This window comes from Coptis chinensis, chromosome 2 (assembly GCF_015680905.1).
Source record: "Coptis chinensis isolate HL-2020 chromosome 2, ASM1568090v1, whole genome shotgun sequence".
Taxonomy (NCBI): domain Eukaryota; kingdom Viridiplantae; phylum Streptophyta; class Magnoliopsida; order Ranunculales; family Ranunculaceae; genus Coptis; species Coptis chinensis.
This window is the reverse complement of record NC_141457.1, coordinates 104,745,438-104,817,526: the sequence shown is the minus strand read 5'-3', so window position 1 is coordinate 104,817,526 and position 72,089 is coordinate 104,745,438. Positions and strand designations below refer to the sequence as shown.

Sequence of the window (72,089 nt, the reverse complement as noted above, 5' to 3'; positions counted from 1 at the left end):
ATGTTAAAGTTGCATTCAAATGCAAATATTTATACGGAGTGTATCCAGAAGACTTGGAGGTTGCCGGAGGATAGGGTAGTTGATTCGGATGATGAGGAGGAGGATACGACATGTTTTGATGCCAATGCCTTATAGAGGTGTATTTCTGATGTAGAACGCATGTCAATGCTGCATCGTGGCTTGCGTTCCCTTAATAATATTTGTGAAGACCTTCGGACTAGGCAAGTTAGAATCCAACGAAACCAAAAGAACCTTCAGACGAATTTTGAATTGCTCAACGATGGTCAAAAGGATCTCCATGCTAACATGGAGACTATCGTCCAGCGTGAGGATGAGCGTTGGGTAGAGATGAAGGCATTTATGGAGGCACAGCACCGGTTCCAAGTGGAAATTTTAGAACGTATGCCCCCCATGGGGGGTTCTTCCTTATAAGAGTCTGTGAGGCATGATCGTCGTCGCCGAAGGACGGATGGCTCGGGTCCATCTTCATTCCAGGGCCCATCTTCATCTCGTGGCTAGTAGTTTAGGAAATTTGTTGTTTTGACGTTGTTTTTATTGTTTTTAGTAGTTTGGATATTAAGTTGTTAAATTCAGTAATTAAATTTGAATTATGTAGTTAATTGTTATTTGAATTTCTATTTTAATTTAAATTGGGTTTTGTCTAAGCATGCAATGATTTTTGCGTAAATCCCACCTTCCCGAATTGTTTGGGGGTGGTATTATTATTTTTAGCATTGCTTTTATCTGATCCACCATTTTAGAAGTAATTTTGCAATGAGTTGGTTGAGAATGTTGCCAATATTGGTGTGGCTAGGATTAGATATTGTGGTAGGATGAAATTTCAATCAGTTAGGAAGTTGTTATTCTAAATTCAATCTAAAATATATTAGGTTTGTTTTGGAATAATGAATCTGGGTTGTTTCCATTTTAGGTTTTGGAAATATTTTGTTTCCGGCAATTGCCTTCAAAAATTTTGGCAACTTGTTGATTCGTTTTAGAAACTAAAACCCTATATATACTTGATTCATTCTACACTCACAATCCACACATCTCACTTGCATCTCTCACCTTAAACCTCTAAATTTTTTCCTTCTGTTTTTCACTTCATCCTGCTATTCACACAAGGAGCACGCCCCGCGCCCTACCTAGGCTATATTTGAGCGCACCCTACGCTGAAACACCTGGAGCTCGAGTTACATAGGAGCGCGACTCGCGCCCTACCTAGGCTATTTTTGAGCGCACCCTGCGTTGAAACGCCTGGAGCTCGAGTTACACAGCGCGACCTAGGCTATTTCTGAGCGCACCCCGCGCCCTGACCTTTGTAGCCCCGAATTTTTTTTGATTTTTTGTGAGTTTTCCAGGGTCATTTGCAGCTCTTCTAGAGAGTAGTTATTGTGATGACATCTCCTACAGTCATACCTGAGCAGTCTTTCGAAGACTTGTTGGGAAGCGAGACCTATGGAGATTGGTTCCGCGATAGGATCTTGCAGTTAGGATGGCGGCATCTACTGGTAAGTGATGACGACTTGTATTCACCTCAGCTTACTGCATATTTCTACAATAATGTTAATTTATTTTGTCAACCTGATGGAGAACAAAAATTCTCCATTGTAATTAATGACACGACAATGAAATTCAATAAGTCTTTGGTAGCGTTGGTTTCGGGATTGCCTTTGCTTGATCCTACAAACACGTGGGGATATATGACTGATAATGCATACCTCTATGACTATGCGTGTTTCCACGAGTATTATGGGGGAGGCTTGTTTCGTGTAATGGACCAAGGGCGATATAACATAGCTCTTGGTAGCCTATCCCAGAATGTAGGCACCACCATGTTATTCATCCTGATGAATATTTTAGGGAGTGGCGGTTTTTACGCAAATACTACGGCCGGGTGACATTTTCCTTGCTTTAGTTGAGGGACGTCGCCTATATGACATTCCCAGAGTTTTAGTGGCTAGTCTCAAGAGAGCTCATAGCATGAGGCATAAGTATCTTTTTATGCCTGTCTTGGTTTGCCGCATCATGTGCAGTTGTTTACCTGAATTTTGTACCCAGTTCACGGATTGGGTTAGGGTTGAAATCATGAGACCCACCAATTCGTGTGGTTCGTTCTGTTTTTCGAAGTTATAACTTAAAATATTTGAAGGGATGGCAGGTGCAACATCATTTGATTGCTCCTTACACCCCATCAGACCGAGTAACACTTGACAGGTTAGCACGGGTTGATGATACATGGCGAAAGGCTTGGCAAGTTATCATAGCGTGGCAGGACGCAAAAGAACCTTGGTCCTATGAAGAGGAGAGTGATGACGCTTAAACGCTGGAGATAAGGTAAGTTTTTTTTATTTGTTTCAGTTAGTGTCTGCTTATGTCCCAAGCAATTTACTTTTGTTAACCCCATAACGGGTGGAACTCATATAGAGTTGCGTCTGTTTTTATTTTTCTATATTAGTATGTTTTAACCTTGTTTTGCAGATGTTCTAAAATTGCATGCGTTTCCATAGTATTTTTCTACCCTTTTTATTTCAATACTTTGAGGACAAGACATGCTTCTTGTTTGGGTGTGGCATTGAAACACACATAATTTAAAGCATCTGTTAGGATATAGATATGTACAATATGCACTTGTTTTCTAGTAAAAATTTCAAAATTAAAAAAATATATATATAAATAAATAATAAAAAAAATTATGTTATACACTTAGGAATATTGGTATTGCTTTCTTTCTCTATGCTTTTAATAATCTAGAAGTCTCATGTTAGCTTTTGCATTAGAATAGTTTTTAGAAACTTAGGTTAATATGTAGGTAATAATCTTTGTATCTTTCTATAAATATATTACATGAGTATCTATGATTGTTTGGCAGTAAGTTTTTGAAATCTAGGCTAGAGCACTTATTCTACAAATCCTGTGAGAATATAGCCTAAAACCTTATATGAGTGAAATATTTGAGAAATGACACAAGGGAGAAGTAAATTCCGGATAGATAAATCACACGTCCACTTGCTTGATCACTATACCATATCCTAAACGAGAATTTAGGCCCTCTTTGGATCGATATAGCCAAAAATTCAAACCTATGAATTATTTTCCGCTAGTCGCCCCTCTGATCATTTCTTTAGCCTTTCATAAACCACAATTCCTTTGCCCTTTTACAAAAACAAAACAAAATAAAAAATCAACCTACCCATTCTTTGAATGAGTCTGAGAATATAGATGAAGAATAGAAAAGAGAAAGACCTTTGAAATCAAGAATTTGTTAGTTGCTTCAAATAAGAAAAGAAAGTTTCATCCAAAAAAAAAAAAAAAAAAAAAAAATAAAATAAAGAGTTAGAACTCCAAAAAAAAAACATAAATCAAAGGAGTCAAAAGCCAAAGAAAAATAAAAAATGGCTAAGGATGGAAACAAAGTGTAGAAGCAAAATAACAAGGTTTTCTCTAGTTACATAATATAAAGACTCTATTATCTCAAATTTGTCCTTTTTGAATATCCATTTCCTTCATTCTTAAACCATCACCTAATCCCCGCAACACCTAATAAAGACCACTAGCTCAATTAGGAATATATTAGTGTGATAGTAAGTGGCAGATGTGTTTGATCGACTTCGGCTTCCTTATGTGTCATTGAGTTTGTAAAGTAAAGTGTGCCCACTGCACACTGGAGTAGCGAAACTTGAGCGGAAAAATCAGAGTATTTTTGTCTTGACTTTTATGTGAGGACCTACTTAAGGACGCTATTCTAAGGTTTCAGAAACGGATCTATTAGTGCATTTCATAGTATTACTCATTGTATATATGTTTATTCGTAGATGATTGATTATTATGCATATATTAGCTTAGGTTTCGACTTGATTATTCTGTATTCATTGCTAGTTTTAGTGGGATGTATAGATAATTGAGACATAAATAAAGAAACAATAGTTTTATTTCTTAGTCGTTGTAGTATAAATGAAGTTTGTGAGTATCTTCACTGGAAAACTCTCACGAGACTATAACTCGTTCACTAGAGAATTCCTAGTGGTTTAAGGCCTTGTTGCATATGGTCAATGCAATCGCACTCGGCGAAACGAGATTAGTTAGAACTCCATTTTTGGTCACTTATTCTAATTTCTCATATTTGCTTGAGAACAAGCAAAATGCTGTTTGGGGGTGGTTTGATAAGAGCCCAAAATTGTAGTTTTAACCCCTTTAACTATCGCTATGAACCAATTATGTGATTAATAAGTAAAAGTTAGTACTGTTATCGTGTTCTTATGTATTTCAGGCATTGGAGTCAAATATGTGCAGAAATGCGCCCTTTTTGCGAGATAAAGGAGCAAAAGTTGGTTGCTAAGAAGTTCTATGATAAAAGGCCAAGATTCAAGGAAAAAAAGCCTTTTTAAAGCCCGGTCAAAGCTGAAAAGTCAAAGTCAACGCGGGCAGAAACAGCGCACAAAAGTCAGCAGAACTTCCGAAGGTCGTATCTTTGTACTCAGAGCTCGGAATTGGGCCTATCTTATGTCAAAACGACCGGCTCGGAAAGAGCTTTCTAATGGTACAAGACTTGATCCAATAAAAAGAACAAAAGTAGACAAAAAGGCTGTTGAAGTCAAATATGGCTGAAAATCCCTTTGTGGACTGAAGTAATAAGGTTTTGGGCTTGATTTTCGGCCCAAAACATGGCTCCTCAGCCCATGCACGAATTTGTGGATCTTGTATCCTCCATATGAGAGACTTAGCTCTTAAGATATCTTGTGTTTTTTACTTAGGAAGAATCCAATAACTTAGTTTTTAGATCTAGTTTTTTACATTCAGTTAATTAGTTTTAGAACAAAGAAATGAATGTTATTTAGAATCAGATTTAGTTTATAATAAAGAATTAGTTTTATCATTTCAACTTAGTTTTATGATTCAATTCTTATTTAGCTTTAGTTGTCTTAAATTCATAATTAGTTTGTCTTAATTTGATAATTAGTTATTCTTAATCATAGTTTTAAATTCAGTTTTAATTCATTTTGAATCTTAGACTATTATTAAATTAGATTTATAAAGTTTAATCATTTATTCAATAATGAGTTGTTCTATTTGTTCTTGTGTTAGAAATAATAGTATAATGATTCAAGATTAATTGATGAAACTTGATTGTTATTAGCGTAGAATTGTTGGTAATAATCTATTCCATTCTAGAAAGTAGTTAGTTCACCATGAGAATGTGTTTGATTGCTTTACATGCTAGTTGTTAGTTGGTAGAGATTACTATGAACAATTAAGGATTAGAATGACCTAATTGTTATGCGAAAGCATTGCAATTCGGATTACAACAATTCTTGCTAGTTTATTAAGTCGAATTAAGGTGGAATCAAATCCCCCTAACTCTTTATCTAGATTCGAACCTTAGTATTTTAATTGTCGTCTTATTATTAAGAACATTTCGATTACGTTATTTCCCTTGTTGATAGCATAATTACATTAATCCGTACTCTCATTGACTTTGATAGAACTGATAATTGTCGTTAACATTAATTCTAAAGAACTAGGAATGGAACGAATTCTCTACTCCACTTATTGCAATAGCATCGAGAGTGTAGAATTTTGATATATAAGCACGAAAATAGCTTTAGTTTTACTTACATTTGAGTTTTATCGCTTATTCATAGGTAAAACTGTCATTTTTATCTTTTATCAATTCCCCACTGAGAGAATTGGTTTATGCAACATATCAACCAATTTCGAGGCAATTTATTGTAGAACGTGAAAAAAACTTTCCTCAATATATATGGGAATCAAATTCCATCTAAATGGTCAATTAGAACTCTCAAGTAAATAATAGTCTTATTGTAAGTTAGATGTTAGAGTTTAGTCCTACTTGTAAGCACGTGTGACGCACGCTCAAAAGAGCAAACGACATGACCACATTCAACTAAGTTGACTGATGCTCAAGTAACAGAAGTAAGACTAAAACCTAATATTTCAACATTTCTGGACCAAAGTCTAATTCCGTAATAATAGTAGGACTAATGTCTAAAAAACCCATAAAACAATTAACCATAAACTAACCAACTCCCACTCATCCTCATGCAAGTAAGGTGTGTTATGACCAATATAGGTAGCTTTGTAAACTTTGGCAGTTAGTTAAGTAAGGGCTACAGTGCCTTCAAAACCCAACAACAAATAAAACAATATGCATGTAAATTGTATTAATGAGTAAAACACATTTAGTTAATTTTAAAAACAAAACATAACTACTTACTCAACATATTGAAACCTCCTTGGTTTTAGCACTGTCACAACATGAATGCAAGGGATCTCTGTAACTTGCCATTCATTGCAGTCACATGTCATGTTCACCAAACTAATAACCCACCACTTTCCATAAGTCTTTCTCACAAAAAACTTGTTGTCATTTGATGGAGCAACAATGAATTCCCTAATTTCATCTTCCCTTTTGCGGATTATCTTCTTAACCCTAGGCACCAACTTATCATCACTCCAATATTTACTTTTCTCATTCCAATCATACAACAACTTTAAAATCATGATACATGACACCATCTTCAAATATAAGTGAGTGTATCATTTGTTATCATTCACAGCATCAGACCACATATACAACAAGTCTGCATCTGAAGTAATAACTCTAACACCATGACCTTCAATCCAACTGACTTCAATCACAGGAATAGGAGGACGGAATTCTCTTTGTCACCCAAGAAACCAATCCCAACAAGGTTGTTTCTTCATCCTCCAAACATTCAGTATCCACAATATCCCCTCCCTTGTAATGTAACACTTTAACATTGTTCCTCTTAGTTACTTTAAAACCCCCACCATAATTAAATCTAAAAGTTCTATCATCGTACACAACCATTTTTGTCTTGCAAACAAATAATAGTACAACATCAACAACACTATTAACCAAATTTACAATAAAATTTTGGCAGAAGCGTTCTATGGTAAGATTGTTGCTGGTCTTGAGAGGGAGTTTGTGTTATCTGCTCATCAGAAAGCAGTCACTGGATGCTTGTATTCAGAACACGCAAAGGATTTTCTCCTTAATATTCCAATGGAGGGACTTGGACAGCGTATGTCGCCGGTGGAGTATCGTTTTATTCTCCGGTACCGTCTCATGATTCTTTTGTACTCTGATGGTGGTCTATGCCCTGTTTTCAAAAAGAGTAAACTAGATGCTTTCGGGGACCATGCACCACATTGTAAACATTTTTTAGGTTTCAAATACCAACATGATCATGTCAGAGATATTTTATGTGATGCATTTTGGAGGGCTAGGGTACAAGTGAAGAAAGAGGCTCCCGTGAATTTTCTTACTGATCCGAATGAGGGAAGATCTACACTTCGACCTGCAGATGTATTGATATACAGTTGGTTTGAGGGGAGACATGCATGTGTTGATGTAACTAGCGACTCTCCCTTGGTAGGGCTTGGGAATGGAGTCTTTGAGGTGGGAGAAGCAGCTAAGAGAGCAGCGACAGGGAAGATGGAGAAGCATGAGGAAGTTTGCACGGTTAACTAGCATTGTTTCATTCCGTTTAGTTTCGACACTTTCGGTTTCTTAGAACAACAGTCTGTTGAGCTTCTCAAGAGACTTCAGAAAGTTATGGATAATAATATTATGACAGTTGGTTCTAACGAGTTTGTTTTTAGAAGAATAGGATTTGCTATTCATAATGGACTTGCGGCGCAGCTTGTTGCACGCTTATCCTAATTATTTGTAAAATTCCTCATCAGTATCAATAAAATTTCCAATTAAAGCTCCCACAAGGAGTATTTTTCGAGCTCTATTAAAATTCCACGTCATCTCCTATTAAAACGGAAATTTCTCTCTTATTTGAAAAACGAGAATCTTTTTTTTATTATTATAATTCTAACACTTCTAATTAAAGCGGGAATCATTCTCCTATTAAAATGGGAATTCCTCTCTTATTGAAAAGAGAAAATCTAGCATATCTAATTAAAACGGGAATTATTCTCCTATTAAAACAAGATCTCTCTCTCAATTGAAAAAACGGGTTTTTAAAATTTAATTAAAACTTCATTTAAAACAATTTGTTAGAAAATTAAAATGGGTTAGCGACTAAAACGATAGTCCCAATTTTTTAAAAAAAATCTAAATGTTTTCAAAAGAGTCGGTATGCATGCCTAAAACTAATAATATATATATATATATATATATATATATATATATATATATATATATATATTCTCTAATAAGTACGTACGTAAAACTTCACATACAAAATGAATTCAAACCTAATTCTTTGTGGTTATGAAGCACTCACCATAATGGTTATTTTCCCAAAATTTCATCTCATGTGGAAACCTCTAACATATAGAAAAATTGTTGTCATCTTTAAAAAGAAATCTAACAGTCCATAAATGTTTTGTAATCGTTTTTTGCCATTGTTAGAAATTTCCAAATGAGCTGAAATTTTGTAGAGATGATCTTAATATTGAGTATATCATATCCACAAAAATATAGATTTAAATTCATTTTGTAGGTGAAGTTTTACTTACGTACTTATTTCAAAGCTAACTTAAGTAGCTACTTTTTAGAGAAGGACTGTATATATATAGCAAACAAATAAGGAAACAATATGAACAAAAAAGTAACATTTTTTAGTGGAATGAAGTACAAATGGTGAGATCGAGGTGATAGTACAAACATTATTAACAAATACAACAAGGTCAAGAACTAGCTAGGTTATACACAAAACTTCAAATGCTTAAGTAAAAGTTCAACAACATACCTCAGGTGTTGCACAAACAGCTAGATAGGCCTTCTAACACAAAGAAATCATCCTTGTACAGTAGCAGTTATGAGAACTAGGGTTTCTTACCATTTGTACGGTTGGAGAGCCATCAACGACAGTAGCAGTTATGAGAACTAGGGTTTCTTAATTAAGGTTACAATATTATTTTTTTGGGGGAGGGGAGGGGGGGGATACTGCAGAGATGCCAAGGGCTCTTTTTTAGGGGTATTTTAGGTAATAGAGAAAATATGGATGATTTATGAACTGGGCTGGGATAGAATGGGGGCTTTTTTGTCACTACACAAAATTGGCCAAAAAGCGACACCAACAAAGGGCGATAAACGACAGTTAATAGCTGTAGTAATTGAACAAAGGCCAATGGCCATCATAGTGTAACTCAAAGTCTGTCGTAGCGTGTCTCTGAAAAATTGGGCTCTTTCCCGCTGTAGACTTTAGTGAAATATTGAGTTGTCCCGCTCGATTTTTCGAGGCCAACTGAAAATTTTAGAGAAAACTACTCAAAATTTCAGTTCTCGATCTCTCTTCACCTCACTTCGAAAGCTAGGGTTTAAGTTCTTTCTCTCTTCTCCTTCACATCAAGAACTAGGGTTTCAGGTAAATTATCCTTCCCTTCGTATCAAGAACTCGGGTTTCAGGTGATTTCTCATTCTTTTCTCTTTTTTGCTTTCAGTTCTTCATTTGGATCTTGTCTCTGGTGGAGAGCTCTTGATAAGGTGTCGAATTAACAGGTAATTTAAACCCATTTTCTTCTTATTTATTTGAGTAATGGCTAGTATTAATCAACAAAATAATTTTTTGTTGCTGTTATGGTGCACCCGATTGCAGTGACGAAATCTCTTGTTCTTCTGGTAACCTCTCTTTTATTTGTTAAGAAATTCATAAAATTTTCATAAGGATTTCTTTTCTTCTTCAATTGTGGGCTGATTCTTTGATTTAGGATTGTAGCTGAGCTCAAAGGTATGTTTTCGAATTTGAGTGCTTTCAAAGGTATGTTTAATTTCTATCTGTGTTGTTCTCTCATACTGAAAATCTACACCAAATGGTTCACTTTTATCTAAATCAAGTTTCTCACAATTAAAAATTGGTTATTTCATTGGTGGAGAAAAAAAAATAGTTAAAAATACTACCTTTACTCATAAAAATTCACCAGAATCATTTGTTTTCCGTACACAAAATGTTTATAAAACTGACTTAGATGGTGTTTTATATGTTGAAGCGTCTTTGGTGTTTAGAGTTGGTAGTATGTTTCCTATGGGAAGTAAAGTTTCATTTGAAGGAACAAAGTCGAGTCGATTTAAGACTAGAAGACCTAGATTTACTGTTAGGAGGAATAAAGTGAGCATTAACTTGAATGGCTTTTGGTCTGATGATTCTAGAAAGCTTTGTATGGTTGGAACTGGTGTAGGCTATTCAAAAGAAGGTAATTTATTTGATATTTCTACTGTTTTTAAGCTTAATTATCCAAATAATGGTTGGAACTGGTGTAGGCTATTCAAAAGAAGGTAATTTACTTGATCTTTCTGCCATTTTTAAGCTTAATTATCTGAATAATAGTTGGAACTGGCGTAGGCTATTCAAAAGAATGTAATTTACTTAATCTTTCTGCCGTTTTTAAGCTTAATTATCCGAATAATGGTTGGAACTGGTGCAGGCTATTCAAAAGAAGGTAATTTACTTGATCTTTCTGCCATTTTTAAGCTTAATTATTTGAATAATGGTTGGAACTGGTGTAGGCTATTCAAAAGAAGGTAATTTACTTGATCTTTCTATCGTTTGTAAGCTTAATTATCTGAATAACTCGACTGTTTTTACTAGTTTGGTTTGTGGGAGTTTAGATAGTGTGGTTAGTGGTGATAGTGTCAATTATTTTGAACCGATATCCGTGTTGACATTTTTTCCTAGAAATTATGATATGTGTATTCACTTGTTGTTAATGATATTGAGAGTGGGTTTTCTGGAGGGAGTGGTGTTGCAAAAGATTCGATGCTTGGTTTAAGGTCTCAGATAAGTATATGTTCGGAACTGTGTAAGTGGTCTCGTGTGTTTGAATTGGAGATATTGCAAGTTGAGGATTCAAACATGTTGTTTGAGTTGAATATCCCCATTCTTCTTCAAGGTTTGATTTTTTTGAAAATTTCCCTATAAATTTATCTCTCGACGGTCCAGCCAAGAAAGCAACATCAACAACACTTCCATCATTCGGTTTCACTTATCAGGTATTGGGAATTGAATTGAATTTCGAAGTTAGATATATTGTTTAGACTTGAATTTTTGTTGTTGTTCTATGAATGGCATTATTGTTTTCTTGTAATTCTAACCGTTGCTTGTATAAGTATACACTTTCAATTTGAATTATTAACTATGTTAGTTTTCTTTTTCTAATATTCGTCGTTCAAGCTTGATAGTTCGAATCAATATGCTTTGCTTGTTGTTTCCTACTAATGTGATTGAACTTATTAATGTATGTGATTGAATACTATGGTGGACTGATTTGTGAAATGTAGCTCTTCTAGCTAAGCTTAATTTTCTTGTGTTCTATTTGTTAAGATGCTTAAGAGTATCTGGAAGCATCCATGAATTTCTTTGTATACAATATAGTATCTATTTTCACATTGGATCTTAGTGGGGTTATGTTGCTTTCTTGTCTGAAAGTGCTTTTTGTCCAAGGTTAAGTGTGTTATATCACTTTGTTGCTTATGAATTTTGAAGCCTTCATCAAGTTGGTAAAAGTAGGTTTGAGTGTATTTTTGTTTGTGTAGTTAACTATTTAAGTGGTTATGGCTATATGTAGTGAATGTTTGGGCAATATGGAAATAATGTGTTTAATATATTGTATCGTATACGTGATGAAAATAATTTGTTTGAGGTTTAGTTTAGTGTGTCGTTTGGATTTTGGCAACGACGTGGACTGTTCGTATAACTTAATTAACACCAGAAGAATTTTGGCAATTCCCTCTTGCTTATATATAAGTTGCCAAGTTTACGTGTTCCTTATTGAGTCTATAAGAAGTTATCAACTATAAATATGTAATATTGCTATATATTTGTTATACAACTCTTGATTTTACATTTGAATCTGCTAGTTGGCATGTTTGCCGTATTGAGATTTTCTTATTACTTCATATCTTGTTCGTCGCAGACAACAGGTCATTCATTGTCTAAGTGACCAATGATATCACATTCTGTACAAACATGCGAGCTGCAAACCATAGGGGTAAAGTGGTTGCCATTGGAAGAATGTTTGGTGATCGAAATAATGTATATGCGAATGCATATCGGTTCATAGTGGACGAGATTTTGGAATTTAACGCTTAGTTGTTTGGTGCTAAAGGACAGACTTTTGGTGACATTGATGTAGGATCTACTATTACATGGCCTAAAGCTTTTACTAATGTAATCTAAATTACTTTTTTAAGTTATCGTCAAGACTTGGTTGTGTACAAAGTTGTTGGATGGGATTTGTTTTGTTAAAGTTCCAAGTATTCAATGGAAATATTTTGATTTGATTCAAGTTCTTGTCTTATATTTTGTTAATGTTCTTTAGTTACAGCCTTATAGTAATATGAATACATGCTTTTCTATCAGTGCAATGAGGAAAAAAAAAATAAATGATACTAAATAAATAAATGACAATGAGAACTACTGAAAAATTTCTCCCATAAACGACGGCTAAAGTCTGTGGTTCTATTCTAAATATACATGGGACCAATTTTAAAAGAAACATGAGCTGATGGCCGTCATTAATTTACAAGTGTTAAAAGCTGTCGTATTTATTTAAACATTACAAGTGCCCCGGGCCGTCGTTTTGCAAAAACTACAACAGTTTTTATTACGACCCTAACGACAAAATATAGCACATGTTTTTCTTGTAAACGACAACTATGGGCCGTTATTTTTTGACTGTTTTTTTGTAGTGTGTGATGATTCCAAATTTGGGAGTAAACACAAATGCATATCTAAAAATGGGGGGTTTTAACAAATTAACCCAAATATGATAATGGTAAGGAGTTAAGAAATGAATTGGCATTTCTGCGCAAAGTATAGAGCCATTGTGAGAAGCCACTGGGCAAAAATAAATGTTGAAGAAAGCTTTAACTAGTATCTACCACTTGTGTATGGTATAGGTCTCATGGAATTTTACCTCTTTTCTTGACCAATAGAAGTAACCAGTGATTAGAGGAGGGAGAGATAGTGATTTCAACCTTCTTACGAAGCTGTTCATAAAAATTTGATCAGAAATAAAATCTCTCCAGCTTTTGCACATGCACTTTGATCTCATTAAAGTTTTTGTAGGAACTTGGATGAGAATTTCTGCTATCAAATCATAACATATAATAAATAACTCACATGATTTACTACTCTTACTGTCATCTCTTTTTGCCCCAATTCTTGTTCTCTTCATTTTCGCCATTTCAAGTTCTTTTTTTCTTCTTTTTTGATAACTGCCTAATTGTATTCATTCAAAGATAAAAACATTACATTCATAACAACAAGCTGCAAGCAAGAAAAATAAGAATGTAATCAGTACAACTGGAACAAACAAGAGCACTAAAAATCATGTCATCTCAACAAAACTCCACCAAATCCAAGCACCCAACAGCAGCATAAAAACCACATTGGAAACCCCATCTTCTTCCCCGGACCAGCTTCAAACTTGCTCGTACATCCACCGTGTTGGATCTCCCAAAGTAAAGACTCGAAAGTCTTCAAATCACATAGTATAAAACTCCACAACAAAGGTAGTAGATTGGCAATTCTAAAAAAGAACGCCCCACCATAAGCCCAATAAATGAGCGGTGGCCTAACCAAGGTACCCAAACCAGCAATCCGGAGAAGGGGTAGATTTAGGGAGAGAGCCATGGCTTTGGACAAACAAAATTTAAAGCCAAACCAGAATTTCAGACTCAAGGGGCTGAACCCATGACATTGACGCCGATTGAGAGATGCTAGACCTAGAAGAGCTAGCTTGAACCAAACACCACCAACAAAGGCCTAGATCTGACTTATTCATGGTCTTCATACAAGAAAGGATATGCAAAATTCGGAAAAGGGGCATCAAAGCCAATCCTATAACCCACACCCAGATCTCATGAAACTGAAGAGCAGGACCAGTGCCAATCTTCCAAAGGGTTAGAGAAACACCTACATACAAACAAAGAAGAAGAAAAAAAAGATAGCTTTTTTTTTCTTTTTCTTCTTCTTCATCACTTCCAGTTGAGAGATCTAAAATAATCTATGAGGTTTAGGTTGTGGAGGAGGTGAGATTTGAATGTGAGAGGCTAGGGTTTGAGAAGAGATATGGGTTGGTACGCTTTATTTCTTCTCGCGTGGAACAAGGAGGAGAACCACAGCTATCTCCCGCCAGGAGAGGCACAATAAAATTAAAATTTAGAAACGCACACACCCATTTCAAGTTCTTCAATCCTTAGCTTCTTTTTTTTTCACTTGGCGTACAACACCCCTTCTTTATATATAAACGCCGACCAAAAGTCCAAAACTCACCAGCGTTTTTCTTTCTGGTTTTGCCCTTTATAATCAACAATCTTTTAGAAACAATATTTATCACTAGCTTGTAGGCTCATACGCTCTTTTGAAAATATTTATATTTTTTTTAGAAAATTGGGACTACCATTTTAGTCGCTAACCCATTTTAATTTTCTAACAAATTGTTTTAATTAAGTTTTAAAAACCCATTTTTTTCAATTGGGAGAGAGATCATGTTTTAATAGGAGAATAATTCTCGTTTTAATTAGATATGCTAGATTTTCCCTTTTCAATATGGGAGGAATTCCCATTTTAATAAGAGAATGATCCCAGCTTTAATTAGTAGTGCTAGAATTTGTTTTAATAGGAGAGGAATTCCCGTTGTAAAAAAAAATTCTTATTTTTCAAATAGGAGAGAAATTCCCGTTTTAATAATTCCATTTTCAATAGGGGAGGAATTCCCATTTTAATAGGAGAATGATCCTGCTTTAATTAGTAGTGCTAGAATTTGTTTTAATAGGAGAGGAATTCCCGTTATAATAGGAGATGAATTCCCGTTGTAAAAAAAAATTTCTCATTTTTCAAATAGGAGAGAAATTCCCGTTTTAATAAGAGATGACGTGGAATTTTAATAGAGCTCGAAAAATACCAATTGTGAGAGCTTTAATATTAAGACTAGCTTGTAGGCCCGTGCATACGCACCGGCTCTTTTGAAAACATTTAGATTTTTTTAGAAAATTGGGACTACCGTTTTAGTCCCTAACCCATTTTAATTTTCTAATAAATTGTTTTAAATGAAGTTTTAATTAAATTTAAAAAATTGGTTTTTTCAATTGGGAGAGAGGTCCTGTTTTAATAGGAGACTAATTCCTATTTTAATTAAATATGCTAGATTTTCTCTTTTTAATAAGGGAGGAATTCCCATTTTAATAGGAGAATGATTCCCGCTTTAATTAGAAGTGTTATAATTTGTTTTAATTTTAGAGAAATTCCCGTTGTAAAAAAAAAAAAAAAAAAAGATTCTTATTTTTTAAATAGGAGAGAAATTCCCGTTTTAATAGGAGATGATATAGAGCTCAAAAAATACCCCTTGTGGGAGCTTTAATATTAAGACAAGGATTTAGACCTGGCCATATGGCCAGAATCATTTTTAAAATTCACATCCCTTAAATTTTTGTGAGGAATTCAATGATTGATAATTATTAGCATAAGTTTTTGGAGTTGATTTAGCAATGTTTTCTTATTGGAGTTGTATAAAATTTCCTTGTGAGATGTTGATTGACTTATTAGAGTTAGGGGTGCCAATGGGTCGGTTTTGGGTTAGATTTTAACGGTTTCGGTTTGGGTTTTACTATTTGCAGTTCTATCGGTTTTGGTTCTCAACGGTTTTAGTATGAGAATTATAGAACCCAACCCAAAACCATCAAAACCCATGGTTTTTTTTATCGGTTTCGGTTCTAATTCGGGTCTTTATTATTTATTATGATTTTTAAACAATTTCAATCATTTAAACACTAAAACTTGTTTTTATTTTTTTTTTTCTTTTTCTACATGATAATATTTTATGTATAATTAGTGATGTATCAATAATCATATTTACATCAATCTATGAACATATATCAATCATACACGTTAAAATATTTACCATTCAAACATATGTAATTTCAAGCTTTGATATAGAAATTAAAATAATCAAATATCTAACCCCAAAATTTTGATTTTTTTTTTTTACGTACATACACATATATTTGTTTCCTTGTATTAACTCGATCGTGTACATGTGCAATCACATATATTTGTTACCTTGATATATTTTACGTGTATACACATATATTTGTACACGCGTATTAACTAGCATTATATTTTAAATCGAACATGTGAGTACATGCGTCTTACAATTACATCTCATCACTAATTTTTAACATGAACACTACATATTGGTTTATAATATATGTGTGTACCACAATATATCAAGCATGTGTATCCTATTTAAATATACATGTGCATAACTTAATAAATATAAAATGTGGTTCTATCGGTTTCGGTTCTCAACGGTTTTAGTATGAGAATTATAGAAACCAACCCAAAACCATCAAAACCCACAGTTTTTTATCGGTTTCGGTTCTTATTCGGGTCTTTATTATTTATTATGATTATTAAACAATTTCAATCATTTAAACACTAAAACTTGTTTTTTTTTTCCTACATGATAATATTTTATGTATAATTAGTGATGTATCAACAATCATATTTACATCAATATATGAACATATATCAATCATACACGTTAAAACATTTACCACTCTGCATGTGATAATTTAAAGTTTTGATATAGAAATTAAAATAATCAAATATCTAACCCCAAAATTTTGATTTTTTTTTACGTGCATACACATATATTTGTTTCCTTGTATTAACTCGATCGTGTACACGTGCAATCACATATATTTGTTACCTTGATATATTTTACGTGCATACACATATATTTGTACACGTGTATTAACTCGCATTATATTTTAAATCGAACGTGCGAGTACATACGTCTTACAATTACATCTCATCACTAATTTTTAACATAAACACTACATATTAGTTTATAATAAGTGCGTGTACCACAATATATCAAGCATGTGTACTGTATCATATTTAAATATATACATGCATAAGTTAATAAATATAAAATATATTAGTTAGTTCAGAATATACACGTTGACATTATTATTAACATCTATGATACACTTGTTTAACGTATTGTTATAAAATATACATTTAACAACACACATTCACTATTATGTTATATATATTTAATAAACTTTTATACGTAAGAAACATATTTTATATTATAATGTATTAGTTTGATTATCTTAAATGTAATATAATACTAAATTTTATATATTGAAATCATACTAATCGGTTTCGATTTCGGTTCGGGTACCCATGTGTCACACCCCAAATTTCCAGACAATATTTAAAACAATTATATTTAATTATCTGGAAACCCGGGGTGAAACAAAACCCAAAACCCTATTATCAAACACAATATATACAAAACTGAAATCAAAAGAAAACTAAAATGAACAATCCTTAAATCACATTATTAAACTACAAAGAAACTCACCAACTCTATTACATTTGCCTCAAAACAAAACCGTACCCTTCATAAAATCTTAAACCAGAAGACTCCAAGAGCAACTCCAAATCACGTGTCCTTATCCACTGCACTCCACCATCTATGTTCCCAAGAACACACCTACGTTGCAAAACAAAGCAAACATGGGTCAGCAAATTGAATTTGCTAGTATGAGTAGACTAACAACAAAATATATATAATAATCTTTCAAATAAATAAATATAGCATTACCAACCATTTCAACTTGGAAGACAATATAGTTATGTTTTCCAAAACGGAACTATATTGTCTTCCAAGTTGAAATGGTCAAAACGGCGTGTAGTTTCTTCCCAAGTAAGATTTTACCCCCAATATACAAATTCCAAGAATATCATATAACAGTACTCATCATTCCCACTTTCCAAAATAACTCACAACATAAATACCACTTACTTCCATTTATTAAATGCACATATGATAACATAATTAAATATGAGTTTGGTATACCTTACATTTAAGCCAACACGTCGTCTTAGGGTAGGATATTTACGTCTCTGCAGAAAAGATTAATAGATCATACCCTCCTGCAAAACAAAGTTAGACATCACAATAAAATGATTTATCTCAGTCAGACATATTTCCATTCATAACCAAATCTCATTTAAGACATTTAAGTCTAATTGATATAACCTATTTCGTCCCACATATGGGGAATACTACTTATCATAATACCTATATCAAGGGTAGTCATTCATATGACATCATTACGTCATAAAGTTTCCAAGTGCATAACTATATATCTCAGACTATTACAAGTCATTAATGCTTTCATAATAACATATCATTTTACCGTCATTCCACAATCACAGAAAAGATCACAAGCATTCAATAATATTATTCCCAGTCACATTTTACATCCATAACCTCACACAAACCACCTCTATATTTCTTTGTAAGAAAGCATATACATCATAATACATAAATATTCATAGGCAATAACTCACTCATACGTAAAATCAATATTTCACTTTACTTATTAATTATCTTGTTGACTCATTTATAAACAGGCTCAACCCAACCTTTAGTTCCTACTCCACGATTTGCATTTCACACATTTGTCAAATCACACATACACGTGTGCCTCTCTCCCACCGAGTATCACTATATCACAGCCATCTCTGGGCTTTCCATACACATAATCACAGCCTCTTTGGCCATAAAATCTCAGGGCATTCATGGCACATTCAATGAATACCTTGGGTCATTCCCGCCACATTCAAGGAATACCCAAACCTACATTCCCGTACATTCAAGGAATACAACTAACCCGCAAGGCGAATATTTTAGTTCCTCTCTAGGGCAGTCCAAACTATTGGGTCATTCATGGCACATTCAATAAATACTCATCTATCACATGACATCACAAGTCATAATATCTCATTACCAAATCCTGAGGCGTGGAGAGTTCTAAAGATGTGGGCGACACATTAAAATATTATTATCACTTATAATTATACTAGCATTACTCATGTCAAAACAGACCACACATGCAGAGAGTCATTTTTTGCGCGTCAAGGCAAATCAAACACTTAAATATCATTGAATGTAAATAGACTTATAATCAAACAAATACAATTTACATAACCACACTCATGTACACAATATCGTAAACAAATAGTTCATTAGCCCAAATTCAAGTCCACACACACTAATGTCCAAAACAGATCCACATATACTAAAGTATATATTCATATATAACTTCTATCTCACACATATATATTTATGTAGTCTCAAAACAACAGTAATTTCTAACACAATCACATAGTTATCGCACAAACTAATATATATATTATAGATATAGTGGCTGCACTTTTGTTCAAAGCTGTCTATGTATCCAAATCTTTTAGGATTGGAATCAAGCCTTCGTAGTTCTTAACCAATTCTCCAAATATTTTAATAATCACGATAAAAGAAAATATATAGATATCTTTTCATTCCACACAAATATTTCCACAATAGTAAGAATATATCGAAAGTATAATAATCACTGACCATCTAATGCCATCATGTAACCACCCAACTATATCCATTTTAAACTTTAGCTAATTCTAACAACCTTGTTAATCCATGCCTTGATCAGACAATCCACCCTTGGATCTGCCTAAAATTTGTATATGTCATTTAACTGGATATCAAGAATCTATGTATTTAAATTTGAGGTCAATCCGATAATAGGTTGACCTCCATCTAAGCGAGAACAAAAGATTTGCGCCCATCAGTTTTCTGGTGTAGTTTCTACTACGACTAGTCCCACTAATGGAAGCCTCGACAGATATCAAGCCGTTAAGCCGTTGGATAAATCTAAAAATCTAATATGGAAGACTACAATGTGTCAGGAAACTATGGATTAAATTTCATACAAATCCGAGTACGAAAAGTTCACCATCTAAGCAGAAAAAAAAAATTGTGCCATTTCGCAGTTTTTCTGGTGTAGAAACACTACGACCTATCACGCTTATGCACGCCTCGACAGAAATCTAACCGTTGGATCTGTCTAAAGTTTTAATATGTCAGACTACAATGTCTTATAAAACTACAGATTAAATATGAAGTCAATCCAATAATAATTTGACCTCCATCTAGTGAGACACTTCTGACTTCACAGTGTAGTTTTTCAGGTCACCCTTTTTCAGTTCATCTTCTTCTCAAATATTCCTAGTTAATATAAGTAACCAAACCTTAACAAAATTTAAGAGGAGAAATCTATGTCTCAAGAATGCACCATCTAGGAAAGAGATTGTGATGTACTCTGCTTTAATATAGAGAGAGGTGATATAGATAGTTATAGAATTGTGGCTGGAAGGTCATTTCGTGTTGCACTAAGTTTTCTTTCTCGATTGAAAACGCGTATCATACGGATTACAGGCAATAGACGAAGGATTTTGAGGGTATCTTCTGCTCACTTCTCTTGCCTCCTCCCTCTGAAGATAATGAAACAAGGGTTATGCCTCTCTTCCTTTGTATACTTTCCTTCGTTATGCGAACCTTCCAAGACAAGACTTGATGCATTAACCCATCAACTTCCACAAACCTGTAATGATATATTAACAAGGCTCCTGTTTATAGGCAAAAGTAAATATATAACTCTCTCTAGCCAAAGGCCAAAACTTTGCTGGGTATACACCATAATCCATATTATGTAATCTTGCCATCATAGGTTTTAGAGTCAGTAACTCCACACTTGACCAACGGCCGTGATTAATATTGAATTAAAATATCTTGTTTAGCTACCTCAAATCTATAACGTCGGCTTTCTAACTGCAGCAACAACTTGGACATTAAGCAATCTTGATATAGCTTATGGAATTTTGCTGTTAAAGTTCTTTGCCAAGACACAACTGCAGTAGCTATGGGATGATATGCTTATTTGCATTCAAGATGGATTGCTTCTTTTCACGGGATTTCTGGTGTGAACAGGGGCTTTCATGCTGAATATAGGGGAGTAATGTCCTCATTAAGGAATATTGCACACGCGCGGAGCATAAGCGAACTCAGGACATCGACCTCCAAGACCGACCTATGAGCAGCTCCCTTTATGTAGGTGGTACATTTAAGCTCGTTCAAGAATATCTCAAGACGAATAAATGAATGGAGACAGAAAGCCACAAATAAAAACACCACCAGATGTAATCATCACCAAAATCTTACCTTTACATCCCATCACCGGGAAATATGGACTACCGCACCAACTCCCAATCAGCACACAACTCCTACTAAAACCAACCTAACACAGATTCATAATCTCCACCCTACATATGTACAAGAGAGTACACGTGTCTCAAGGATCAACACTCCCTTGGGCCTATAAATACCACCTACTTGAACTACGTGAGACCTGATTCTTCTCTCCCTTTAAAATTAAGAGAGGATACGTAGGTATCTCGCTCATTAGCGAACTCGGTCTCTCCAAAACCCAAACCCATCTTCCTTTCTTCCATTGTATGTAGAGGAAAACCAAAACCCACCTTTACATTGGCGCCGTCTGTGGTCTCGATTACTTGAGAAACCATTTTCACACAACTCAAACAAAAACTCAAACACTAAAAAACCAACGATTCCCTAAGCCCACGAAGCATGGCAAGCCTCGAAGCTCAAGTTCAAAACCTCGCCGACCAACTGGGATTAACAAACGAGAACATTTCCTTGCTCAGGCAAGAAAATGCTGCTTTACGAGCACAAGTAGATGCTTACCAACAACAACCAGTCGGTAATGTCGCTAAGAACGGCATCAACGAAGTTAATCAACAGATTAACAAATTATCGCAAAGGATCGGCCAGAGTGCAGTAAGAAAGGATGCGACCCAGATTGTTCAAAAAATGCTCAAGACATACCGCGCGTCTCCGTTTAGTGCCGAGGTCCTTAATAAACCCTCTCCTCAAGATTTTGTCTAGCCACGTTTCCCAATGTACGATGGCAGCACGTTCCTCGGTCAGCACGTGGCTCACTACATTCAAAGTCTGGCGCTCTACAATTCACCCGAGTTTGATCACCTTCACTGTCGATTATTTCCAGCCAGTCTCAAGGATGGCGCACTTAATTGGTTATTCTCACTTGAGTCTGATTCTATCAAAACCTTTGAAGCGACTTTCGACCGATTTGCCGGTCAATCAATACGTGCACAAGAGATGAAAGAAAGCGGATCTTGACTCACTGTTCCAGCTATCATTTAGGGAAGATGAAACCATTCGCCAATTCTTAGGACGGTTCAAGGCCGAACTGTTATGTATGGAAAGCGGCCTGAAAGAGTCTTTTGCCACACTGGCATTTTCTAACGCCTGTCGAGTGCGTAATACTGACCTCTCCAGATCATTGATGAAAGAACGCCCAAAAACGCTGTCCGAACTGTACGCTCGGGTAGACAAGTATATTAAATTGCAAGAAAGTTTGAAGCTCCATGGCTTAGCCGAGGACCAGGAGGTGGCAGCGATCTCTGATCACACCCCACGTGCCAAAAAGCGATCCAGGTCGCTTGCACCAAAGGCAGGTAACCGACCGGACAACAGCAAAGAGTTCGCTGTCTTGACACGCTCCCCCAGTTACATACTGGACAAGATCCAGCGAGCCTCATATTTCCGACCAGATGTGAGGCAACCAATAGATCGACCTGACAAGCCCCACTGCGCATTCCACAAAGCAAAATGCCACGAAACCAATGCATGCTGGGGGCTTAAGCACTATCTCCAGGACCTCGTGGAAGCTGGCCGTCATATAAAATAGTACACCAACATTCCTGACGGAGACTTGCGCCATAAACTTATGGCTCGCCGAGTACGCAATCGATCTCCACTTCGCCATAACCACCAAGAGGTTCAAGCTCGCCCTCAAAGCAGAGGATGTCCCAGAGACCGTTCTCACCACGAGCGAAGACAGCACTCGTCAAATCGCGACAATGCTAGAACCATTCATATGATTACTTTCCCAGATGATTCTGTAACCTCCTCCAGAGAGAAAAGACGTCGTGTCGGCGCTCTTCAAGAAGTGTATCATTTCACTTCACAGGCAGCACATGCCCCGCGAAGCTCAGGTCGCAACACAGGAGATATCATTTTCACAGAGGCCGACCTCAACAAGGTCTGCCTCCCTCACAACGACGCACTTGTCGTCCATGTCAAGATTAGCGACTGGACAGTCAAGCGTGTCCTGATCGACCCTGGGAGTTCGTGCGACATTTTGTTCTACCACACCATTCAAGAGATGAGCTTACCCAAATCAGTCCTCATTGATCCGATTGCCCCCCTTTACGGGTTCAATGGCTTCAGGGCCGACCCCGTCGGTGACATCATACTCCCAGTATCGGTAGGGTCCAAAGATGACAAAGTCAGCTTCAATACACGCTTCAGCGTTCTAGACATCAAGTCGTCCTACAACGCCATACTAGGACGGCGTTGGATCCATAAAATGCAAGCTGTACCATCAACACTGCATCAAGTTCTCCGTTTTCCAGGCCCTAGAGGAATGATGGAGCTTCGTAGCAATCAGCTCGAAGCGTATCATTGTAATCAAATCCTATCAGCAAGTAAGACCGCCAGTGTACCAATCCACACAAAGCACAAGCCTACCAGTTATACAATGGTGAACGACTTAGTTGCCAGAGTCAAAGTCCAAACTGCACCTTGAACGCTGGGGCTCCAAAGAAGAAGACTTTCTCCTCGCGTTCGGACTCGGGAATCGCTCCAGTAGTCGTTACTTCATCAGCCAAGACCTCAAACGTCAATCCAGTATCCGTTATTCCATCGATCAAAGCCCCAGAGATCGCATCAGATGTTGTCGTGTCACCATTTACGACCCCGGCGGTCGCACCATCAAGTATCATGCAACCAGCCCCGGTTCCAAAGATCACGCCTACCCCTGTTGTTATGACCACAGAGGCCACCCCAGCCCCTGTTGTCGTCGCCACAGAAGTCGCTCCAACCTCAGCTGTCAATCACACCGTCTCTCAGAGCGATAAAACATTCCCAGAGATTGAATCGCCAAAAGACACATCACCATCAGACGCAGCCACCCCAGCTGCAGAAAAAGAGCGTGTGAATTTAGGAACAGAAGACGACCCCAAGTTCGTTTATGTAGGGGCTAATCTTGACCCCACAGTCAAGGCCCAGCTTGTAAACTTCTTATCCATGAATAAAGATGTTTTTGCTTGGTCGTATGTAGATGTGCCCGGAATAGATCCTAATGTAGCATGTCATAGATTAAATGTAAATCCCAATGCTAGACCAGTTCGCCAACGGCCTCGCCGACTATCCCTGCGATTTCAGAAAGCCATCAACGACGAAGTCGACAAACTCAAGCAAGTCGGTTTCATCAGAAAAGTAGACTATCCATACTGGATCGCCAACATTGTCGCGGTCCCCAAAAAGAATGGAACACTTCGCCTATGCGTCGATTTCACGAACGTAAATCAAGAAACACCAAAAGATAGTTTTCCCCTACCTCGCATTGACCGACTTGTCGACCAAACCTGTGGTCATGAACTTCTCTCCTTCATGGACGCGTACAGCGGATACAACCAAATCCCACTCGCCGAGGAGGATCAAGAGAAAATCTCGTTCATTACAGAGCAATGAATTTATTGCTACAACGACCTCCCGTTCGGCCTTAAGAACGCTGGAGCAACGTATCAACGTCTGGTAACTGACATGTTCCAAGACATGTTAGGAGATACCATGGAGGTTTACATCGACGACATGGTCGTCAAAAGCAAGAAAGCAGGCGACCACCTCACTCACCTTGAGCAAGCGTTCTCCAGGTTATGCCGAACTCGAATGAAGCTGAACCCAGAGAAATGCCTCTTTGGAGTGTCCTCCGGAAAGTTTCTAGGATATCAGGTATCACAGCGAGGGATCGAAGCAAATCCAGACCAAATTCGAGCGTTCTTAGACATGCCCGATCCACAGACAAAGAAACATATACAGAAGTTGTCAATCATGGTCGCTGCACTCAACCGATTCATATCCAGGGCGTCAGACAAGTGCCGACCGTTCCTACAACTCCTCAAAAAAGGCGAGCAGTTCTCATGGAATGATCAATGTCACCAAGCATTTGCCACTCTCAAAGAGTACCTCACCACGCCTCGGTCTTAGCCAAACCAATGACGGAGAAACGGGGGCTCTATCCGGCAATATCGGACTTCGCCATATTTCGGTTCTCTTCAAAGAGGAGAACAACTAAGAAAAACCGATCTACTTTACAAGTAAGATGCTCATGCCGGTGAAAAGAATTATTCTTTCATTGAAAGAGCCGCACTTGCTTTGTTGTATTCGCAAGAAAATTCAGCCGTATTTTCAAGCATATCCGATCAAAGTACTTTTACCGACCTCCCCTTGAAGAAAATCTTCCACAAAGAAAAACAAGACAACTCGTCAGATGGCGATTATAGGCCGAAGAGCTCGGCGAACACCACATGGAGTTCATACCTGGAACTTCTCAGAAAGGTCAAGTCGAAAGCAGATTTCCTAGCAGATTTCCACGTCGATGACCCAAATTGGGAACCGTAGCGAGCTTGCGCACCACAAAGGCGTATCAAATTAGTCTGGTCTCTCTTTGTAGATGGCTCTAGCAACCCTGGCGGGAATGGCATCGGGGTCGTCTTGGTGTCACCTGATGGAACTATGGTAGAGAAGTCGGTTAGAATTGACTTCGCAACTTCCAACAACGAGGCGGATTACGAAGCATTGATCATGGGACTTTCAGATGGTATTTCATTTCGGTGTAAAGGAACTCCAAGTCTTTAGTGACTCGCAACTGGTCGTTCGCCAGGTTGCAAAAGAGTACACTACCCATGAAGGTAACCTTTCCAAATATCTTCAAGTCGATCATCATTTACTGCCTTCTTTTAAGAAAGCTACCATACATCATTTTTTGCGTGACGAGAACCGTCACGCAGACAGTTTAGCTTACTTAGCCACTCAAACACCGAACTGCGTCCCAAGACAACTACTCAATGAAGTAGTCGACCGACCTGCATACCAAGTCGAGCACGCCCTAGCAATAAGCGATCTATTCCTTCTCTCTGGCGAATAGTTGAGTCAAACATGGATCCAGCCCATCATAGACTACATCCAGCATGGCACGCTCCCTGTATAGCGTACCAAGGCCAGGCAAATCCCATATCAGGCACGTAGTTATTGCTTACTTCATAACAAGTTATTCAGGAAATCTGCTGGTGGACCACACTTGCGGTGCATTACTCCAGAACAGGATTAATTGATTTTTGCGAAATCCACGAAGGAGAATGTGGAAATCATGCCGGAGGTCGCTCTTTAGCCCACAAAGCAATTTCCAAAGGATACTTTTGGCCCCGTATGCAGATCGAAGCCAAAGCATACGTCCTCAAATGTATAAAATGCCAAACATTTGGCCACAACATCATCCAACCCGCTCGCGAGCTGATCAGTATAGCGAGCCAATGGCCATTTCATATGTGGGGCATGGACATCATGGGACCATTCATCCCACAGAAAAGCACTGGTTTCCACTTCGTCTTAGCTGCAACCGACTATTTCACTAAGTGGGTCGAAGTCATTCCTTTAGCGCATGTCAAAGAATCACATGTCAGAAACTTCATCTGGACTCACATCATCACCATATTTGGTTTGCCACATGCACTAGTGATGGACAATGGCTCCCAATTCAAAGGCAGAATAGTTAAAGAATTTTAGCCAAGTGGAAGATCGTTCATGCATTTTCTACTCCACAATCGCCTGCGAGTAATGGTCAGCGAAGCCCAAAGAACAAGGCAATCTTAGGAAATTTGAAGAAAAAAATTGAAAAGAACAAGAGCCAATGGCCAAATCAGTTGGAGAACATTTTGTGGGCTCATCGCACCACAAACCGGTCCAAAGATGCATTTAATCTCCATTCTCCTTATGTTATGGGCACGAAGCCGTAATCCCCACCGAATCGATCAAATACTACGACTCGGTCGAGCTCATAGAGACGGGACACAATGACTCCATTCTAGCACGAGGTCGACTTGTTAGAAGAATGGCATGACTTAGCCGCCATCAGAGTCGATCTTATCAACAAACTCTGAAGAACTCCTACAATAAACGAGTGCATCCTAGATCTTTTCAACATGGCGATCTAGTGCTAAAAAAGACACAAGACGACTCCAAATTAGCACCTACATTGGGAAGGCCCATACATCGTGGAACGCGTTGTAGGCAATGGAGCATCTTGGATAAAACCCAAGAGGGAAATTGTTGCCCTCGCCCTTGGAATACTTATATCTTTGAAAAATTTTATCAAGAAAACCACCGATGTTGTATATTCCGTTTTTATTTATTATAAACTCAAGGTTAAATTTCTTATGTTGCCTATTACAATCTACTCCATTTACTTGCATCGAAAAGTCATACAATTAGCACTTAAGAATCCACCGATTATACTTACATGGTCCAACGCCTCCGCCATACCATGGCCATAAAGCGAGCACGCGCTCTCCGTGAGAGCAGACTCTTTTGGAGCTTCAGTGCTCCACGACCTCCAAGTCTTGTTAAGTCGAGGACTTATATTTCTAGGATCGACTAAACGAAAGCATGCTCTCCGTGGAGCGGATAAAATTCTCCGGAGCTTCACGTGCTCCATGACCTCTCCAAGTCTTGTAAAGTCGAGGACCTATATTTCTAGGATCAACCAAACGAGCACGCTCTCCATGAGCAGACAGCTCTCTGGAGCTTACAGGCTCCACAGCCTCTCCAAGTCTTGTTAAGTCAAGGACCTATATGTCTAGGATCGACCAAACGAGAATTTCTTCGTGGCGGAGCGACTCTAGAGCTATTGAGCTCCACAACCTCTCTCGAACCTCACTTTCGCCGAGAACCTATACTTCTAGGGTCAACCATACGAGAACGCTCTCCGTGAGCATTACGCTTCTATAAGCCAACACGCTCTGCCTGAGCAAAACACTCTCTCGAGTATTAATTCTAGACTCAGATCATCTAGAATGCTCCTAGCGTTTCTTCTCTTATAACATAATGACCACGAAAGAAAGCGATGATCCTAGGCAAACCATTTCTTTAATCTAAGTATCAAGCTCTTAAGTTATTTCAAGCCGCATGAATAATAAGCAGGATGCTAACTACAAGCAATTAAGCAGAAATATGTATTCCAAACCCAATCAGTAGCAATACTCGGCCAACGCCAGAACAACTAGATCCACCGATTTGCTGGTCTACCCAGGAAATCTAGATCGGTGTTTATTACAAATTTAACAAGACATCGAACTGCCACTTCCGTGGAAACCAGTTCTCTGTACCAAAGTGACGAACTGCTCAGGCAAGCCTGAAGATACTTTATTGTTAACTCTCATATAAGAGAGGAGAAGGAAAGAACATTCACGATATTTTTTTTCCATAGCTGAAATAGACAAGGATAGATTGTACCATCAAACATCAGTCAAGACATGCTTATCTTTCGGGGCCGCACTAGTAGAAGTAGTGTGCCGAGCAGATCTCAAAGATCACACGATACTTCGCCCTGCTTCATACCCTCGGTCGCTTAAGGTGAGGTGATACTTCTCATCCAGTGCGGCATATTCGGCACAGGCCATGGTATACGCCTTCTGCGCTTTGCGCGCTACCCCTTGACATTGTTTGGCTATGCAGTCACCTTAGCTAACTCACCCTCTAGATCAGTCATAGCCGTAACCAACGCAGCGTTCTCGTCAGCAGTATTATGATACTTATTTGTCATCACCTCTAGCTTCCTCTTGTCAGCTCCCCACGCAGCTCGCATACATCCCAGCTCGATGTGCGGGTTAACATCAGTCTCAACGTTTTGCACAGCATCTTTCAGTTTATCATACCCTGCAAGAAACTGCGAGTACAGAGTTAAAGATCAAAGTTGCCCTGGAAACAGACACAACAACTTAGCGCATAACGAGCTTACCAAACAAGCGGCCATGTCCATCGTCCCCAACAGCGTCTCCATATTTTCATCTTTCACTTCCGCCTTGTCACCATCCAACATGATCCCCTTCAGAAGGCTGGTCGCTATGGGTGTCGAGTGGAAGCTGCAGTAAGAGCGTTTCACCGTGCGCTTCTTCCCCGTCTTCCCCAGGTAGTAGAATTCGCTCCCCACATCCCCGAATCGCGGGGACGAATTCTCACCAATGACTTGGTGACCTTGCCTCAGTCGCTACGCTCCGCAGCATGACGATCGGTGTCGCCTACCCGCTGTGGCAACCTAAATACAGTCCCACCAGCCGGACGACCAGATCTCCTAGGTCGCTTGTTGCCTTTGGCCCCTACAGAAATAGCCTTCCTCTTACCACGAGCACCGTGCACATGAGGGTCGAACTCCATTTCCTCCATTACCAGAGGCGAAGTCTCTCTCAAACTCCCTTCTCCTCTCACATAGTTGCGGCACCTTACCATAATCAAACCTACGAACAGAGATAATACCGCATGAGTTAAAGAACTATCCACCAACTCCTTCTCAAAAAGATACATCCAAAAATGGAAACAAACGTACCTGTAGAAGCACCGACGAAGATAGTGCACATCGTTAAAGCAAAGAGGAGCTAAGACAAGAAGACAAGCAAATACCTTTGGTATTCTATGAGCAGTTTTACTTATTATGTAACGTCTTTTTCCTAAGCACATCATAATTACCTTGAGACGCCAAAGCGCCGGGCCATCCGCCGCCATCATTACGCCTTGAATCGCTCATTTTTCCTACACGTGTCACACACGCGTGAGGAAATATCGCCATTCTTGACAATGAACGTAACATCATACGCCCTACTCTATATGCGGTCACGATTGATCTAGTAACCTCATTACGGGCTTACACCTAAAACTAAAGACAATTTAACGACAAGACGCTCATTCAAGCCTACAGGTTACTTGAAGGTCAGTTATCACCGCAGTACATCCGGCATGCATAGTTATAGCAGTATCACCATTCATACATTCAATCAAGCAAACGACACACACACAATCGAGAATCGAGCAACAAGCATAGCATATAAGCAAAAAAAACGACCTGTTCGGACATGCCCCAACCACAGTTCGTTCCTTAGCCAAGTTGCTGAGCCTACTCAGGAAATCCAACCCGGCTAACCAATACTCATCATCACATGGTTACCCCAAACCAAGTACGGGATACCAGATCATTCAAAGTGGTAGCACATAAAAGCAAGAAAAGTTTAACTGCCCGTGTTACCCTGTGAAACCGGCTTTTATCAGATCACAACTTACAAGCATAAAGATTAGCAAAACAAAGTTACAACTCGCCATCTCCAAAGTAACAACTAGTTTCTCCAAGACCATAAGTGACTTCGTCAATTTCAAAGCATCCCTCCCTTCAACCACAACGGACACTCCATCCAAATCCAAACTCATAAGCACATTAGGACGCAGCAATTTTCAAATTTCAGGTACCAACCGCCACCGCAATTCCACCATGAAGAAGCGAGAACACTACCGACATCTCCCTGTACCTGTTCTAGTGCGGTACAAGACATCCCATGTACATGCTCCTCTTTCAAAGCTTTATAGTCCGCTTCAAAATTTCAACAAAGTCAAAGATCCGTGTCGCCATAAACCTTCGTAGCGTCTTGAGCAACCTTCTTGCAGTGTACGGCATACTCGTTCAACCTACCAATTTCCACAGTCGCTGTAATGACGTTCTCTTCAGCACCCTGTAGTTTTAGCCTCAGATCTTCTGCCTCGGTATCCTTCAACATCTTTGCCAGACTCAGAGCTTGGTGTGCTTTCTTCAGGTCCTCAAGCTCCTCACATTCCATCTTAGCGGCATCTTGAACGTTCTTCAGCTCGTCTAACAGCTTCACCACAGTTTCTCTATCTGCCTCCACGAACTGAGCAATCTCTTTCAACTTCTGAAACCCACTCACAAGCTACAATTGCACACATATGTTAATAACCAGGTCACAGTATCGTACATAAGCGAACAGATACATCAAAGGGGGACAAATCCACGTACCAGACATTGCGCGATTTCCATCCGCTTTAGGTTATCAGCCAGCCCTCTGTCATCCAGCTCCTTACGGTTGCCATCCAGAGCTATCTGTTCTAGCAGACAAGCCGATACCTTACTCGACTGAAGCTACAACAATCGGGCCTCCGCGGTTCGTTGAACCCCATTGTTGTCTAAATACACAAACTGTGACTCTAAGTCATCCGCAACCATAGCTGACTTTCCACTAGCTTTGCGGGGACCTTTCGCCTTCACCAGTGGACTAGGTTCTCGTACCACAGGAAACGGACTAGACCCCGCCCCAAAGCTGGCCAAGTCCAAGACTCCGCCTCGTCGCGACCCGACTCGGGCGAAAGCAACAGTAGCACCGTACCGACCACCACCGTAACCGCCAAGACGGAGCTTTCACCAAGAGCATGCCACGCAACTTTGGCAACTCGGGCAGCATCTTGTTTAGAGGCGTCATTTCTTCTCTTCTCCGACCTGCTCCTTACACGAGGATTGAAGACCACCATCTCCAGCTCTAGAGGGGCATCAATCGACCCCCCTTCAGGTCGGGAGCTCGACCCACCAGCCCCTGAAGCACCACCTCCAAATGGTCGTCTCAGGCCACCACGAGCCCGATTCCTATCTTCCTGCGTTACCAAGTCACTCGCGCGCATCTCCATCACACCTCTCCTAGTCTGACCTCGAGCTCGGTCCTTTTGAGCCTTTCTTTTTTCCCGGATCTTAGGCCCACCCTTTTCCACAAAGAAATGAGCAAGTTCGGGCAACTTCGCTTGTTTTTGTGCTCGAGTCAGCCGCTGCGAACCTCTCTTTCTCCCCACGATCAGTTCGCATTTTCACAGAAAAATCTACAAACAAAGCAAAGACACGAGTCAGTTAGAATCACAGGAAATCACCGAGTAAAGCGACAAAAGCAAGACACTCCCACCCACCGAAAATGTTACAAATCCTAGTTTGCAACCTATATCCGCTAGCACAGTAGTTGCCAACTAGCAGCAGCGGCCTCTTTGTCCAAGCCTCATTGCTTACACCGTCAATCACAGCAGAACGTGTCGTCATGGTTTGTAAACTAAAGTTAAAATTACCAGATCGCCTCACAACAAAATGCTCAATTATGTCGGATACCCCTATGCAGTATTCGTCACTCGCATTCAACAAGTCGAACACCCTAAACAAATGCTGTGTTACCAACAACCGACAGGGAGACTTCCAACAATGAGCCAAGAAGTCACAAACCGCCTTCGAGAACGGTATTTGCATATACGCCTCACCGGTGGCCTTCACAGATGATTACCCCACCATTCGAGGGTCGTACTCCTCACTACATTACATTTTCACTCAACCGTGGTTCAGATATCTCCGTGATCGGGAACGTTGATCCCATAAGTTGCCCTCGCCGAACGAAGCTCGCAAAGACGATGATCCACCGCCCTAAGGGCAAACCCACTTGACGCATTTAACCCTCCTCGACCGACGTGATCGGGCCACAAAGACCTTCCAACCCAGATCGTGTATTACCCTCGTCTACCTTAACTTCCTCATCCCCCCCAACCTGAATGCCAAGACTCACCGATTCTTCCTTATCATCCTCATACTCACCACAACTTAATGAGACCTCCCGAACCTCTTCAGATCGAGTATCGTCAGAATAAGACATTGTGACGTCTCCTTCTTATCAACTACCCAAGCTTAAACCCTACAGCCTAATACCGACCTACCTACTCAACAAATCACACTTGAACAAGAGGAAAGCAAATTGAAAATGAAAAGGCAGCAGCAGCAGAAGCACTCACCTGAGAAACCCTAGCTTGCATTTTTGCTGGAGAAGGAAACTGGAGATACTTTTTCGAGTGTCCCAAATTTGATTTTGTGCAACCGCCCGTTCAGTTACCAAGAAGTTATGATTACAGCCTATGCCCTAGCCCGCACACATGTTCCAAGGACCTGTCTTTTCAAAGTTTCGAATAACGCGGCGACACGTTTCTTTACCAACTATTACGATTCTGTCACGCGCCAATCACGTGCCAACTTCCCTTTCCCGCCAAATCATCATGCCACACGATTCAAGCTTTACGGCATCTCAGTCAGATCATTCACCATAGCTCGCTCATGCTCCACCACACGTTTTCTCTCGCCAGATCGTTTCCATGGACATAAACAATCACCGGTAGGGCCGGGTAGGGGAGTAATATCCTCATTAAGGAATATTGCACACGCAGCGGAGCATAAGCTTAACTCGTGACATCGACCTCCAAGACCCGACTGCGGAGCTCCCTTCATGTAGGTGGTACGCTTTAAGCTCGTTCAAGAATATCTCAAGATTTAATAAATGATCGGAGATTTAGCGCCGGATAAAACACCACCAAATGTAATCATCACCAAAATCTTACCTTTACATCCCATCACCGGGAAATATGGACTACCGCACCAACTCCCAATCAGCATACAACTCCTACTAAAACCAACCTAACACACATTCATAATTTCCACCCTACATATGTACAAGAGAGTACACGTGTCTCAAGGATCAACACTCCCTTGGGCCTATAAATACCACCTACTTGAACTACGTGAGACCTGATTCTTCTCTCACCTTAAAATTAAAAGAGGATACGTAGGCAGCTCGCTCATTAGTGAACTCGGTCTCTCCAAAACCCAAACCCATCTTCCTTTCTTCCATTATATGTAAAGGAAAACCAAAACCCACCTTTACACTGAATTCGGAAACTATTTGATGCAAAGTTACGGCCTTAAGTGAGCTGCAACAAAACTTGTGATGTTTCATGCATTGAAGTTTTTGCCTTATCCAGCAGCGGCAGTAACGCAATCTAAGTACAATAGAGTGACTTGTATGCTGTTTTGTTGTTTTTGGAATGGTGCAGTTGCTCTGTATAGACGTCCACGGTCCATCAATCAGATATCATTCTCTTCAATGTCTTATCTTTGTAAAGACTACTAGATCAGGTTTTAATCAGCACAAAAAAATACAGCCTAGTTGGTAAGAAACACAGAAACTAGTGCAGAAGGGAAACTGAACAATTAGACTTAATATCAAAGAGCAGAGTGAACATGTAAAAGAGGCAAGCAGTAAGCAGTGTAAATTACCTAAATTCACAGCCATTGTCCCTATCTTGTGCTACACCAAACAACTTCGTATCAACCGGGTGTTGCACACAACTAACCTGCTTTATAAGCTATACCTTAGAAAAGGTAACAAAATAACTGAGTAAGTATAAATACAAAAGGTGATCGGAACACTTACTAACTAATTTTTAAGCAAACAAGCCATGCTGGAACGGAATAAGGGATAGGGTAACCATACATAATTCCAAAATCATTGAAGAGATATGTTCTCCTTGTGTTGATTTGATGCGTAAAGGCCTTGCCGTGTCTTAAACACACCAAAAGAATGAAACTCGTGATTGTGTGGATGAAAAACCATTGGAAAAAACAAATCCGAAGATCTAAGTACATGTGGGAACACTCTTTCACCCACATATTAATTTCAATACTATAGTTCAATGACCAGTCAATTCCGCCAACAAGCATCCACACATGGAAATAAGTCTGATTAACAAAGTGATCCAGCTGATTCACCAATGAATCCCCACCGTTTACCATTGGTACACGGGCAATTTTAGTTCTAGGAAATTTAGACCGTCTTCCTCCAAATCATAAATGAATAAATACTCTTGGTTCATGAAGTAGACACATCCATTTAGCAAAGTTCTATACTCCCGCCTACAAGATTCATTAAAATTATGAGAAATGACAGTCTCTTTCCATTTTCCAATCTGTGAAGAATATGTTTCCATGCTAAGTGATTGTTGTCGCACTTAATGAAAGAAACAACATTAAAGTTGATTTTCAAACCATTATTGGTCTCTAAATATTCATCCTTCCGATACAAAAGAGTCTCTTTAAATCCTGTAATGCTATACCGGACCCATTTATTTGACCTACTATTTGATCTTATTTATGTGTCAAAAATCTTAATCATTGATTTATATAGAGATATGTGTCACATAGCTAGTAAATTTGTGAACGGCAAAAATTTGGTACGGAAATTATTTGGTAAAAATTCAAAAATTTGGATTCTAATTCATTTAAAAATTCGGCCCAAAAAAACAAAAAAAAATGCCAAACATATACATTATAAGTTTAGAAGGTAATATTTTGCAAAATTGTAGTGTGTTTTTTTCATTTAAAAAATACAAACCTTATTATTCCGCAATTATGAGCCTAGATCATAGAATTCGAGTATTAATCCTTAGGTCTGAAACGTTCACCTTATTATTCGTATTATACGGAAAAACATATAAAACGTATATAAAATGGGTATAAAACGGAGTATTACTAGTTATGACGTGTCCGTGTATATTACAATGCAAAACCAACATTATCCAAATAGTGTGAGTCGCAATAATAGGTCTAAAAAGTAGGTCCATGTAGCACTACTCGTTTAAATCCATGCTCGCGATATGGTTTGGGTAGAGACACCCATTCCTTGGTTATAGGATTGCAAATGATACAACGATAACTGCTTGGGCGATAAACATATTTGTTTTGATGCAAAGTATAAAGCCATTGTAAGAAGCCACTAGGTTAATAGGGGGTTGGAAAAATCTTAAATTAGTATCTACTATATGTGTATGGTTGGAATTAGGGGTGTGCATAAAACCGGCCAAACCGACAAAACCGACCGAATCGAACCGGTTGGTTTCGGATCGGTTATGATTATGAATCAGTTCAGTTTGGTTAAGCATATTTAAAAATTGATAGGGTCAGTTCGGTCATCAGTTTAGTCTCAAACCCAATCCGAAGGCCGATTTCGATATATATATATATATATATATATATATATATATATATATATATATATATATATATATATATATATATATATATATATATGGGGTGGCTACCTTGACAGCTCCAATTGACAATTTTATCTTGATGACTCTTCACGTCCGTTTGATCACAACCCATCCAACGCCCAAGAACTATTCCTTATCAAACAAAGAATTCAGGTGGGTATAATGGTCATTTTGATTTTCTATTCATAAAAACAAAAACCAACAAAACACTCTGAGACTTCTTCTTCCTCTCTCTTCCTCACTCTCTCTCTGAGAGAAACCCACCCGGTTTCTTCTTCACAAAAGATCACCCGACTATTCAATTGGAGCCCATTATCTTTCTTTTTCACAAAAATCACTATACTATTTTTTTGGAATTAGCCATCTCTCAGAAACCAAGGTAAGTTAATCTTATTTTATCGTTCTTTTGGTTTTTCCGATTTGTAAGAAGCTAATATTCTTTGCTTTGATATTGTCCTTTTGAACTTAAGTGCTTTCTTTTCGAATTAGAATTCTTAGTTGTTTGTTCTCGAAGAATTGCTCTATAGCCCTCTTTTATACCATAATCGCTTTTTTGCTAATTAGAATAGGCGTTAAAATTGTCAATTTAATATATGGGAGTCATTAATATCTATTTTTCGTCATTTGATATTTTCTTTGTTTCTTTTTGCTAGAAATGGAAGAAAATGTTAGAGCTTTTGTTGGCACTTCTTCTTGTTGTCTTGATTCTCAAAGTAATGGCGTTAATAAATTAGTTGCTCCACACTTAGGTATGAAATTTAATAGTGTTGATGAAGCAAAGACTTACTACTGAGAGTTTGGTAAACGGGGAGGGATTTGAGATTCGTGGTTAGGACTACGGATAAAAAACAAACGGGTGTGGAATTGCCTTCTAGTTGTCTATTGGTTTGCTCACGAGGGGGTCCATAACAAGAAAGAAGAAATTGAAGGTGTAGCTTCGAGAAGTACTTCGACTATTAGATGTGGTTGCCAAGCTAGAATGCGAGTTACAAAAAGAAAACTTGAAGATATATATGATGTGAGTTTGGCTGAAAATCGCCATAGCCATGGTTTCGTCACTCCATCAAAGAGACAATATATGAAAGGTAACAAAAATATGCCTGAAGCTGCAAAGAGTTTGACAGAGGTTTTTCATGACAACGGTATACCTGTAGGGAAAGTGGCAGACGTTTTCCATGGGGATGAGATTGGGTTTCGGAGAAAGCATTGTTGGAACCACCATTATGGTTTGACGAGAAAAATGCCTAAAGATAATGATGCAACAGCCGTGCTTCACTATTTTAGGCAGAAGAGTGCTGAAAATCCTCAGTTCTACTATGCCGTTCAATTAGATACAAAAGGTGTAGTAGTAAATTTCTTTTGGGTTGATGGAAGGTCTCGTGTCCAATATGAGTACTTTGGGGATGTCGTATCTTTTGATACAACATATAGAACTAATGTTTACGGTATGCCGTTTGCCCCTTTTACTGGAGTCAACCACCACATGCAGTCCATTCAGTTTGGTTGTGCCCTGCTACTTGATGAGACAGAAGAGACATTTGTGTGGTTGTTTCAGACATGGCTTGCAGCTATGGGTGGTCGTCCACCAACTTCAATACTTACTGACCAAGATTTAGCGATGACTGCAGCAGTTAGAAGAGTTTTCCCTACTATTCGACATCGATTTTGTCTTTGGCACATTATGCAGAAATTTTCAGAGAAGTTGTCATTTGTCTACCATAGGCTCGATGCTTTGTGTTCAGAGCTTACATATATTATTTGGAAGTCATATAGGATTGTTGATTTTGAAAGCGTGTGGTCTGCACTCTTGTTGAAGTATAACTTGACTGAAAATACTTGGTTGATGAAATATATAAAACCGTGACGTCTTGGGTTCCGGCTTATCACAATGACATTTTTTTTTGGTATGCATACGATCGGGCTGAAGTGAATCAATGAATTCTCATTATGATCAATTAGTTAGTTCGACGACTACACTTATGGAATTTGTCCATGGTAATGAGAGGTCTTTGGAATCGATAGCCGAGGGAATGAAAGGGAATCGATTACCGTCAAGAACATACTTCTCGCATTGTGGCTAAGGATGCTTTCCTCCTCAAGCATGCAGGTAAAGTTTATACCATTAGTGCTTTCAATAAATTCAAGAAACATTTAGAAAAGGCTAAGATGAAGTATAGAATTGTTGGAGAAGAGATAGACATACATGGAACAGAATTTATACGGTGAAGACAAGAGACATTAAGCAAACTTCAATTTGGAAAGTGACTTTTAATAGAGGAACTTTGGAGGGTGATTTGTGAATGTAAGAATTTTCAGTTCAAGGATTACTTTGTGCTCACATTTTAAAGCTTTTTCAGCGTTATGACATCGAAGAGATTCCAGATCATTTTATTTTGAAACGGTGGATTAAAAGGCAAACACATACGAGCGGTGTTTGATGGTGGACTAGTGGCGGTCATGAAGACCATGAGCCATTAAGAGTTGCCCATTGTATCAAGGTTGCTACTCAATTGGCTTATGATGCATCAACTAGTGTTGAAACATATGCATATTTTATTGAGAGAAGATAAGTGAAATGTCTATTGGAGTTTCGAGCTCAAGGAAACTATCAACAAAACGGATGCAATGAATAATGAAGCACCTCGGTTGAAGAGCCTATAGTTGATACCTCACGGGTAATTTATTTAGTTTGTTTTTTTTATCTTTGCAATGATAAAAATCCTATTTGATTTTAACTCTTAAATCTTCTTTTCAGCTCTTGGTTTTAAATCCCAACATTTCTCAAACGAAGGGGGAGGAAGAAGAAAAACGGAGAGAATGAAAGGCCCCTGGGAGGAAGCCTTAGAGAATCCGGGAAGAATGTGTAAATCTTGTAATAAGATTGCTAAGCACGACTCAGAAATTGTCCGAGAAAAATTAAAAACAAGAGTGTGGAATGACATGCTTGTTGAGTGTGGAAGGACCGTTGGTTATGTTCTTACTTGTCTTGTTTTTTGGGTGTTTTTTTTTAATTGTAAGAATTATAAAACTATCCAATTTTTTGGGAGCTTACACCAATAATTTCGGTTTTTTTTTTATGTCGGATAATTGATACTAGAAAAATGGTATTTTATGAACCCGATGAAGAAATCGCAAAATCAACAATGAACACTTAATGTTCATACTCTTGTTGGACTATGAACATTCAGTGTTCATACTCCTAGTGGACTATGAACATTGAATGTTCATACTCTTGTTAGACTATGAACATTCAGTGTTCATAGTTGATACAATACAGTTTGCCAATGATGTCAATGAAGTTGGCATATGATGTGTATGTCAATGAAGTTGACATACATCAATGAACTGGAAAAGCGGGTAACAAAAGTCGGAAAAGACATGGACGGTCCATATTTGATTGGAAATGTCAAAATAAGTAACTCCACGGCTTTTGTTGTGGGCACCACCCTCTCGGTCCCTAAATCCATCATTTAGGCCTTCAAAATCATTTAGGCCTTCAAAAATCCATCATTCTTCAAAAACAAAGAATGTTCATAGCTCATGACTATGAACATTGATTGTTCATAAGACAAGTATGGACTATGAACAATCAATGTTCATAGTCATGAAAGCAATGAACAATTTATGTTCATAGTCATGAGCAATGAACATTCTTTGTTCATATCACAATTGGACTATGAACAATGATTGTTCATAGTCATGAGCTATAAACATTCTTTGTTCATATCATTCAAAAAATGAGTTGGTGCAATATTGTCAGCATGCGCCTATTTCCCAAGCACTATAAGAGGGCGGGCGCCTATTTGGGTTTTACTTTTCAGTTGTTATTTTCGGTGAGTATGGGCTTTGTGACTATGAACATTGATTGTTCATAGTCATGAGCTATGAACATTCTTTGTTCATAGTCCACAAATTGTTCATAGTCCACAAAGAACTGTTTCTATACCCATCTACTATATTAGGAAGAGAGAAGGCTATTGTTGTCAATTTGGAAACGGATAAGGTGTATTATTATCTGGCGATGAGGTTTTATTGTTGAATTCACTTGATAGTTATGTGTTAAGGTATGTGGTGGAGTTGCAGAGGAGATTGACTAGTCTTTGGTGTTGGGGAAGTTTGGCAATCGATGGCGTAATGATGTTATCGGAAAAGAACTAGAGGGAGTTTTGATAATGTGTTTGGGAATTAAATCAGTCCCCCCGGATTATTTGCCTTTTGAGTTTAGAGCTCTTGAGGTTGCACTTGAGGGTGCTTGTACATTTCTTGATGCTCAGGTGAGTTATATATAATTTTGTAATGCATGTTCCCAAAAAAGTAATTCAAAGAAGGAAACATCAATTCTTGTTTCTCTACTACATATGCTAGGAAACTGAGCAACTTAGTGGAATAATTCTCTGGTGTAGCAGAGATTATATGACCTGAATGCCGTCATATATTCCAAAATGTATAAAACAAATGCTAAATATAGCACAAAGTTTAGCGGAACGAAACTTCTAAGCAATGCTCTAATTCTCCAAACATACAATAATATGAATATTAGTTAAACGCCTAAAAGTGCTTCATTTAATATTCCCTTGAAAGTTTATGTTGTTCTTAGAGATACAACGTTCATCGTTTTCTTATTTAATTATTGCTATACTGGGTAGATTATTTACTAGGTCTTATCTGTTTTTTTTTTGGAAAGGAGAATTTTATTAAATGTATCAAAGATACAAAAATGTCAGCCAAACAGGCACACGCACGTACGTACGGCATTAATCATCATTAGTTAGATTTTAGTTTTGTGGATGATATCCAACAAACAAGAAACCACTCCACCCATCAATGAATAAAAGGAGGTTGTTATATATTAAACAAGAATAATTTGTCTTTTTTTTTTAGAGTTATCAAATTTTAATGGGGAACTGCTTGACATTGGAACAACATATGCTTCCCCAAAATCCATCAGGTACTACTCTTTTCTTTTAATTTAACTTTGCATTCTCAATATTCAATTTCAATTACCATTTTTGGGTGTTATAAACTTGTGTTTTGAGAATGCGGAATAATTACCAACCCGCCCCAATCATTGGAATCACTTTTGGATTTGATCCACTATAGTATCATCTGAGTTTAACTTTCTGGTATAACTGTAGTTCAATTTACTTGTCTTTCGTAGATGTCACTTTATTTTTAATCATGATTTTGCTCATGTATAACCCCGTTCAGCAAATTAAATTGAAAAGGGCTGCTTGATGGCGATACTCCTCTTCATCAGCTTTTGAGAAGCAACATTCTTCGTGCAGAACTAACTATTTTATTAAGTTCTTATGATTTCCCTAGCTCTCAGAAAAATCTCAGCTTGTGCCTTTGACAATCTCGAGGTACAACAAGAGTATGAACACTTAATGTTAATATTTCTTGTTGACTATTTAACATTCGGTGTTCATACTCTAGTGGACTATGAACATTGAATGTTCAAATGCTTGTTAGACTATGAACATTCGGTGTTCATAGTTGATCAATCTGATTTGCCAATGATGTCAATGAAGTTGGCATATGATGTGTATGTCAATGAAGTTGACATACGCCAATGAACCGGAAAAGCGGGTAACAAAGTCGGAAAAGACATGGACGCGTGCTCCATATTTGATTGGAAATGTCAAAATAAGCATAACCCACAGCTTTTTTGTTGTGGGCACCACCTCTCGGTCCCTAAATTCATCATTTAGGCCTTCAAAATCATGTTTTGCCGTTTTAGAAAAGTTTTGTTTTTGCTATATCTTTTGATAGGAGATTCCGTTTTCGATTTGGTCAATTGGGTTAATTCTATTTTGATTAGTAGTTTCTTAATATATGGTTATCCCAAAACTTTCCATTTTGGAAAATTTTGAGTTTTGTGGAAATTTAGGTATTTCTATATATAAAGGTTTGGTAGTTTGTATTAAAGTTTTCAGTTTTGGTTTTGAGTTAATCATATTAAGAGTTATCACAATTGGACTATGAACAGTGATATTAAGAGTTAATCATATTATGGGCTATAAACATTATTTGTTCATATCACAATTGGACTATGAACAGTGATTGTTCATAGTTCGGTAGCTATGAACACTCATTGTCCATAGCTATGAACTATGAACAATGAGTGTTCATAGTCCATATTACAGCACAAATGAACTTGCTCGAGCCAAGAATGAGCGACGCCTGAGTAGATCAGTTAGTTTAGCAACCTTACGTGAGGCGGGGGCTCATCGGTGAGTTTAATAGCTAAACGACCAAGTGTTACAACTAAGTGAAGTAATACATTAAAATTAAGTCAGAATGAAACTTACTGCAGCTTCAGATGCTGTAGTGCCAAAAAAAAAAGCCTCAGTTTTAAGGTCCAACATTATAGCCTTAAGGAAATCGACTTGAGAGTCCAAAGCCTTTCCTCTTCTTTGTAATATATCAACAGTTTGAGAAGTAATTCAAGGGCACGATACCAGCGTGTGACTACATTTTTTTTTTTTTTTTTTTTTTTTAAATCCGTTTCTGATGTGGTTCTTGCAAGTCCAAAGTCACAAATCTTCAGTGTCACGAGAGTTGAAGTTGAGCGAGGTTCTTCGGGCTTCGGATCTCGGTGCAAAACATTTGCCGAGTGTATGTATTTCAGGCCTCGCAAGAATCGATAAAAAAAAAATGAAAGCGTAAGAGCAGAGCAATTATAATTAAATGAGAGATATGTATACTAGAAAAAAAGATCACGGTGAAAATGTATAAACATATCTTACACATGTAAAAGAGGAAGAATTGTTTTTTCGGTTACAACATTCTTGAGTGGTCATCGGCCATGGTTATGAACAAATAAAATCTTGAGCTTGGAATCGATTGACTCTAAAATTATTAAATTAGTCATCCTAATTTCACGCGATACAAATTTCCAAGTACAATTTAGTCGTAAACAAAAATGTCATGTGAACATTACCGAGTTGAAATCGACAAATATGACTTACAATTAAAACAAACGAAGAAAGACCTTTAAGCTTACAATATAAATGAACAATAACTACACTCTAGACTTTCTCAAGAAGCAAAAAACACGGAGAGACGAGCTCAAGCGTGTCATCTATTATGATTTCATCTATTAAGTTCTTATGATTTCCCTAGCTCTCAGAAAAATCTCAGCTTGTGCCTTTGACAATCTCGAGGTACAACAAGAGTATGAACACTTAATGTTCATACTCTTGTTGGACTATGAACATTCAGTGTTCATACTCCTAGTGGACTATGAACATTGAATGTTCATACTCTTGTTAGACTATGAACATTCAGTGTTCATAGTTGATGCAATACAGTTTGCCAATGATGTCAATGAAGTTGGCATATGATGTGTATGTCAATGAAGTTGACATACGTCAATGAACTGGAAAAGCGGGTAACAAAGTCGGAAAGACATGGACGTGCCCATATTTAATTGGAAATGTCAAAATAAGCATAACCCACAGCTTTGTTGTGGGCACCACCCTCTCGGTCCCTAAATCCATCATTTAGGCCTTCAAAATCATGTTTTTGCCGTTTTAGAAAAGTTTTGTTTTTGCTATATCTTTTGATAGGAGATTCCGTTTTCGATTTGGTCAATTGGGTTAATTCTATTTTGATTAGTAGTTTCTTAATATATGGTTATCCCAAAACTTTCAATTTTTGGAAAATTTTGAGTTTTGTGGAAATTAGGTATTTCGCTTATATATAAAGGGTAGTTAGTTTGTATTAAAGTTTTCAGTTTTGGTTTTGAGTTAATCATATTAAGAGTTACCACAATTGGACTATGAACAGTGATATTAAGAGTTAATCATATTATGGGCTATGAACATTCTTTGTTCATATCACACAATTGGACTATGAAGCGATTGATTGTTCATAGTTAGGTAGCTATGAACACTCATTGTCCATAGCTATGAGCTATGAACATAGCTATGAACAATGAATGTTCATAGTCCATATTTGCGATACTATGAACAATCATTGTTCATAGTCCAATTGTAGTATGCACAAAAGAATATTCATAGCTCATGACTATGAACATTGATTGTTTATAATACGCATAAGTATGGACTATGAACACTCAATCGTTCATAGTTCAATTGTGATATGAACAAAAATGTTCATAGCTCATGACGTGGGTATGAACAAAGAATGGTTAATTTGAGATACCCCTTGTTTTGCGGTGAGATGAGTGATTTTTTCCGATAATAATATCATCTTTATTTTTGTTTTGGTAAACGGTTGAGATTAGATCATCTAATTTATTTTAGATCGGCGTTCGAGATTAGATCTAACCATTTTGGTAGTCTTCCACACGTGCACAGCTTATACATTGTCGTATATAAACTTTCTCTGTTATATAGTGTTGTACACAGCTTATATAGTGAGGTATGAACATTGATTGTTCATACCCCAAATATGTATGAACAATGAATGTTCATATGAACAATGAGTGTTCATAGCTCATATTGGGGTATGAACAGTGATTGTTCATACTTCAAATAAGAGAGGGTACAATGGTCATTTGACTTTCTATTCACAAAAAAAAAATAGATCCACAAAAAATCCACGACCCCATTCTTCTTCCTCCTAACAAAAGCCATCTCTGCATAAAATTTCATAGTTGGGTATTGATTTGTGTATAATTCTTCAATTTGGAGATGGGTTTAATTTACCTTGGAGTTATCCTCATAAATATGAAGTAGGTGATCGGTTATCTGTTGAAGTGAATTCTTTGACTTCCATTGAATACCTTATATAGTTATGACACCTTTTTTTATGTAAACCATTGGAAGGAATTAAAGATATGGATGGTTGAGTTGAGAATCTTGGTGAGTTTTTGTATCTCTTTGATTCTATTGTTGAGCAGGAGGTAATCAATTTTCAAATGAGTTCTTCAAACTTGATTGAGTTGGGTTTCAAGGATTCAACTTTAATTATATTTTCCTTTTGATTCTTAAGATTTGATTGTGGGTTAACCGGTTCCATTGAAGTTTCAGCAGAGTTTTCATGAAAAACGTGGTAGTGGGTTTCTCTGAAAACTTGGTGGTGGGTGTCCCCTCAGAGTGAGGAGAGAGAAAGAGGATGAGGAAGAAGAAAGAGGCGTCAGTTTTTATCCAATTTTCTAATCTAATTTGTGAAAGAAAAATAAAATGACTATTGTACCCTCTCATATTTGTTTTGTGAAATTAGTGCAAGATCCGGACGTTGGATCGGGTATAATCGAATGGACGTGATGAGCTGTTAAGATGGTTGTCATTTTAAGTCACATCAAGTTAGCCCGACCCTATATATATATATATATATATATATATATATATATATATATATATATATATATATATAATTGATTTAATTTAAAACATGTAAAAATCGATCGGTTCGGGTCGGTTAACACGATTAAATCGTAAACTAGTAGGTTCAGTTCGGATATCGATTCGATTGTCAATTTAGACCCAAACTCGACCAGGATCGAATCCCGTGCACACCCCCCTAGTTGGAATAGGGTGTCACACCGAATTTCGACGATGAATTAGGAAAAACATTATTTGTTCCCGACTCTTCGATTTCCGGTGTGGCGACTCTCCACTCCCCAAAACCCATAAAAGCTTTTTAAAATATGCGGATAATTAAAACCAATAAAATTTTTAACTTAAACAACATACCATCTTCATTACCAAAAACAATTTACAAATGAAAATGCAAATAACCTTATCTCAACCGAAAATCTATATCACCTCAAGGGAAAACAAAACTTATCCTCGAGATGCAATGCTAACGAAAACCACAAGCAAAGAACCAATCTTCTTCATCACTAAACCTGTCAAGACTTATCAACTATGTTCATTTAATGAACACACCCGATAAACAAACATGCAATCGGTCAAGATTATAAACAATCTTTGATGTGAGTAGCCCTAAAACAACATATACTTATACAAATATAAACACAATCCACAAAGGCAGTTAGTTCCTCCACCGGTACCGTGAACTTTCAACGACAAATACAACATCCTTAAGAATAATAATTAAAGCAGGTAGTTCCTCCATCGGTATTTTAACTTCCCACTAACCACACAACAAACTATACACATAATAAATAAGACATGTAGTTCCTCCATCGGAGCCTTTAGGTTCAACTAAACAAATAACCAAACAAACATATTATATAATGCACCTCATTTCATGCTCAATCACTCGATTGGGTCGTCTCTGCCCAAGTAATTATTTTGACCCACCCTTCGCGCAAAACCATATATAATCATCTATCTACATATACATCATTAACAAACATATTACCATAATTATATTAATTAAGGTTTTCTTTGCGTGTCCCTAAAATCACGTCAGATCTATGTCTTACCTAGTTTCCCTGGCTACCACAATCGCTACCCAACGCCTAACATTTACATCCACATGCCTCCCTTTACATAATGAGCCACTCCGGCGCGTAACTACCCGGCGGGATGCCGCGACACCGTAAATCCTCACACGGAAGCCAAATCTATGTAAGCACCGCCACTATTCGGCATAAAATATTAGCGATCATCGTTCTATTTTGCGAACGGAATAATCAAGCCACTATTCGGCTATGCCAGGAGGGCCATTCGGCTTTACTGAAACGCCAGAAGGGCCGCCCGAAGGCCATTCAGATTAACTGAAACGCTAGAAGGGCCAATCACATGAGTTGTGGTAGTCAGGTTCTAGGATTTTTCGTTCGTAATTTATTCGGTGTGTCATACATTAATGACTCATAAACATTCCACTATATCGCGTCGCAGGTCACTTGCCTTATTGCACTAAGCCACAATATCTAGAAACATCACAATTATATCTCATAACCAAATTTCATTCTTTCACGTGCCAATATATTATTGCACTACACCACACTCCGTGGGCAAATATTCACCAATACTATATTAGCATCTCACATATAAAATAATGGAGTGTATATACATTTCTCCAAGATATTGCATTAATATAAATATCCCAGCATATTATATCATGTCACAATGCTTCAACGTATCACATACATTTTTATTATAACGTATTAGGAATATAAAGTCTCCTAACATCTCAATATCGTCACGTGTCAAAAATACACAACATCAATGTCAAATCTTAATTAGATAATGACCACCAAATTTATACAAGTTTCCACAGCATTTTAGCATTTGATTGTCCATACAATATACACATAAAACGTAAGACAAATAAACAAATCACATCCACAATCAAAGCCCAATATATATATGCTTTTTACACACTACTCACGCCAAATCTAAATTAGATAATGACAAACCAAGTTATACAATCTCAACAATATTTTATTACTATATTTATCCATATAATCAAATATGTGAAAAACTGGAAAAGTCAACATTCCCAGTCAACGGTCAAAGTCAACGGTCAACAGTCAAAGTCAACGGTTAAAGTCAACGGTCAAAGGTCAACACATCATGGTCAAGGTCAAACTCAACATGTCATAGTCAAAGTCAAAGTCAACATGTCCGGTCAAAGTCAAACCGCCCCGGTCAAAGTCAATGTGTCCCGGGTCAAAGTCAATTCATCATTGTCAAAGTCAAACGCTGCTTTCGAAGTTCGACAGTTCAGGTCATATAGCCATGGTTCATGGCTAAGGTCAAAAGTCGTGGCTCATGGGCTCATGACCAAGGTCATAGTCCGGACCTAACCGCCAAGCCCAAACCTTAGAACCCGAAAGTCCAAAACATGTAAAGACCCGAGAAAGATCTATTTTAAGTCCAATGGACCGCCCCCAAGCAATATCGAAGCGGGCCCAAAACTTATAATCGACTCGCCCAAAACATAATTGGATTCGCCCAAAACAAACAAGGAAAACTGTCCCCAAAATTTAATTGGGGCCCAATCTAAACCAAACCGGGCCACAACTTAATTTGGGCCCCCACACTTTAATGGTCGCCCAAAGAAAAAGAGAACCGCCCAACATAACTAATGTGGTCCGCCCCTAACAACTTAACAAAAATCCGGCCCCAAACTAAATTAGATTTCGGCCCACACAAAATAAGGTTTTTGGCCCAACCAACAAAAGGTTTAGGCCCAAGGAAACCGACCCAGGCCCAAGCCCAAGCTAATATCAAAACCGAGCCCAACAACTTAAAATAGGATCTGGGCCCAAACAAAACACTCTGAACCGGCCCAAAACAACTTAACTAAAAACCGGCCCAACCAAACTAATGTTTTTGGCCCAACCGACTGTTCATCTTCTCCAACTTGTTTTTCTTCTCCACCACCACCAAAACCGACCACCACACCTTCCACATGACCACCCAATTAAACTAATCGGTTTTAATCCTTGCAAAAACCCCTACAACTTTACTAAAAGCTACAACCCCAACTCTTAAACCCACCATCTTCTCCAAAACTAGATCTGGAGCTAGTACCGCCACCATTAACAGCTTTGTTTCCAAGCTTTAATTACTCTTTAACACCCATCAAAACCCCAACCACCAACACTCCATTACAAAACACAACAACCAAAACCGTTCAACTAAACATTTATTGGCGGTTTTCTCAACCGCCATTAACGAAGTTCTCCGAGCTTCATCGCCCTAACTCTCCAAAGACCCAATCGAGCCCCCAACACCACTCTCAATCCCGACGCCCATTCTCCGAACTCCCAACAACAACCAAAACAAAACAACAATAATATAAAGATAAAAGGATTAAGATTCATGGGGTCGGCGCCTCCATGAACGCTGTTCGAGCTTCGACCGCCCACCCCATATCCATCCCGACATTCTAAGTTCAAAGCAACAACTCTGGCCAGTTTTTAAGTTCAAACCATGAACAGGACGCCTCCGTGCTCACGCCGCCATTAACGGCCTCCGAGCCGGCGGTTCAAAAACTAACACATATCGAGAACCACATAAATTATAAAACCGGTCGGAAACACTCGACAAGTAAATCCGTAAATGATAAAGCAGCGAAAATCATAGTTTATGAAATTTGTAAATTCTAAACGGACAAAAATTATCGTTTTAGTAGTGGTGAGAGATAAACTCTACTCACTGACGTAACTTCACTCGACGAATCCTCGGCCAGATAATTAAATTGGCTCCAATGTTCGAAAGTAAACAAGGCCTCCATTTTTAATATTTTTATTCTCCTTAACCCTATTCTTAGAACAATGTGTTTATATACTTGGGTCCAAACCCAAGCCCAACACAAACTTCGCCCAGAGAAAATCAGGCCCACATGTCCCGAATCAATCCGGCCAATTTTTTAAAATAAATAATTAAATTAATTAATAAATAGAAAATTACATTTAAAAAAAAATACATGCGCATTATGGCTAATACATCTCAAAAGAATCTCGTCCCGAGATTCGGAAGTAAAGCTATACGAACAACAACGTTGGTTATTAACTTAGAACATACCCAAAAATGCACGTTGATTAAACTTAAGCAAGATAACATTGATATTAATTATTTTAATTAATTCCATAATATATGTCCTCATGCCATTACAAAACCTATTACAGTTTAACTGTCTATATTAAAACACATTATTATTGTCACTTAAACGCAAGATAAATACATCATTTCTTATTAGCATGCATTTTCTTGACACGTAGCAGACTCTACGAAAAAATAATATTCTACTTAAACTAATAAATGATATGGGGTAAGTTCATCCCGACATAAAACATTAGGGAGTCTTTCATATCATGCATAAAAGAAAAGTAGTGTCCTAATACACTTAAAATAAAAATCACTCATGTCATTGATACCACAATAAAACTTTATATTTACTTTAGTCATGCTCTCAGAAAAATTAAATTTTAAAACCACCCTTGAATCCTAATTCATGCTTGCAACTAGATCAAATATAGCACGTATTCAAAAAAAATAATTTTTCATATTCCTCTATCGAAATCATATAGACTGAAACAAAACAATTCAGAATAAATACTCGAATATGCAAAAATCAAGTGAAACTAATTTAACGATATTAATCAATCATATACGCATGCGGTAATACTTCACCTATATACAATAATATAAAAACGTGTATACGCTAGTATACACATCTCAAAAGAATACACGTGTATACGCAAGTATACACGTCTCAAAAAGAATACACGTATATTTTATTATTATATTCAATCTATTTCTAACTAATCACCTCTAACAGATTAATCTCTTATACTTTAAAATACTATTCATCCATTAACGGTAATGAAAGTGAGGTGAGATAGTTCCTCCAACACCGAGGCAATTAGTTCCTTACTCAGTACGTCATAAAGTCATCACTTAATGCAGCTCATTCAATATAGATTAAATATCTTATTATTTCTTAAATAATAACATAATACTCAAATACAAAGTTCACAAACATGTTATTGCACTTAATCCATAATCCATGTGAAAATGAACACAAACAATAAAACAACATTGTAACAGCACACATCATCTTGATCAAATCCATTAATAATTAACATATTACACATATAACCACTCCTCATATGATAAAGAAAAATAAAAGCATTTCATATGCACTCCACAAAGAGTAACTAATATAAATATACATTACTGGCACGCACAAACAAATCAAGAAAAATATTGACTCTCTTTGTTTCTATATCTCTTTCATTTTATTTGTAAAAATAAAACAACTAAGCGGAAATAGTTTTGAAAATAAAACTTCTTAAACACTACCCATAAACCACGATCCGAGAATCACCTAGACTCACCCTAGTCTAAGCTAACCAAAATGCTCGATACCAAATCTGTCACACCCGAATTTCGGATGAATCGGAAAAATATTATTTGTCCCCGACTCTTCGATTTTCGAGGTGTGACGACTCTCCACTCCCCAAAACCCATAAACAGGTTTTAAAATATGCGGATAATTAAAACCAATAAAAATTTTAACTTAAACAATGATCATCTTCATTACCAAAACAATTTACAAATGAAAATGCAAATAACCTTATCTCAACTGGGCCCAATCTAAACCGAAACTGGGCCACAACTTAATTTGGAACTGGCCCCACACTTTAATTGGGTCGGCCCAAAGAAACAAAGAGAACTGGCCCAACATAACTAATGTGGTCCATTTTAACAACTTAACAAAAATCCGGCCCCAAACTAAATTAGATTTCGGCCCACACAAAATAAGGTTTTTGGCCCAACCAACAAAAGGTTTAGGCCCAAGGAAACCGACCCAGGCCCAAGCCCAAGCTAATATCAAAACCGAGCCCAACAACTTAAAATAGGATCTGGGCCCAAACAAAACACTATGAACCGGCCCAAAACAACTTAACTAAAAACCGGCCCAACCAAACTAATGTTTTTGGCCCAAGCCCAAATCGGTTACTGTTCATCTTCTCCAACTTGTTTTTCTCCTCCACCACCACCAAAACCGACCACCACACCTTCCACATGACCACCCAATTAAACTAATCGGTTTTAATCCTTGCAAAAACCCCTACAACTTTACTAAAAGCTAAAACCCCAACTCTTAAACCCACCATCTTCTCCAAAACTAGATCTGGAGCTAGTACGCCGCCATTAACGGCTTTGTTTCCAAGCTTTAACAGAACCCCTTAACACCCATCGAAACCCTCAACCACCAACACTCCATTACAAAACACAACAACCAAAAACCGTTCAACTAAACATTTACTGGCGGTTTTCTCCAGCCGCCATTAACGAGTTCTCCGAGCTTCACTGCCCCGCTCTCCAAAGACCCAATCGGCAACCCCAACACCACTCCTCAATCGGCGTCCATTCTCTAAACTCCCAACAACAACCAAAACAAAACAACAATAATATAAAGATAAAGGCATTAAGATTCATGGGGGCCGCCTCCATCCATGAACGCTGTTGAGCTTCGACCGCCCACCCCATATCCATCCCGACATTCTAAGTTCAAAGCAACAACTACTGGCCAGTTTTTAAGTTCAAACCATGAGCGGGGCGCCTCCGTGCTCACGCCGCCATTAACGGCCTCGAGCTTCGGCGGTTCAAAACTAACACATATCGACAGAACCACATAAATTATAAAACCGGTCGGAAACACTTCGACAAGAATCCGTAAATGATAAAAGCGGTGAAAATCATAGTTTATGAAATTTGTAAATTCTAAAACGGACAAAATTATCGTTTTTAGTAGTGGTGAGAGATAAACTCTACTCACCGACGTATGTACTCGACGAATCATCCCAGCCCGAATCGTCGTGCTCCAATGCTCGAGTAAACAAGGTGCCTCCATTTTTAATATTTTTATTCTCCCGTAACCCTATTCTCAGAACAATGTGTTTATATCTTGGGTCCCAAACCCAAGCCCAAATGAACTTCGGCCCAGAAAATCAGGCCCACATGTCCCGAATTCAATCCGACGAATTTTTAAAATAAATATTTAAATTAATTAATAAATAGAAAATTACGTATTTAAAAATACGGGCGTTACAATAGGTTTCATAAAACTTTAAGTCGTCTATTGACCGGTAAAAGTAACCAGTGATTAGAGCATTTCCAATGCAAGCAACAACTTGTTATCTCCACATAGGCGTCACATAGGACTATTTCTCTTCATAGTTACTTTATTGGTGAGAAGCTATTGGGGGTTGCCCAATGCAAATGTGACTTTAAAATTTGGGCGAAATATCTAAATGTAAAAAATGAAAATATATCGAGAAAAAAACACTCTAGACCCGTTTGGAAAAAAAAAAAATGTAAAAATAAAAAATAAAATAAAAACACATACAGACAGAAAAAAAAAGTTGAAAAAACTCGCAGGATGAAATGAAACATCCCGTAAAAAAATAAAAAAAACACGCGAGACGGAATAAAAATTTTTGTCCACAGATCACAAATCGGCAACTATCTTAACAGCAAGTGCTATCCTCATTATAACTTAGTGAAAAGCTACCCTCATTGTCATTCTCACATTGGGTATGTTTTTGGCTCATAAGGGTGACAAATTGTTATTTTCTCTCAAAGCAGCTTGTATTAGGAATGCTCAATCTTAGAAGAGGGAGAGAAAGTGACTTCAACCTTGTTATAAAATTGTTGATGTCATTAGCGAAAAAAAAACTAAACTGTTGGTGAAAATTTTATCATAAATCAAACTTTTCCTACTTTTGCACTCGCACTTTGATTTGAATAAAATTTTTGCAGGAAACTCGGATGAGAATCTCTCTAATCAAGTCATCGTTAAATAATAACTCACTATATTTATTATCTTGTATTAGAATGAGTGAAAAATATGTGATTAAATGTATCTATGTGTGAGTTTGCATTAGAATGAATGCAAAACACTTGATTTACTATCATCACAAGTCAAAACCATTTTTTTTTGCCCTTCCCACTCTCGGCAATAGCTTTTAGCCTTTAGGAATAGAGGTTGCTTATAAGCAACATGTAAAAGTGTGTTGCGCAGGTGCAACTCAATGTCTTAGACTAATTGTGCCTAATTTTATCACAATACTAGTATTGGCCCGTGTCGTCAGACGCGGAATACGATATCGCGCCTTTAGTGCTCCCGACACGATCCCCTGCCAGACGACATAGATATCTTGCGCGCCGGCGCCTACGACATGCATCCAAGCAGAAACCTAACGAAAAAAATCCAACTACCCACCCAAAAAATCCAGCCAATTGTGCAGTATCATGTCAAATTTGGAGGCCCAACAGTTTAGAAACTCAACCGCAATTGTTAACTTTTTGGTGATTTTTGGATAGATCTCATAGTACTGATTTACTTTAACAAATTGTACAAACCCTTAAAACACTTGGATTAGTCATGTCATAAGCACCATGAAATTTTGAGAAGGTGTTTGGACCAATGGAGACCCTACGGCCCCACACCAATACACCACCCTTTTTGTTATATAGATATTTTGAAATTTCGGCAAGAATTCCAAAATTTATAACTGTCGGAAGTTCGGCAATTCCGAAATCCTAAACAACAACATCTCTACTAAGCACAACAGGACTGGTTATGTAAAGCGTACATATAAAATCGGGAATTATTAGGTTAACTGTCACAAAAGTAAGCTATTGAGGCATTGATATGCGCTAACAGTTAAAATCATGTAAGAGATATATGCCATTCAATTCGTGTAGCCAAAAGTTCACCAAAATCATGTACATTTTAAGGAATTTGGATCAATTACAATAACTAGAGGTTCCCCTTCCCCTGCCCATCCTTTTTGTAGGAACCTTTCTTTATAACACCAACCATCCATCTTCATTTTAATCTGGGTTCTGGGACTTGATTCTGTCGTCAGTATAAATGCGGTACTGCTAGGTGCCATTACCCCGGAAAAAGCATATCATAATAAAACTATAGTGATGACGATCTCAAGATAAACCTCAACCTCCCTGCTTCATATATAGGGAATAATATCTGTGTACCCATGATATCTTGTGTTGGACTGTGATATTTAATTCATATAAATGTCATAATAGGGAATAATATAGGGTTAGTTAGTGTTATCCCCCAATAAATGAGCCAATTAGGGTCTCTCTCTAAAAATATGGTCAACCCAAGTTTTTTTTTTTTTGGTGTACTGAGGGGAGACTAATTGGCTCATCTAGTGGGGCTAGTTAACCCAATAATATATTGTGTTTCTCATATCTCCGTCCTTGTAATTTTGTACAGTAAAGGGGCAACACCCCCCTCAATAAATGAGCCAATTAGGGTTTCCTCCTAATACACGCAAAAAAAAAATATAGTCAACCCAAGTTGACTTTTTTTGTGTGTGTACTGGGGAAGAGATTAATTGGCTCATCTAGTGGGGGGTAATACTAGTTAACCCAATAATATATTGTGTTTCTCATATCTCCGTCCTTGTAATTTTGTACAATAAAGGGGCACTTCTGAAATTAGTAGATACTTCTGCTAGTGCCTTGTGGCACCCCTGGCTAGGGACCTCTGCAGTTTAAGCGCTAATCGGGAGCAAATTGCTCAAAGAGCTTATATCGATTAATCATATTCATCGGAAGTAATTGCTGTAATTAGTTAACCTATAATACATATGTCACATATAAGTGATATAACAACCTAAAACAAAATAAAGTAAAAAAACTAGAAACCTGAGTGGTGGAGTGCTAGCTGGCCTAAGGGTTTTATTCGGTGGTTTTTCACTTTTTACGGTTTTGATTGTTTTTTCTTAGTGAAGTGAAATATTTTCAATATATAGATTAGTGGGTTTTTCTCTTTTGGGTTTTTTTGTTAAATTAAAAAAAAAAACAAAAAACAAAAAAATTGTAGATGATTAAGCGGAGGAAATCGCCCGATTTGTGGCACCCGCTTAGAGCTCTAAATGTTTTCTTGATCGGATCGGTCGAGTAGCGCATTGCGCTTATGCGCCGATTAAGCGGCGCTTAAACTGCCCAGCTAGGGATTTGGGAGCAGTGGCGCGGAGTTAGGAATTTGTTTCAAGGTGGGCAAAATAGAAAGCGAATTGTATAAAATATTATAAATTTCAAACACACTTGAACATTGATTATTGAATCCAAAAACTTGAATTCACATAAAAGATTTACAAGTATATTTACACAACAAAGATCCATTTTCTCGAAACATTGCATACTATTGCAAGCTCAAAATTGTCTTAGAACCAATGCTTTTAAGTATTTCCTTCTCGTTACGACCACACTATTGTTTAACCAATGCTTTGTTTTCGGTTTAACTACGTCACTTCTTTAGTTTGATGTGCTAAGAGCTAATTAGTCGTCTTTGTTTTGTTCAAATATATTTCTCGATAAGCAAGACAGTACAATAATCCAATTTGATGATAGAAACTGCAAAATTATAAAATTTAATTTTGGGCATAATGGAATTTTTTAACAAAAAATTAGATTAACTTACCAAACGAAAATGGTTTGGTAGTTGATACAGTGTGTGCGAAGATAAACCCACGCATAAAATTTGCACTTTGTTATGGTTAGGGGTGTGTTTCTGTCGGATCAGATCGGATCGGAATATGGGTTTTCGGTTTCGGATTTTTCAGAATTTGATAAGTTGTGCTGAATGACCGAATCCAATCCGATTGGATTTTTTTTTTAGAATTTTCATAAATCGAACAATAGTATGAAAACCGGAATTCGAAAATCATAAATTATTGAAAATTCAAATATCTTAATATTAAATATATTTTATAACTTGTACAATAAATACTAATTCTAGAGCTTTTAGTTTGTTTGTACTATATATCGATTAATGCAGCGCAAGTTAATCCACAATAAATGAGCATAAAAAATGGGGTTATATTAAAACAATTCTAATTACATTAGAATTTTAGATGTATTGTATGTAAAATTTAAAATAATAATTCAGCAAAATTGGATCGAATATGCATCGATGGATTAGGATTGAAAACGAAATTTCATAAATCATCCGAAGCCGATCCGAATTTAATTCGGATTTGTGGCAATCAGATTTTCGAAAATCGGACGAGTAATATTGATCCCGAATCTAAAAAAAAATTGGATCAGAATTCGAAAAAATTGGAATTTTAGGGAAAAAAAGTGGCACCCCTAGTTATGGTGCTCTCAACTTATTGAAAACTAGTTAAATTTCAATATTATGAAACAAATCAAAATGACAGTAGAGATGGTATATATTCTATGTGTTGTTTTAGAAGTAGCATAGTTATTCTTTTTGTACTACTATTACTTTTTTTGCCAAAAGTTGAGGGTGTACAACTGAGAACCCTTGCACCCCTTTGGCTCCGCCCTTGCTTGGGAGCCACCAAGCAAAATCGCTTTTTATAGTTACAAGAGTACTAGATAGATCCATGTATACAATTTTTATTTATTTTTTCCCCTAGAATCCCCAATAGATCCATATATATATATATATGGACACAAAATCAGGTCTAAGCCGAGCTACCATGTGAATGTATCTTATTTAAGACATTCTAACTTTTTATACAAAAAAAAAAGGCTTCATGACAAATTGTGTTATGTTCTTAGGCTCAGTAAATCATTTTTCGATCGGCAAGAGTCAAGTGTCCAGTTGTATTTCTGTTTATGGCTGTTTGAATCATTATTATTTTATTCTTTTTCACCAGTTTGGAGTCTGTAATGCCTTATATGACATTTAATAAACCATATATGTATATAGTTTATAGTGTTGTTTGATATTCATTTTGTACTCTTTTTGGTTGTAGCAATTGCATTTCCAAACCCACATGTCTGGCAGTTGGAGTTATATTATTTTACTACAGAAACATGGTGTGTGTTGTTTGTGCTTATTGAATTATTCGTTTTATCCTTTCATTTGTAGGTTTTCTCGTTCCGTTTTCTCATTTTTGTCTGCCATGGTGTATCGATACATTGACAATAATTCCAATCAGGCCACTGTTGCATCTCTGTATTGTATTTAGTGGAGCATTTTCGTTTGGAAATGTTACTTTGTCGATTGTGATTTCCGGGTCTCAAGTTTTAACTTTCGGGGGCTTTTTGGAGGATGCATAATGATATGTGGTTTGAAGGTTTTGAAATAGTGGTTGATTAAGGGATGCACATTAATAACTCCATGGTTGCGGGTGGTCGACATCGTGGCCAAAAATGTGGACCGATATATCAGTTTTTGAAATATCCGATATGGATATATTAAGATATATCGGATAGATATATTGATACAATTCAGATCTGATATATCGATCGAGGTATCTGATTAGATCATTGACTTTGTTGACTTTGACCAATTTTTGACTTATTTTTAATTAATATTTCCAATATATATATATCCACCGATATTTCAAAATATCCAATATATATCAGTTTTTGAAGAGTCTGATATATCGACCGAATTTAATTTGAAATATTAGGCCATGGTCATGTAATTTGAAATATTAGGCCATGTTCAACATGACGCTGTTGGGGTTTACTTAGATGAATTTATTATTACTTATTTGCTTTAACTCATATATTTTCTTTTGGTTAAATTGATTTTGCTGTAATTTTTGGAACAATTTATGAATAGAAATGTGGTTTATGGAAAAAAAGATAGACCTCCGACCCGATTGAGCAGTTTAAAGCATCTCTAGGTGGTAGTATCACCTCCCAAATTCTTCAAATTTGCTTTCAAAACTCGGAATTTCATGGAAATTTAACTCTAGATGGAAGCAAATTCTATCGCATCACCTGTTTAGCCGCATTCTTATTTGCAAATTTGGGATTTCGGATGCGGATGTGGAGCGACAGTGGTAATGTCACGCCATTGCAAATGTCGTCCCAATTTTTTTTTAACTTTGACCAACACACCGCGCGAGGTACTGTCGTGCGCCATTGCCAATGTCGCGTGCTCCAACGGGAAAAAAGGTGTAAAAACAGCTGAAATTCTATATCCATATATCTACACTCATCTCATTCTTCATTTTACATACACTCAATTCAGATATTCTTATCAAACAACTCAACCATTTTCCACACAACACTCTCAATGTCACAACCAAAATAAAGTAGGGTCCAAGTTGGACAAATAAAGAAAATATTGCTCTTACTAGAGCGTGGATTGAGATTAGAAAAGATCCTATAGTAGGAAATTGAATGATCAATCGGGACAAGTTTATTGGGAACAGATTATGGCTAGGATGAATAAAATTCAAGGTTTTAATCACAACCGTAAGTGGAAGGGAGTCTCACAGTGTTAGGCAATTCTTTTACCGTTCTTTAACAAATATCATGCTATATTAAGAAAGCTTGAAGAACAACCTCCAAGTGGGTGGGGACGTGAAAACATTGTAAGATTCGTTTATACTTCGTTTATATACTACTTGATATTGATTTTTTTTTTTTAAATAAACGTAGCTTACAGACGCGGCAGCAACTTATGCAGCTACTACTGGAAAACTATGAATATGGCAAGATTGTTATAATCTAGTCAAACATACGCCAAAGTAGCAAATAACTCAGTTATGCAAAGAAACACTTGCTCCAAGACCAAAGAAGAAAGCAAGATCCGGAGATCTTGAAGGCTTCGATTCTTCACCCTCAACCCTTTCAATGCCTCACTCTAACCCTTCACCTTCACTGTACTCGGAATACGATCCTAGTAGTACTTGAAGATTTTTGGAGAGGTTGATTGGTAGGAAGTAGAGCAAAGAAATTGAGAAGAACAAGAAAATTGATTTTACTGTTGAGGATAATGTTGCATCCACTGCTAAAAATATGGATGAATTTCTTCAAGCTTTTAAAGAAAACCGAAGAAATAGAGAAGAGATTCTAAATGAGTAATCAAGAAAAACTCCGTGTTAGAGAGGAGGAAAATGAGACTAGGTTGTTGGCAATGTCATTTGACAAAGTCAATCCTCGTTTGCAAAGGATTTTAGAGCTAAAACAATAACCAATTGTAGCTAAATATAAAAAAAGGGCTAGATCAAGTAGTACAAATGAATTTTAGAGCCAAGGACGACGGAGCCAATGATGAAGAAAATGATGATTGACTTGATAACTAGAGTAACTCTAGTAGTATGTAATAATGGTGATATGTAATAGTTGTCTTTTATTTATTTATTTTTATTTTATATTTTTGCAATTATGTATTAGTTGTCGTTCTATTAATAAAAATTGTAATTCATTTGCTAAATCAAATTGATCAAAGGAAGTAAATTAAAACTTATCAAAATGATCAAATGAACAATTCTAAATCACACAACATAATAATAATCGTCATACAACAAACTTAATATTATAAATCATCAAGTCTTCACTTCCTACATACCTATTGTTCAAGAACAACTCTTGAGACATGTTTATCATGAAATCTCCTAGACACCGGTCTAAGATGGCTGAAATCTATAGCCTCAGTAGGAAATTCTAAATCGACTTGCTGATACTGAAGTAGCAATAGATCGTCCGGCTTAGCTCCCTGATTTCCAGCTCCAGACATACTTGGTTCATCATCTAGATCACCCATGGGATTGCTCCAAACCAATGCACTATTACCAATGTTTTGATCTTTATCACCGTCGCCACTTCATCTTGTTTGGTTATTATAGACGTATTCGTTGTCGGAATCCATTTTTTTTGTTAGAACTAGTGAAACTATGTTGAAAACAAATGTGTGAAATGACAAAAGTCCGACTGTCGCGCGGCATTTAAACAAGCATAACACGCGACATTGGTAATGTCGCGCGACAGTACTAATAGCGAATGACAATAATAATGGCGCACGACATTACCAATGGCGCGTGTATACAATCACATTTGCTATAGATATTTGCGACCACTTAGAGTTGATCAAAATTTACATCCAGTTTCTCTAAATTTCGTCTTCAAATTTAAAAGAAATACTACGACCACAAATATGCTCTTATGCTATGTTATCAATATCGGATATCTCAGTCGATTAATCGCGTATCGCTTGTAAACCGATTAGTTTTAACCGATTTTTTAATTTTTTCTCACCGAACCGATTTAATCACTGAATTGACCGATTAATCGATCAAGATGACCGATTTCTCGCTAAACCGAGAAAAAAATATTATTGAAAATATCGGTTTCCCATCCAAAAAAATACGTAAAATTAATGAATTGGATTCTTAAATCGTATTAATAATAATATAACCCAATCAATACACAAAGCTAAGAGTTTATTTATTTTCCCCTCTTTATCGAAAGTAAAATATACAAATTATTGTATTATCTCTCTAATAAATATTATCGCTTCTCAATCTCTTTATTCCTTTAATTATTTAACGTAATTTTTGTGTTTGACATATCTGTAGTACTCTAAAATTGAACTAGTTAGATGTGATTATGAGAATTTGATATTTTTTGTTGTATCTCGGATCACTGTTTAAAAATATTTGATATGATTATTGTATTAACCTAAAATCGGAACTCTCCAAATGTCACTCTTTGCCTCTTTTTTTCTCTCCCTCTCCTTCTTCTTTTCTCTATCTACTGTTCTTTTTATATCCTCTCTCCCTCTCTCCCTGTCCGTCGATCCTCTCCCCTATCCTCTGGTCGCGATCTTCCCACTTGTCCACTTAGGGTTCACGTCCCCCCTTTCCTATGCTCCCTCTCCCACCTTTCTTATCTTGCCTCTATTCTCCTTCGTTCCTCTCCTTGACATCATTCCTCTGACCTCACCTTAGGGTTCCATCACCTCAATTGCCGTCATCATGCCCCTACTTTCTCACCTCGCCCTGGGCCCTCCATCTGTCCCTTCATCTAGCGGCTTCCGCTTGGCATACCCCGTGACATCGCCTCGCTTCTAGGGTTCCGCATCTATGTTTTGCTGTCCCCCCATGATGTTTGATTCCACCGCCCTCCTTTTTTGACTTGGTCCATGGTTCTATTATGGGTCACTACAAATGCCCCTTCTTGACTTCAGATCCATACATTGGGTACGCAGGTCGAGAACTCTTCCCCGTCTCTCTCCTCTTTTACTGTTCCCTGTCTTTCTTGGTCAGCGTGTGATGTGAGAGGCACTCATCACGCGCGCTCTTTCTGACGGCCCCTGGGTTCCTGTGCATCTACGTGTCGCTATTTATTTGGGGCACCCTTCCGCTCCGTTTTTCTTCGCCGGCTGAAGTTACTCTTTTACCCCCGACCTATTTAAACCCCCTTCCCCTTCTTCTTCCCTCACTTTCCTTCATTTGGTCTTGCTCTTCTCTTCTTATTCTCTATAACACCCTGTGTTTTTTTATACGTATTTTTCTATTTAATTAATTAATTTAATTGTTTATTTTAAAAATTAGTCGGATTGGACTTCGGGATCGTGGGCTTGGTTTTCTCGAAAGGTGTTCTATCCTTGGGTTTGGACCCAAGTATATAAACACATTGTTCTAGAGAATAGGGTTTTGAAGATAATAAAATATAAAAATGGAGAGAAAGAAGTCGGGTTTCTTTGGAGAGGTGGAGCCACGACGATTCGGGCTAGGAAAATTCGTCGAGTTTGTTAGTTAAGGTGAGTAGCTATTTTGCTATTTCACCGAACTTATGGTTTTCTCATGTATTGATCATCGTTCATTATTAGATTTGTATTGGACTTCGTGCCATCTGTTTTATTAAACTTTATTGAAATTCCGATTTGTAATTAATGAATTGTCATCTCTTGTCTTTGAATCTGTGGAGCTCTGTTCAAACTTTGAGCAAGCGTCAATGGCGTCGACCTCACGTAAATCGTCCAACATAGTTTTAACTCTTTGTTTTGTGTGGGTTTTAAACTCCTATGGTTATGTAGTGTTGGGTATATTGTATTGAAGGTGGATTGTTGATTGGATGATTGGGTGAGGTCGGGTTCAATTTTTGGATTTTGTCGAAGGTGAAAACAATTTTATGGCGTCGGTCCGGTTATTGGTCGGCTTGAATGGGTTATTGTTGTTTTGTTTGGGTGATGTCAAAGGTGTTGCCAAAGCTTTGAGGAAGCTTTAATGACCGAACGCCATTCTTGAGATCTTGAGAATTTGTTTTTATTGTGATTTTCGTGGTTTGAACGTGTTTGTGGTATTGTGGGTTGATGGGATGATGTTTGGTGGTAGTGGGGATGGTTATTTGTCGATTTGAGCTTGGAACAAGCTCTAATGGAGGCCAAAATCGAGATCTAGATTTAGGAATAGTTTTTGGTTTCTATGATTTTCGGTTTTCGCTTTTGTTAAAGTCGGTTGGTTTTGATTTGGTATAAAACCGATTTGATGGAAAGAGGAGAATTTCCCCCGCGGTTTTGGTGGTCTTTGGTGGTAGTAGCTAGAGAGAAGATGAACAGTGATTTCCGTGTGGGCTTGGGCCTTAGGCTGTTTGGTGGGCCATAAACTTTATATGTTATGTTAGGCCCGATTTTTATTTTAAGTTTTAGGTCCGATTCTATTTTAAAGTTTTTGGGTCCGATTTTTGTTTTTTGTTTGGGCCCAATTTAATTAAGTTTTGGGACCAGTTCTAATATTAGTCTATGGGCCCGTTTCATTTGAAATTGTGGACGATTTAAAGTCTAAACAAATCCATTGCTAATATTGTTTCCACCCATAGGACTTAAAATGGATCTATTTGGGGTCTTCCAACTTTTAGACTTTTCGGGTTCTAAGTTTTGGGCTTGGCGGCGGTTGGGTCCGAACCATTACCTCCGTCATGAGCCCTCGGAGCCATGCACCTTTGACTTTGACCATGATGAGTTGACTTTGACAAGAGTTGACTTTTGACTAGGGTTGACTTTGACCGCTTAACCCAATTTGACATTTTAACTTGGATTATGATTTGGGTTATTAAGATAGATCTAGGGCTATTAGCATAGTTGACTTTAGGCTAAGACCTCTATATATACGTGTGTATGTGTATTAACTACTATGTGATTTTGGCAAGATTTTTTTATTATATGCAACGTTATGACACTAAGACATCCCCAAATTAATAACGCCAGAAACAAAAATACATGAATCAAGGTACTCTTTCGTTTCTCTCGAAATAATATATGAAATAAGGTTCAATAATCGTAAACAAATTTACCGCGACTCTTTTAGAACTCTCCACGCCTCATGTTTTGAATTGAGTTTTATGATTTGTTGATGTCATATGTTAAAGGTGGGGCATTTATTGAATGTGGTCATGAATGACCTAGGGTATTCATTGAATGTGCCATGAATGACGTGATTGTTTGGACTACCCTAGAGAGGAACTAAGGTATTCGCCATGGGTTAGTTGTATTCCTTCGAGCGGGGAATGTAAGGTTGGGTATTCCTTGAATGTATGAATGACATAAGGTACATAGGTTGTGAAATATCCGTATAAGAAAAGTAATTGATTAATTAATAAGATAAATTAATTTGATTATACGAGTGTATTTGGGCTTGCATTGGAATACCTATAGGATATCTACACATCTTATATAAAATTGCTAACTTTCTTTTGCGGGGAGGGTAGGACTTAATAATATTTTTTGGCATGGACCGGTCCTACCCCTTATACAAAGATGGATATCGGGTAAGTTTTAAATTCAATGGTTTAGATATTAAAACGAAGTTATTATAATGAGTTATATAATGGAAGTTTTGCTTGGGAAGAAGCTATGCCGGGTTGAAATGACGGAACTACTCGCCTTCCAAGCCGAGAATGATTAGGTTATGATAGATTTAAAGTGTTAGTTGGATAAGTAAAGTTAGAAATGTTTATATGTATTTAGTCTACTCATACCAAAGAAATTCAATTTTCGACCCATGTTTGCTTTGTTTTGCTTAACGTGGGTGTGTTCTTGGGAACATAGGTGGAAGGCGTTTGGAACCACGTGTGATTGGGATTCTCTTTGGGGAGCATCGGGAGTTTAGTTTATTAGGTCCGATCTTTTGGAAGGATGTAATAACGAGGGTTACCTTTTTTATATGACATGAGAATCTGATGTTGAAATTGTTATTCTTAAAGTTTGTTTATGTTTGTATTGGGATGGAAGAAAGTTTTTAATAAAGTGATAGTTGAGGAATTTGGAGATTTTTGTTGTTAAGTTGATCCTGTTGTGATGTGGGTTTTAGGTTTTTTACATGTGTTGTATCCCCCGTCATAGCCTGGGTTTTTAGACAATTGAACCAAGTGATGGTTGAGATATTTATATTTCAATTATTCATTTTTTTTAATTGTTTAGAAATTTGGGCTGTGACATTCTCCATCTTCGCACTCCTTCAAATATTCTCTGGCGCACAAGCTCCCCCAGCGGTGGTCTTCCCTGCATCATCCTTTCTATCCGGTTGTCTCCGATGCTTTTCCCCGATTTCCTCGCTTTTAATAGGTGCGCTTTCTCCTCTTTTCCTCCTTTGTCGCGATCGATCTTCCGCTTTTTTTCTTGTGAACACCATTGACCCTTTCATACCGCTTTCATCTTCTTTCAATGTCGGGACGTGAATCCAGCCTCTACCTCTTCCCGCTCGACCGCGCGCCTCAACCCACTCCCCTTCGCTTCTACCGCGTGCCCTCCACCTCCGGCCATCCTACTACCTTTATCGCTTCCCCTAGATCCGTAGAAATTTGAGAGCCCTTAGAGCCGCTTATGGTATCCCATCCGACGTCAGATCTTGAAACACGCGGCCTTCGTCACCTACTATCCCCTTGGTTCCCTCCGCCGGGGTTCCCCGCCATTATTGTAGGGTCAATAGTTGCCGGCCTACAACTTCCGCATCGTTGGACGTGGAAGTCCGCGAACCACTTCAATATTCCCCGCCAAGGTATAGGTAATTTCGCTAATAATGCATGCCGCTAATTCCTACAACAAATCCCACGATCCTAAGATTTCCGGGCCGAGACATCTATTCCCATTATTATCTCAAAAACAAAGACTAAAGACGCCAAGATAGATATCGGTCCTTACATCGTTGGGCCTAAAAAGCGATCTTTTCTTTCCGCTTACCACTTCCGGACAAAGTCCGCACCACTATCCGCTTTATGTCTCTCGGGTAACTTCTTGTCCGCGGGACGCCCCTCTTCCCCGACTCTTAACCATCTTGCCTTCCGCCTTCGTGGTGAGTAATCGGTCTCTTTCTCCGCCGGGCCTCAAGAGTGCTTTCTCCCGCTTTACTAACTTGCCTCTCGCTTTTGTTTTATGGGTTGGCTAGATTCCAAGTCCCGTGATTTACGATGGCGCTCTCTCCGCCCGATCTTTGAACATATCCGCCTTAGGATCCGCGCATGAACCGCTAGGCATCCATCCCACTACCGCTGACTTCCCTTTGTTGCCTATTCCTGCTCTCAACACCTTCAACGGTTTGTCCGGTCCTTTTTTTCGCCCTCCACCTCCCAAGGAATGAAAGCCCCGCCCCCCCAAAGAAGAGATTTCATCCCCGGGACCCTCAACAATCCCTACCTCGGTCTTCCTCTTCCTTCCTCGCCCAGTCCCTCAACCGAAGCTATTCTCGGTGGGACGACCAGTTCATTTTACCTAACTCCCCTACGAGAACATGGACGTTCACAAGCGGAAGCTCTTCGACAGCTGACTCGGAGGATGAGGAGGTCGTGAATCCCCTCCATCGAGGTGCGGTGCCCACCGGCGACCACCTTCAAAGAGGCCGCGGACATCCTACTCCGCAGCGTTCGGACATCCCTTCCACACTCGCTTCTGCATCCGGGAAGCAGCCTCCATCCCCTCCATCCGCCATTCTCCCCCCCTCCTCTCCCACTCGCTTGGTAAAGAGCCCGGGGTCGCACTCCGCTTCCTCCGATGCACCCCGCACCCGCCGTTGTCGAAGAGTTCCGTCCCCAGTATTCGGTGCGAACCGTTTAAATCTCGATGATTCTCGCTCGACAATGCCGCGGTGGCATCCTCATTATTCTTAACCCCATCCCGGGACATTGCCTATGCAGATGGAGGTACCTTTGACTCGCACCGCACCTCGTTGTACACTAATTGGGAAAGGGTGAGTCTCTCAATCTCTCTTTTTTTTTAACCTCTCTCTTGCGTCTTAGGTCAACCTGGACATCTCTTACATGATCCGCGGCCTTTCGATTGCCAAAACAAATCGCCGCTTTGGAGGGAGTTGGATGGTCCTCGGGCTTGGCGACTAACGCCCGCTCTTTAATCAGATTTTTGGCTGCCTTTAGCTAAACTCGCTTCAAGATGAACTCCGGACCGCAGGAAGATTCTCACCACAAAAGATATGGATCAAGTCAACGACCGTCACGAGTCCCCAAAGGGAATCCTCCTAAATCATCACCACCAAGAAAACTGGCCTCTCTCCCCAAAGAAGATCGGGATGAACTGGAAGCCCTCAAACAACAACACCAAGAGACCCTAGCCGCGGAGTCCCAAAAGAACCTGTCTGACATGAACATTCTCCGCGACCGTTTCAAGCTTCTGGCCGACAAGAGGGTGGCCAAGAAACTACAAGAAGCCATGGACCGTCTCTCACCAAAGGCCGTCTTCTCCCAAAAAAGCTTGACATTCCCACTCCTAGCTATCTTCGCGGCTGGAAGATCCCCGGGTCGCCGATACCCCTCCCACCCGGGATCGAGCGGATTGCCACTCCATGGGAACGCCGCTACCCTCCCCTAATGAGACTCCGTCAGAAGTTACCGGCCCCCCGGATGCCTTAGAATTTTTTTGTGTTGTAACATGCCCTTCTTGCTTTAATTTTTACCCTTGGATGTATTTACTCTTTTCCACTCTTTATGTTATTGTAATATTACCTTGGACATGCGTTATTTTATTGTCTCTTTATCAATTGATGCTACTTCCTAGTTCAACTCTCCATCTTTTTCTTTTCTATTACTCTATTTCTTTTCTTAGCCCTATCCTTCCTCCTAAACCACCGATGGGTTCTCCCAATACTGCCTCTCTTCCCCGTGACTGGTAATCGGGGCTACTCACGCAACCCGCATCTCCTCCGATCCGAGGCGGGTTCATCCAACTCCTCGGGCAAACTCGAGGAGGGTTCACCCCACTCCGAGGCCTCTCTCTCAGGCTTTCACCTGATGGGTCTATCTCGTTGCCCCCAGTATCTCTAGCATCACTGATCCGGGGAGGGCTCACCCCACTCCACGGACCCCGGACTTTCATCAGTGGGGCTCTTTCGTTGCCCCATGCATCTCTGGCTCCTCCCGACCCGGAGGAGGGCTCACCCCACTCCCCGGGCTCTCAAACTTCACCATGGGGCTTTCTCGTTGCCCCATGTTTCTCTAACATCACCGGATCCGGGGAGGGCTCACCCCTCCCCGGACACTTCGGACTTTCGGCTCAATGGGGCCCCTCGCCCCCATGTATTTATAGCCTTTCCGGACCAAGAGGGGCTCACCCCACTCCCTGGCTCTCTCGGGCCCCCTATGGGGCTATCTCATTGCCCCATGTATTTCTAGCATCTCTCCGCCCGAGGAGGCTCACCCCACCCGGACACTTTCGGACTTTTTCGCCTAATGGGGCTCCCTCGTTGCCCCATGTATTTCTAACTGCTCTCCGACCCGAGGAGGGCTCACCCCACCCCCGTGCCTCTCTGATCTCATTCCCCATGATGGGGCTCTCCGATGCCCATGTACTCTAGCATCTTCGGACTTTTCATCCCAGGGGGCTCCCTCGGCCCCATCATCCTAGGGGCGGACACTTTTCGGACTTCGCCTAATGGGGCCCCTCGTTGCCCCCATGTATCTCAGCTTCTTCCGACCCGAGAGTGAGGCTTCACCCCACTGGGGCTCCCCCCTGGTTCTCTTTAGCTTCTCCCGATGGGGTTCTCTCTCTCTGATGGGGCCTCGTTGCCCATGTATCTCTAGCATCACCGGATCCAAGAGGTCCCACCCCACCCGGACCCCCTTTCGGACTTTCGCCTAATGGGGCCCCTCACCGCCCCCATGTATCTCTAGCTTCTCCCGACCTGAGGAGGGCTCACCCTCTCCCTGTGTTTCTCGGACTTCACTTTGATGGGGCTTTCTCAAAATACATATAGTCTCTATACAATTCTTTATCCTGAAATACATGAGGCATTTTCTCTGTTCCTATATGGCTTACATTACTTTTTGCGATATCACGGACAACAAACTTTACTACATTCACAAAAGTGCTGCGGTTTTATATTTTTACATTCAGCGGGGGTCCTCCACTCCGGCCCCCTTTACATTGCCCAAGCCGTGCTTACATTCAATTATAAATTTTTTTCAACAATCTCACGTTCCACGGTCTCTCTATCTGCTTCCCCTCCATGGTCTGCAACTTGTAGGTACCGGCCCCTCCAGCCTCCACCACGGTATACGCCCCTCCTGTGTTGGACCTTAACTTCGAATCCCTTCTCCTCTTTTTGTACTTTCGGCCACCCGCCAGAAGACCCTCCACTCACCAACCTTGAATTGTCGGGGCCCGACCCCCGGTTAGATTGCGTCTCAGAAATTTCGTGATATTCCTCTAGTCGATCACGTCGCGGCGTCTCTTTTCTCCTCCAACAAGTTCAAGTCTCCAGCCAATATCGCCAATTAGACCCATCTTCCACCGCCGGTTCGACCCGTGGCCCGCGATCATCTCTAAAGGGATTACGCCTTCAACTCGCGACACCATGGCGAATGGCGTCTCCTCGTACTCGCCCCCTGGGGTGGTTCTATATGCCCACAACACATGATTTAGCTCATCGCCCAGCGCCTTTTTATCCTCCAACTTCCTTTTCAAGTTGTTCATAATCGCTTTTGTTGGACGACTCGCTCATCCATTGCCCCTCGTGGTTGTAAGGAGCCGAAACCCCGCTTCACCCGATATGTGCGTAAAATGCCGCCACCTTTGCTCCCGCGGAACGAAGTCCCGTTGTCGGCGATTATAGCATATGGTACCCCAAACCTACATATGATATTCTCCCATAAGAACTTAATCACTTGTGCCTCTTTGATCTGCTGTAACGAGATGGCCTCAATCCACTTTGTAAAGTAGTCTGTTGCTGCCAGCATGTATCTTCTCCCGCCGCTTGCCACGAGCAGCGGTCCTACTATATCCATTGCCCACATGGAAAACGGCCACGGGCTTGACACGTTGTGCAGGGGTTCGGCAGGTGCGAATATCCGCTATGAGAATCTCTGGCATTTGAGGCATCTCTCGCGAAGTCCATCAGATCCTTTTTCATATGAGGCAAAAATATCCCGTGTTAACAGCCCGGTTGTCGCGATGGTTTTTCCCGCAGAATCGGTTCCCCCCACCGCCGTGCAATTCCGCTAATACCTCCTTAGCTACTCGAGACCCCAAGCATTTCAACAAGGGCCCACTGAAGTTTTTTTGGTACACCTCTCCTTCTACCAAGACGTATCTTCGAGCTGTCTGCTCCAACCTTCTCCTTTCTTTCTTGTCCGCCACCACCCTCCCCGCGAAAATCTACGATGGGATCGGCCCAAAGATTCTTCTTCTTCCTCGATTACGCACGCCCGCGACTTTTTTTCTCGTACTAGGTCGGTCCAATCTCCCCACCCTTATCTTTCTTTCTTCCGACCCGGCATTTGCCGCCACATACGCCGCAGATCGGCGTGTCCGTTTCCCCCTGACCCAAAAGTGTACAACCGGATCTTTGCGAACCTTTTGGCCTTTTCCCCGCACCACTTCCGGATACTTTGCCATCCCGGACATCGAGCCACAAAGCCTCCGTTAACCTCGGCACACCACGAGGTTCGAATCCGAATATACTATCGGCTCCCCACCTCCTCACCATCCCCAAACCTCGCTATCACGCCTCATACTCGCTTCATTGCTTGACGCGCAAAATCCCAATTTTGTCGCCAACTTTATCCTATTATTTTAGGTGTAACAAGCACCAACCCTATGTCGCTACTTTCATCCGCGGGTGACCCATCCGCTGAATATCCTCCATCCATTCCTTTTATCCTGTGGGTCCATCATACCGAAGTTCCCCGCCCTTCTCCGGGTTCCATAATCATTTCTTCCCCCAATTAGGATCTCACCGGAATTCCGCTTAGAATTCCGCCCATCATCGCGCTTTCTCCAGCGGTCCTCGTCTGCATCAGATCTCAGACGCGACCGAAAGCATCACCGCCCATTTCAACATTCTCCCCGAACTCTCTGTCCTTAATGCATGCTTAAGGGGTAGGTTAGTAACCACTACGACTGAATGGGCCTCGAAGTAGGGCTTCAACTTCAGAGTCGAAAAGACCAGGGCCAGGGCATATCTCTCGATTCTACTATATCTCGTCTCTGCGTCTAGCAGTGTTTTGCTCTGAAAATATACCGGATTCTCCACTCGATCTACCAAACGGATCAGCACCGAGCTCACCGCATACTCAGAGGCCCCTAGATATAGGTACAACTTCTCCCCTTCCTCCGGTGATAACAAGGGCACTCGCTTCAAATACCCTTCAATACTTGAATGCCTCTTCGACTCCCTCGGCCCACGCTAAGTCCGTAGATATTTCTCGCAACCTCTATATCAAGGTGATCCCAGATTTGTCGGATGACTTGGATATGAACTCGTTCAACGCCGCCACCCTTCCTCGCTAGCCGTATTACCTTTTTACATTCCGCGGGGATGACATTTCTATCAAAGCCCTTATCCGTTGGGATTAGCCTCTATGCTGCGGTGAGTCACAATGTAGCCCAAGAACTTGCCCGTAGTTACTCCGAATGTGCATTTCTCTGGATTCAATTTCAAATTATATTCCCGCAATATATTGAAAGTCTCCCGCAAGCCTTCCAAATGCTCTTCCTCCGACATGCTCTTTTCCACCATATCATCTATGTACAGCTCAATCCCCTTCCGAATCTTGCTTTCGAACATTTTCTCACCCAATCTTTGGAACGTGGCCCCCGCATTCTTCAGACCAAACGACATCCTGTTATAGCAATAGGTGCCACCTTCTACCACAAACAAGGTTTTCTCTTGATCCGGCCCATACATCGCCACCTGGTTGTACCCCATTGATGCGTCCATGAACGAGAATACTTTATACCCCGCCGTCCTGTCTACCAACTCATCTACTCGCGGCATGGGGTAGCTGTCTTTTGGGCACTCCCTATTCACATCCGTGAAGTCAACACACATATGCACTTTGTCATTCTTTTTAGGCACCGCGACCACATCGATGACCTTTCGGTGAATTTCGTTTTCGTATGATGCCCGCCCCTTCAAATTTTAACACCTCTTTCGCGAAATACTCTCCAGATTTCGACCGATGCTCGCGATGCTCGCCCGACCGCTTGGTGTCTTCATTCATGTGCAACCTATGGCACGCAAATTCTGGGTCTAACCCTGTGACGTCTTCAATCGTCCACGCAAACACATCCCTGTTTTCCGACAAGAATCGTATCAACCTGTCTTTCCATTCTTCCGTTAGACTAGAACCTACCGAGATGAGTCTCTCTTCCTCTCCTTCTCCTATATTCACCACTTCAATTGTATCTAACCTCTTTGACCCCTCCGTTGGTTCCCCCTTCCTCCTCTGAGGCAATCTATAATTGCTATGCCAGTCTCTTCCTCGGGTGGGGGCCTTCATCCTCCGCCTTTATGCACCAACCGCTTTCATCGTTCCCCTATGATCGTTTTTTGGTTGTCACCTGATCTCCGCGGACTTCGAATGTACCAGAAGGAGTTGGAAATCGTATCACTTGATAATAAGTAGATGATACATCCTTCATCTCGTGAATCCACTTTCTACCCAAGATTGCGTTATTTTGGGAGGCGGAATCCACCACCATGAACCGCATGAACACCGTAACAGGGCCCGCGGTCACCGGCAACAAGAGTTCCCCTACGGGCTCCGTCATGCTTCGGTTGAATCCATATAATTTGGTGCAGGGAGGCCTCAACTGTCCGGGATCCATCCCCATCTCTTCCAGAGCTCCTTTAAACAACAAATCTACCGCACTTCCACAATCTACCAACACTCTCTTCACCAGATAATTTCCCATCACCACCGTGATTACTAATGTGTCCTCGTGAGGGGAGTCCACCA

At 39.0% G+C, this 72,089-nt stretch overlaps 1 long non-coding RNA gene and 1 pseudogene across 2 annotated transcripts; one reads left to right on the top strand and one right to left on the bottom strand.

Moving 5' to 3' along the window:
- Nucleotides 1–17,181: 17,181 nt before the first annotated feature.
- Nucleotides 17,182–34,356, bottom strand: LOC147520010 (uncharacterized). Of its 2 annotated transcripts, none has more exons than XR_015214347.1 (4): nt 34,137–34,356; nt 33,980–34,056; nt 17,875–17,951; nt 17,182–17,508 (listed from the first exon to the last, which is right to left on the bottom strand). It is a non-coding gene; the product is annotated as an uncharacterized LOC147520010 (long non-coding RNA). The 2 variants fall into 2 exon arrangements; XR_015214346.1 differs by having other exon boundaries at nt 17,880–17,951.
- A 2,491-nt stretch (nt 34,357–36,847) lies between these two features.
- On the top strand, nt 36,848–37,615 carry LOC147520009 (protein FAR1-RELATED SEQUENCE 5 pseudogene; annotated as a pseudogene).
- The last annotated feature ends 34,474 nt before the right edge of the window (nt 37,616–72,089 follow it).